Source organism: Panthera uncia, chromosome E1 (genome assembly GCF_023721935.1).
Source record: "Panthera uncia isolate 11264 chromosome E1, Puncia_PCG_1.0, whole genome shotgun sequence".
Taxonomy (NCBI): Eukaryota; Metazoa; Chordata; class Mammalia; order Carnivora; family Felidae; genus Panthera; species Panthera uncia.
In genome coordinates, this window is record NC_064814.1 from 48,137,766 (window position 1) to 48,190,148 (window position 52,383).

General features: G+C 53.4%; 1 protein-coding gene across 1 annotated transcript; it reads right to left on the reverse strand.

Annotated features, from left to right (window-relative positions):
• Nucleotides 1-5,112: 5,112 nt before the first annotated feature.
• On the reverse strand, nt 5,113-32,034 carry GRAP (GRB2 related adaptor protein). Its single transcript, XM_049636887.1, has 6 exons — nt 31,760-32,034; nt 22,477-22,574; nt 18,327-18,449; nt 8,879-9,047; nt 6,879-7,052; nt 5,113-6,180 (listed from the first exon to the last, which is right to left on the reverse strand). The coding sequence occupies exons 1-6, from the start codon at nt 31,835-31,837 to the stop codon at nt 6,097-6,099; spliced, it is 726 nt and encodes a 241-aa protein (XP_049492844.1). The 5' UTR covers nt 31,838-32,034; the 3' UTR covers nt 5,113-6,096.
• Between the last annotated feature and the right edge of the window lie 20,349 nt (nt 32,035-52,383).

Below are 52,383 nucleotides of genomic sequence, written 5' to 3' on the forward strand. Positions count from 1 at the left end.
TGTTTGGGTCTCTGTCCCCGGAAACCTCCAGCCTCCCTCCCCCTGGGGCTCTGCTCTCGAGGACTTGTGCATGGCCGATGCTGACCAGGGGGGCCTCAGCCAGTAGGACACGGGCAGGAGGGGCTCCCAAGCAGAGTCACAGAGGCCCTGTCTTCCCGACCCCCAGGTCTGAGGGGGCTGATGATTGCAGTGATGATGGCCGCACTTATGTCGTCGCTGACTTCCATCTTCAACAGCAGCAGCACACTTGTCACCATGGACATCTGGAGGCGGCTGAGGCCCCTCGCCGGCGAGCGGGAGCTGCTGCTCATTGGCCGGTACGGTTGGGGGTGGGCACTGGGAGGGGTCGTGCCAGGCACCGGGGACAGGCTGGGACCCAGGCTTCCCCAGCCACACGACGGCCCGTGGGGCCCCACCAACGGGGGGCTTTGAGGGGTGAGTAGGAGTTTGCCAGTTGCAGAGGAACTTCCCAGGAAGGAGAGGATACAAGGAGCCAGAGTGTCCTGTCCATCCCACATCCCACATCGCTCTGGCCACCCGTTCATGGTCACGGCCCTCATCTTAGATGTATCTTGGACTCTGAGCTGAATCTCTGAGGGCATTTCTGCTGGGTAGTGTCCCCCTTCCCCAGTCACCCTGTGGATCTGTCTGTCTTCCTAAAATCTGAGCCCTTAGCCCTCCTGATGGTTTCCAGCTGCCCCACAGAGGGCCCAGAGCCAGTTCTCAGGATGGCCACACTCAGGCCACAGCTGTCCCTGGCCCCACTGAGTTTCTTCCCGTTTCCTCCTAGCCCTGCTTGTCTCCTCCTTATCGCCTTGAAGAGCCTCCCTGATCTTTCTAGACTTTGCCCAAGTGCCCCCCCTCCTCCACGCAGCCCTCCCTGATAGGCCTGACTGAGGAGTGAGCCCCTCTCCCCTCTAAGCCTCCCACAGGGACCATGGTCCGATTCCTCCCGCAGGACATGTGGCCCCTATAGGTCCACCTGTCTCCCTGATGCCCCCCACCCCCCCAAAGACAGGCAGGGGCCATGTCTGGCCCAGCCCTCCATCCCTGTACTCGGCGGAGAGTCCTTTGGGGTGAACTCAGCAACGGGTAATGAGAGGTTGGTGCCTAGTGTGTGAACGTGCCCGCCCGCTTGGGCCCTCTCCCAGCTCCCACCCTCCCGTGCCCCTCCGAGGCTTGCTCCCCCAACTCCGCCCGTCCGGTCGAGGGGCCCAGCCTCTGGTGCGTGTCTGACCGACAGCGCACCCTGCGGCCCCCTGCCCTTGGCTCTCATCCTCAGGGCGGGGTCTCTGCTGCAACTCCAGGCAGGTGGCCCAGTGACGTAAGTCAGCCACACTGCTGTCAGAAGGGCTCTGTCGGGACACGCCATTCAGCAGGCGAGTGTGAGCTCATCTGTAGGCTCACAGCCTCCTCCAAAACAAGGAGCCTCTCCCTCCGGCCTTGCACGAAGCTTCTGTGTCAGCAGGTCCTGGCCCCTTGACCTCCTCTCCCCCCCTGCATTGTTCCCCCGCCCCTCCTCAGTGGCCCCGAAAACCTGCCCCTATCTGGCAGACTCCTCCAAAGCCCTTCCAGGCTCGGCATCCCGGGACCAAGTGCCCTCCAGCTGCCCAGAGTGTGACCGGGTCCCCGGGTCTGGGACACGGGTAGCCTCAGTGCCCGCTCAGTGGCCCCCATGTCTCGTGCCCCCGACTTCCTGGCCTCCTCAGAAGCAGGCTTCTCTCCTCTTCCCACCTGAAGCCAAAGTCCTAACTGCCCCCCCATTCCAACTCACCCCCCCGCCATGGTGCCCTTGACCCTCCTTCCCACCTCTTCTACCATGTCAAGCCCCAGCCAATCCAGACTCCACCAACCTGCCTGTGGGCATAAGGCTGTGTGATACAGGGCAGGTTGCTCACCCTCTCTGGGTCCCAGTTCCCTCAGCTGCCAGTTTGGTGCAGTGGAAAGGATCTCATGCTAGGTGTTGGGCCAGGGTTCAGCTCGAAAAGGCCTCCCTCGTGCAGCACGGGGACACCCCCCAACACCTCCAGCCTCTTCCTGCTTAAAACAACACCGTTTAAGCTGCGTTTCCTAGATGGTGTGGGGTCCTGGGTCTCTGGAGCCTCAATCCAAGGAGGTGTGGGACTCACAGAGAGGGGTAACAGAGCATGTCCAGAAGCCTGGGGAGGAGGCCATCGTGGGGCAGGGACAGGCAGGGGCATGCCAGTGACCCTGACAGTCTCATCAGGTTGGGGTGGCACCAGAGGAGCCATCACAGGCCTGGGGCAAGTGACAGTCCCACATCTGGGGCCCTGATCTTTGCCAGGGCCTTTTGCTCCTGCTCCCCCCTTCTGTCTGCCATTCTCTGTTATCCAGTCCACAAGGAGTGCCCGACGCCTCCCTATTATCCTGCATCAAGCTCAACAATATGGGGGAGCCAGAGAGATCTCAAAGCCCTTGAGGGCCACCCCCCCACCACCGCAGCTGTAGCCCAGGAATGATGGAGAGGGTCAGTCATCCCGACAGCAGTGTGTGTGCAGGAAGGGGTGGGGTTGGAAGGCTTCCTGGAGGAGGAAGGCCTTGAGCTGAGCCTTGGAGGGTGAGGAGGTCAGCCAGGGGAGGAATTGGAGAAGGACATTCCAGGCAGAAGGAACAGCCTCTGGGCCTGGGGTCTCTCTGGCAGCCTGATGGTGACTGAGTTGGAAGGGGAAGCCCTGGAGAGCAGGGGGAAGGCCAGGGCCGCAGTCCAGGCCGGCCCGGAGAGGCCAGGCCCCGCGCACAGACGCTGAGCCCGGTGTGGGCTGCAGAAGACTGTGTGGGGAGGGCGGGGTGGGCTGGGTGTCCGTGGAGCCCGCCTATGCCTTTGAAGAGGGCAGCGCCCGCCTGCCTGCCAGGCTAAGGGTTAATTAGCCTTAATCAAGGTGGTACCTCCTTCCTCCACCCTCTCCCTCAGGCCTGGAAGGGAAGAAAGAGAGGCAGGCGGACAGGCACACAGGAAGGACCCGCCCCAGCTGCAGACATGGCCTCTCTCGCCCTCTCTGTCCCGTCTAGGGTTCCAGGGGGGTCTCACCCACCACCCTCCTTGGGGGTGAGGTGTGCCCAAGTGACCCAAGACACAGGGGCAAGGGGCACTCAGCCAAGGAGGAGAAGATGGGACACCTGACCCCAGCTCTGCCTCCTTAGCTGGGCCCCACACCTCTTCGAGGCTGGAGGGCGGCCCTCCTCTGCCTAGAAGCCCTCTGGGATCGATACTTCCTCTGGGCTCCCTGAGCCCAGCCCTTAGGACAGAGTAACAGACTCATCTACTTCCTTTGCCCTGCTGTCCGTGCTGGGGAGGGACAGGGCCCACTCGTCACCCAGTCTGGGCTTCTCGCACGGTGCCCTGCACTCCGGTGGGCTTCTGAACGGGCGACTGCTGAATGAGTGAGCGAAGCACGTCCCCGCGGCGGAGGCCTTGCACCGAGAGGGGAGGCAGGCAGGGGCCGGAAGGAGGGGTCCACACAGGGGAGGGAGGCAGAGGGGCTCATTCGGGCCAGAGGTCTCAGGCTTCAGAGCTGAGGAGTCCGGGCCCCGACCCAAGCCTTGCACTCTTAGGACAGAGGTCACCCTGTGATGGGTGGTCTGCAGCCTCAGGCTCTAGTGGCGAGGAGGGTTTCAGCCAGAGGCCACCAGCACTAGAGAAGCTGGGGGTGGGGTGGGGGGGTCAGCCTGGCTGGAATGTGAGGGCCGCAGGCCTCTCAGGAAGCTGGCAAGTGTTTATTGAGCACCTATTGTATGCCAGGGGATGCAGCAGTGGGCTCCATGGATGAGGCTCCCACCTCCCCTGGTGCTTCCAGCCGGGCCGGGGAGACGGACAGGGAGCATGTAAACCCCCCCCCCCCCAACATACCTCTGTATGTCCACTGGGATGACTGCCTTGAAGACAAAGAGGAGAGCCTGGGGGGCCATGGCCGGGGGCTCCCTGAGGGCTGACGCAGTGGAGACCCCAGGGACAGGTGGAGTCGGGGCGGACCTGCAGGCAGCAGGAAGCCGTGGAAGGGTGGGGGCAGGGCAGGGCCGGCCACATCCCTAGAGGAGCGGACCAGAGGCCAGGGAGGAGGCTGGGGTGGCAGGGGACGGCTGGAGAGCGCATCTTAGTGGCTGCGGGAGATGCGGGAGAACTGAGGGAGGGTCTTCCGGGACGAGCACGCCCACTGCCTGCCCACAGGCTGGTCATCGTGGTGCTCGTCGGCGTCAGCGTGGCCTGGATCCCCATCCTGCAGGACTCCAACAGTGGGCAGCTCTTTATCTACATGCAGTCGGTGACCAGCTCCCTGGCCCCCCCAGTGACCGCAGTCTTTGTTCTGGGCATCTTCTGGCGGCGTGCCAATGAGCAGGTGGGTGGGGGATGGGCAGCACCGGGGCAGACAGGACCGGGGGGGTCGGGGCTCGGTCCCCTCCCCGCGGACGGGCCGCGTCTGGCTCACATCTTCCCCTGCCGCCCGTGTGCGTGCTGGGGGAACCTGGGCCCTCACCGTCCACCTGCCCTGCCTCCCCTTCCCCAGGGGGCCTTCTGGGGCCTGATGGTGGGGCTGGCCCTGGGTGCCACTCGGCTGGTCCTGGAATTCCTGCACCCCGCCCCCCGCTGCGGTGACCCGGACACGCGGCCTGCCATCCTCAGGAGCATTCACTACTTGCATTTTGCCGTCGCCCTCTTTGTGCTCAGCGGGGTCGTTGTGGTGGCTGGGAGCCTGCTGACGTCACCCCCCCAGGGAATCCAGGTGAGCCTGCCCCAGCCCCTGACTCTGACCCCTGACCCTCTGCGACTCGAGAATTTTCCAGCTCTTGGGGCGCCTGGGTGGTGCAGTCGGTTAAGCATCCGACTGTTGACTTCAGCTCAGGGCGTGATCTCATGGGTTATGAGTTCAAGCCCCACGTCGGGCTGACAGCGCTTGGGATTCTCCCTCTCCCTCTCTCTCTGCCCCGCCCCTGCTCTCTCTCTCAAAATAAATAATCAACTTTAAAAAAATAAACAGAATTTCCTAGCTCTTGACCCCCCCGTCCCCTTTTGAACCCAGCTGCCCACTTTCCGTCACCGACCCCTGACCCTGTCTGGGCCCGCCCCTGTCCTGCCACACCCCCATGTCCCGATCGTTCTCCGCAGATTGAGAACCTTACCTGGTGGACCTTGGCTCAGGATGTGCTCGTGGGAGCCAAAGCAGGTACGTATGTGAGCCTAGGCTCTGAGTCTCTCTCCCACCCCAAGGCACCCTGGACGTAGGAGTACGAAGTGTGGCCCTGTGGGCCTCATCTGTCTCCCACTCCTCCTACCTCCTCCAGGCGATGGCCGGACACTCCAGAAACACGCTTTCTGGGCCCGTGTGTGTGGCTTCAACGCCATTCTGCTCATGTGTGTCAACATTTTCTTCTACGCCTACTTCGCCTGACGCTGGCCCCGTGTCCAGGAAGGCCGGAGCCCTCGGAATCCTCAGGCCTACCTCGCTTTCACTGAGGACACCGAGGCCCAGAGACCCAGGGACTCCCCTCGCGACTGCGTAGCCGGTCCGGTGCCCACACACCAGTTGAGCCGGCAAAGGAGGAGTCCTAAAAAGGTCGGGGGGCGACGGACAGAAAGAAGGCGGTATTTCAAAACCAGCACAAAGCAAAGAAAATGAGGTTTCCGATCGACATCCTTATACTCATTTTCCTGTTTTTATTTTGAATACACGGGCCCAGGTCAGGAGCAGCTCGGGGCTTGAAGGGTCTCCAGACGGCCCTGGGCAGAGGGGAGTCCCCCTCCCTGGACTCCTGCCTCCCATCCCAGCTGCTCCTGGCTGCCACGAGGCCGTCCCCTCCCTCCCTCCCCGCTCCCTGCCCCTTCCACCATCAGCCTGGCATTCGAAGCACTTTCGGAGCCCCGTTTCATGCTTCCTGCCCCCCAAAGTGCCCAGGCCCTGGGCAGGGGCTAGTCAGTACCGGCTGCTGGTGGCACATTCCATGCGGACGCCCCGCCGGTGCTCAGGCCAGTGTCCCATCCCAGATGCTGTTAGACCTCAAAGTCCGGCGGTGGCCCTGGCCTCCCGCCTGGCCTGTAGCTTCCCTGAGCTCCGGGAACCCCAGTCCGGGCAGAAGTTGGGCCTAAACAGAGAAGGCCAGAGCAGCCAGGTCCCCCAAGTGGCTGTGCCCGGGGCCTGCCCTCGGAGCTTGTCCATCGTGTCGGGCCTATGGGAGAGGGACAGCTGCCTGTTTCTTTCATCCCTGCACTCCCCTCCCGCAGGCCCTCCCCAAAGTGTCTGTGGTGGGGTGAGGGTGTTGGACACCCAAGTGGGGCCCGAAGTCATCAGGGGGCTGCTGAGAAGTCAGTCTCCACCTGGAGTCTGTCCATTGGTCCAGGTCAATGTGCGTGCAGTCCCCTTGCCTGTCCCTCACCTCTAAGCCACTTTCCCGGTAGCCAGAACACCTCAAGGGGCCATCTGAGGGTGGGCAGGGAGGCCCAGAAGATGGTCAGCCCCAGGTGAACCCGTCCCCCATGCTTCCTCGGGTAGAGCCCCCAAATACAAGAGCCCCGAGACCGCGGCCATTGATGGTTGGAGTGAGTGGGGCTCCTGTCCCCCTGCCCCGTGACACCATGCAGCTGGCAGCCAACAGGAAGAGGCCAGCAGGAAGCTCTGGGAGCTCCCCCTGCCTGGTGGGCACTGAACATCGCAGCGGTTCTTGGGCACCGAGGCCCCGTCTCCGTTTGTATGAAGCAGCGGGAGCCCGGGCCTGGCAGTGAGGAGGTCCACGTTCCAGTGAGGCTGAGCCCCGTGGGACCCCGGGACGGGGCGTCCGCGTCCTCTCTGGGGACCTCAGTGTCTGGTGGGCGGATGGCCTGCTGGCTCTGCCCCCGCCCCGGGCCCCCACCCCGGTCACAGTTGTACCGGCTGGACGTAGCTCCGTGGGAAGAAGCCCACGCGTCCGCAGAACCGGCCCCGCCACCAGTGGGGGTCCAGGCGCTCCAGGACCTCGATGATGTCACCGCGGTGGAAGCTGAGCTGTGAGGGGTCCTGGGCCGAGAAGTCAAACTGGGCCTGGGCAAAGCAGGCCCGGGGGCCCTGCGAGGGGAGGAGGTGGTTAGTGGGGGTTTTCAGGAGGCCCCAACAAGAGAAGTGATTTGCTGTGGGTGGCAGGGCAGAATTGAGCTTGGACTCTGTTCTCACTCCAAGTCTACGCCACCCTCTCCACAGACCAACACCACTGTCCTGGCCACAGGAACAGGCCTTGTAAGGTGTAAAGTGGTGCATAGCTAAGAACAGAGTTTACCGCTGTGCCCTTGACCCAGCTTCGAGGGAGAGGATATCACTCAGGGCCGCTCCCAGCTCTCAGGCCTGGGTTCCTGTCCTATCTATACCCCGAGGTGACCTCGGGTAAGTCCCCACCCTCGTGGGACTTAGTCCCCCCCCCCCCCCCCCCGCAAATGGCGGGCGGACAAGAGCTCTCTGCAGGCACGTCAGCCTGTCGCCGTGACGATTATACCCGGTGTCCTGGCCCTACCGGTCCCACCAGCATCTCTGTTCTGAGCCTGCGGAATCTTATCCAGGATGGGTGATAGGATCAGTGGACAGGCTGTAATTAGCGGCTCTCTGCCCAGGAAGTAGGAGGCGGCATGGGTCCTAGGGGACTGAGCCAGCTCTGGAGTTCTCCCACAGGGTGGGTGCCCCCAGGGCCCAGGCCAGAGCGAGGCAGTGGTGGGGGGGGGGGGCGGTGTGGGGAGCCCTCAGCCAGCTCCACACTGGCTCCCTCACATTCTCCAAGGGCAGACCTGGCCCACGGCGGTGAAGGGGAGAGGTTGCAGGAGGTCTGGGACAGAGGCCTGGCGGGGGGAGGGGGAGGGGGAGGGAAGGTGGCTCAGACAGAGAGCTCGCCACCGACCCAGCCCCAGGATCAGACTGAGGAGGCCCGGCAGCTTCCTGGCGGCCCAGAGTGCACGAATGGGGGTCTCCCGAGGCACCGTCTGACCGTCCTGGCACATGAGAGGGGAAACCGAGGCCCAGTTGAGGAACGGACGAAGGTCACGCGTGGTGGGGGTCTAGGGACAGGCAGGACTGGAGCTTCTCTGTAGCAGTCCGTCAGCCTCCCCTCTCCCCCGCCCCAGGCTATGCTCCCTGGTTCCCCTGCAGAGCCCAGGCTCAACTGGGCCGTCCCAGGGTCCTGACCTCTAGCCCCAGGCCTTGCTGAACCCCCCCTCCCAGAGGAAACAGCACACCGGGGCTAATAACCCTGTTGGCTGCTATCATCATTCTGATGAGAGCGAGGGCTGGTCCTAGGGGCCCCTTGATGAAAGGGCTGGCTAGCAAATTGCTGTTCTTGCGAGGACCAGTGGCGGCTGGGTACCCACCCCCCGCTACACACACACACACACACACACACACCCTGAGCCCAGCCAGGCCCTCACCCACGAGCGCTCACACTGCCTCCACCCCACCCAACACCAGCTCCTCGGGGCCAGAACCCCGGACTGAGTCTACCCAGTGGGTGGTCTTGGGTGCGCCTCAGTTTCCTCACCTGGGCAATGGCCAGATGAGGACCCCAGCATACTAAGCCCAGCTCAGCGCGCACGGCACCCGGTAGGCTCGGCAGGTGTCTGTACCTTCATTCACGCAAATTCACACCGAGTGCCTACTGTGACCCACGCACTGCGCCAGGAGCTGAGAACAAGCCAGACACTGGTGGCCCCGCGTCACATCCATTCTCTTCCTTCCTTTCCTTTCCCTCTCCGTCCCCACCCTTGCGTGTCTCACCGCAGTGCCACCAGAGTCGGACTCTAGAGCCTGGGCTGGATGCGGGGCTGCCGGTGGGGGTGGGGGGTGGCCAGACCCAGCAGGTGTCCCGGCCCCCCGCGGAGGCTCACGTGGGGGGGGGGGGCAGGGGGGGATCCTACCTTGAGCAGGGGCTCCTCATCCCGCAGGAAAACCTGCCGCTGCTTGGCGATGGTGGTGGTGCGGTAGAAGTCGACCAGCTCATTCAGGGAGTTGAACTTCTCTTCCCACAGGTAGTACTTGCCCGAGGCCTCACGCAGCACCTTGAAGTGCTGTACCTGGTCGCCGTAGCTAGCGGAGAGGGGCAGCCTCAGCAGGGCCCGGGGGCCCCCCTTCTGCCTCCCCCTGGAAGCTCGCCCCTCTCAGCCCTGGTTGAGACCCACAGTCGGGGGAGAAGGTGCAGGGCGGGAGGGCAGGTCGACGTGAGACCTTAGGCAGGTCATTGAACTTCTCTAAACCTCAGCTTCTGGATAATGGTAGCACCTTCCTTCTGGAAAAGGGTTCAGAAAATGCTGCCTGTGGCTAATTGGCAGCATTGAACGGGTTCCTCTCGGAGGAGGGGGTTGCCTGGGTGGCTCAGTCGGTTGAGCGTCCGACTCTTGATTTCGGCTCAGATCGTGGGCTCATGGTCCGTGGGTTCAAGCCCCAACTCGTGCTCTGTGCTGACAGTGCAGAGCCTGCTTGGGATTCTCTGCCCTTCTTCCCCACTCATTCTCTCTCTCTCTCTCTCTCTCTCTCTCAAAATAAATAAACTTTAAAAATAAATAAATCAATAAACAGCCTTCTCTTCTCACACCTCTTCAATATGCCCCTCAGACGTGACAATCTCCCCTAGCCCCCTCCCGGTCCCACGAAGAGTGAGTCCTCAGACCATGCTGACTCAGACCAAAGCCTGCAGGTGGGAGAGGAGCTCAGGTGTGTCGGATGCTTCATGTCTCTATCTGCCCCCTACCTCAAGAACCTTCTATGGCTCCCCATTGCCCTCGGGAGAAAATCTTAACACCTCGGACTCGAGATCTGGCTCTGATTACCTGCCCAGCCTCACCTCCTTCATACGCTTCATATACTCTCTTCCCGCACACAGCATGTCACATAGGCCAGGACAGGCCATGATGGACTGGGACCACAGGTGGGGCCAGCGTTAGGACAATGGGCAGCACAAACCACTGCGGTTCCCCTCCCTTCTGCAAGGGTGGCCGGCCCCACCACGTGGTCCAGGAGGTGCAAACCGAGCCCTTTGTACGGTGGGGGAAACTGAGGCCCCGAGTGCAAACCGTGACCCCCCCCCCCAGGGTCACACGCGGCAACAGAAACCGGAGCTGGGGCCACATCCAAGCTCCCACGTGTGAAGCGTCATTCTAGCATGCTCCCCTGCTGGTTCTCGTCGTACGACAATAGCAATAATCATAATTCTAATTGTGATACGGGGAACATCGCAGACCTTGTCAGCCCCAGTCCAGGACTGCTACTGCACCACGTTGTTCCCTGGGCTGTGATCCCCAGAAGGCCTTCCCTCTCATCCTCTGGGCCTGGCCAAAAGACCACGGCCACCCTTCCTTGCTCCGGTCAGCTCACCTGGGCCTCTGGGCCTCGGCCTCCTCACCTGCCCAACGGGGGGCGCTGATGCACTCCCCGGAGGGGGGTTGCAGGAGGCGGGGACTCTGCTGGTGACTTCGGGGAGAACACAGCAGAAGCCCGGCTCCCCAGCAGAAAGAAGCCAGCTTAGGAACCTGCCCGTGGAAGGGCTTCCTGCCCAGGTGGCTGGTGGAGCTGAGAGCCCAGAAGGCCTGGGACCCGTGGTTCCTCCAGCGTCAGTCCTGGGGCAGGTGTGCTGCTCGGTTGAAGGTTTAAGATTAAAGACTGAAGATAATTGTTTAAGGTGAATCTGTTCTGTTCGTGTGTTGGGAGTGGGGGATGGGGGTGGGCAAAGTGGGATGCCTCCCACCCTGCCCATGTTAAGGGGTCCAAACCACACAGAATCTCTCTCTCCACTCCAACATACCTCCCCTCCAAGCCTTTGCATACACAGTTTTCTCCAAATTCTTCTCGAGTCAAGCTCCTACTCATGCCTCAAAGCCCAGGTAAAATGGCCCAAGCTCAGTCAGAGTCAGAGGTCTCCCTGGGTTCCTCAGCCCCTTGTACGGCCTTCTTCTGACCCACTGCACAGAATGGCTTGCATACTACACACCGAAAAGGCAGGGAGGCCGGAGTGGGCCCTGAGGGCTAGCCCAGCTGGGAGAGGCTAGACCCAGGGACTAGAGCGTCAAGGCCCAAGGCTTAAATGCTCATCAGGTGCTTTGTTCTTGAAACCCTCTCCTGTCCGGTCTGCTCTGAGCTGTGATTCCAGCCCTCCAGGTGTCCTGACCCTGAAATAGACCCGACACCCTCTCTAAGACACATCCAGATCTCAGGGCAGCTTAGCTCCAAGGCGAGCCAGTTCTGGGACCGGGTGGAGCAGTGATCCCCAGACCCGAGACAAAGGCGCTCATCGGCAAGCATTGTTCCCAGGTGACTAAGCCGCTCATGCTGTCGGCCGGCCGACATGCATGCCCGTGTTCCTGGGATGGAACTAGGGCGGGCAGGCGGACGGTGCCTCCTGCCCTGTCTGGTCTGCCACAGCCTCCCAGAGGCCACACGCTCCCCTTGAGGCAGCCTCTAAGCCCTATGACTCCCTAGTGTCCGGTCCCTGCGAGATCAGGTTTTCCCCGGGTCCCTAGACTTTGGCAGGGGTGTTCGGGGAGGAGTGTCTCTCCCAGCAGCGGAGTGAGGCAACCCGAAGCCGGGCAAGTGAGAAACCAGGAAACGGACCCCAAGGACTCCATGTCATATCTGGGCCACCTGGTGCAGAGGCAGGAGGAGGAACCTGGGGTAAGGACGGCCCCTCCCCTTTGGGTAAGGGGACAGATAAGGGGGTAGTAGCTGTGAAAATGATCTCCAGGGGGCGCCCAGGTGGCTCAGTCAGTGAAGCGTCCAACTTTCGGACTTCAGCTCAGGTCCTGATCTCACGGTTCATGGGTTCGAGCCCCACGTCGCGCTCTGTGCTGCAGAGCCTGGAGCCTGCTTCAGATTCTATGTCTCCCTCTCTCTCTGCCCCTTCCCCGCTTGTGATCCGTCTCTCTCCCTCTCTCTCTAAAATTAAAATAAACATTAAACATTAGAAAAAGAAAGAAAGAAAGAAAGAAAGAAAAAAAGAAAGAAAGAAAGAAAGAAAAAGAAAATGACCTCGACCCCAACGGACCACAACTTTGAACTTTTTGGTGCTTGGAGGTTACCTTCAGTTACCAGGAAAGTTATCAGGAACAAAGCATTCCCTGATCACACAGGACGATCGGCGAGCAGAGAAGAGGAGATGAGACAGGAAAGGGACAAGGGACCCAGGAATTCTAGAACCTTCCAATCTGAGAATTGGGAGAATTCTCAAATCTGGGATGCTTGCGTGTTCCAGCCCCTCACCTGTGTGTGGTGCATAGTAGGTCCTCAGTAAATGACGGGCCTTGTCCCTTCTCCCACCTGGTCCAACCTTCCTGTTCTGTAGTGAGGAGAGCAGGACCCAGAAAGGAGAGAGGCCTGCCCACAGCCAGGGGCGGCCATGTAAGCCAGGCGTGGCCCCTCCTGATCAGTGATCACGCTTGTCTGAGGCTGAGCAGGGCCACTTCCATCAGGTGGCCCCAAGGACTCAGCATCTGGGGCAGTCTCCCTCTCTCTAGCCAGCTTATCTTCCAGCCTCGTGGGGCCCTTGCTAGTGATCTCCCCAGGAACACCTTCTCTTTCCTCTGTGGTCTTGGCCTTAGCCATCCTTCAAGGCCCGGGTGGAGCCTTGAGGTGTTTGAGAACCCTTTAGACCGTCTGTGGACTCTCCCTCCCTCCCCCCGGCCCAGGGGAGCTGCAGGGCACATAGGGGGATCCATGTCTGACTCCAGATGACCCCCGAACTGGGCAGGGGGGATGGCTTGAGTGCAGACAGCCGTGCCCTGTGAGCCCTGCTGAGCTGGAGGCGGGAAGGGCGGCCAGGAAGGGGTCTCGACCTGGGCGAGGCCAGAGGAGGGGCATGTGGAGCTGGTCCACAACAGTGGGCAGTGCCCACGGTGTTTGTGTGAGTGTCCTGGCCTGCGTGTGCCTGGTGTCCGTGTCTCTCGTGTCTAGGGGTGTGGGGGGGAGGGGGAGGTCTCTTTCTCTCTCTGCTCCGTGAGTGCGACTGTATGACTGTATGTGTGAGTCCTTTTCTTTGCAGCCGTGGGTGTGTTTGTCTCTGTGTGTGACCCCCACACCTGCCCACTGTGGGCGGGGTGGGGGGAACGAGGGGCAGGGCCTGGCCTCTGGGCTGTAACAAAAGCCTCAAGGACCAACTGAGTCCTGATGCTCGCAACAGCCTGTCCTGCCCGGCTGGTTTTTCTGGCCTGGTGGCAGCAGCAAAGGGACAGTGGCAGCAGCAAAGGGACAGGATAAACAAGGCTGGGGTAAGGTCAGGAGCCCCAGGACTGCCCCGGCTGGGGCCTGTGGGCCCTCCGGGGCAGAGGTCTGGGTGCTCACCCCCACCGGGTGATCTCCATTAGGCATGGCCCTTCTCTAGCCTCAGAAAAGGGCTGGGGCGGAATACACGTGCCGCAGCAGACATGAAATCGAACCAAAGGGACCTTGGCAGGGACCCCTGGGTCTTTGGGACTCAGGAAAGGTGGGTCTGTCAGGGCGCAGAGGGTCAATGGGCACTCGCTCTGCTCTTCCTTGCTGTGTGACCTTGGGTAAGTTACTGCACTTCTCTGGGCCCCCGTTTCCTGCCAGTGGGGTTTCTGGGGATCACTTCTTCTCTGTCTTTGCCTGCAAAGTATTGCACCCTCCACCTTCTGCTACCATTTCTTTCCTGCTTCACTTCCCCAAGAGCCTTTATCATCTTCCAAGATTTTATATAATTTGTATAACTGTTTCCTGTCTGTCACCCCAGTAGAAATGGGTGCCCGAAGGACAGGGAGCTTTGTCCTATTTTGTTCATGGCCGAATCCCAAGCACCTGGGACAAGGCCTGGCACACAGTAGGTACTCGGTGACCAGAGCAAACATACGTGCATTGACTCCAGGGCGCTTCCGGCCTGAACGGAAGCAAAATGCCTCGCTTGGGAGCAACCTGCCGTTTAAGGCGGAGAAGTCCACCGCAGGCTGGCTGGGAGTGTGGGACAAAAGCGACACAGCCCAGGCACTGCGCCCCAGCCTTGGTCCCTGGCTTGCTGCCTGCCAGCTCAGACATGCCCCTGGAAGTGGTGGCGGACAGCCCTTTGTAAATTCACAAAGGGCAGTCAGCCGTGGCCGCTCTCGCTCCGAGAGGCAGCCCAGGCCCATAAACCCCACCTCTGACAGCTTTATGGGGCTTGGCGTGAGCATGCGGGAGATGCCACGTGGAATGGGGTCAGAGTCCCCGAGAGCCAAGCCGATGCAGGCGGAAATGCTCTCACACGTGAACCTGCACAGCTGTCACTTTGCTGGATGGCCATCGAGTCACTGGACTTCACAACCTGGGGGTTGCTGTCTCTATGATGTAGATGAGGCCGTTACAGCCAAGAGAAAGCCAGGACCTGCCCGGGGGCACGGGGTGGGGTGGGGGGGACGGGAAGCGAAGTCAGGACGAAAACTGGGTTCCCTGCCACTCTGTCACTGCCCCTTCTCTAGTAGCCCTGGGTTCGTGGGACAGGGGGCTGGGAAGCAGTGTGGCCCTTAGAAGGTAATATAATAACTAGTATAACTTGCATTTTTGGAGCACTTACTAACTGAGGCTCAGAGGGTAATTTGCCCAGGGTTATACAGCTAGTATCAGAGCTGAGATTCTGGCTCAAAAGCCCACACTCCCAGCCATATACGCCCTCTGAGTCTCAGTTTCCAACTCTAATCCCTGCCCTGTGATCCTCCAAGGGCCACTGAAAGGCCCCCGGGAGAGACAATGGACCAGGAATGGGAGGAGGACCTGGGAGGCGTGGCTCAGCTGGGATGAAACTGGGGGGTGGAGGACGCCACCTGGTGACTCTGTGCACAAACCACAGCTAGCTGAGCCCTGGAAGCTCCTTCTGGTTCTGACCTGGGGGGGGGGGGGGGGGGGGGGGGGGGGGGGCTCGGCCAGGATGCCCTGGGGGACGTGCGGAAGGGCATGTGCTAGGATTTCTCCGAAAGATGCTCCCAGGCCTTTTCCCAGGACGTGGGTGCTGGCTCCCCTGCTCAACAACTACTTCCTAGTACTGCCTGTCTCCCCTCCTGGTCGGACTTGTTGCTATCCAAACCCACCCCTGCCCCACCCCAACTCCGGGTCCAACAGGCTAGTCCCTGTGCCTGACATGCCTCTCCTCTCTTTGTACACCAAACTCCTACTCGGGCTTCAGGGCCCAGCTCAGATATCACCTCCTTCACCCTGTGGAAAGTGTCCCCTGTCTCTGAATTGCTGGTTTTATTCATTCATCGTGGAGACGCCTGGGCCAGGCTGTGTCTACATTCCCACCACACTCCTTGGTTTGACTCCTCTCTCTGTCCCACTCTGTGGTTCTCTCTCTCTCTCTCTCTCCCCCCCTCCCTCTCTCTTCTCTTTTCTCTCTCTCTCTCTCTTACTTACACACACACACACACACACACACACACACAGAGCAGCGTCTGAACGTGCACCAGCCGGGCTGCACTTACAAAGAATCGCCAGAAGAGGGCAGTGCATGGAGGTGTGATTTGATCACAGAGGAGGGAGAGGCAGGGTGGGGGTTGGCAGGGCCACCACCTCCCCTCAGCTCCAGCTGCAGAAGCTGTCCGGCTGAGTCCCCTGTGCCCCTGCTTTGCTGGGTGATCTTGGGCTTTTGAACTGATTCCAGGAGCCCCTCGAAGCTGGACCAGCCCACCTGGTGGCGCCATTCCCAGCTGACCAGGCCCTTGGCCAGCCAGCACACGGAAAATTTCCATTTCCTGCTTTTGCACGGATCCTGGGGAGTGGAGGCTGAGCTGTGGAAGTGGGAAGTGACCCAGGGGGCACTCCAGATGCCCACGACCGTCCTGGGGCGGGGGGCGGGGTGGTGGATCAGAGCTAAGAACTCACAGCATCCCCCCCACCCCCATACACATGCACACTGACAGTGCTCCCATTAAAAAAAACTTTTTTAAAGACTTATTTGTTTGGGGGAGACAGATAGATGGCGTGCAAGCAGGAGAGGGGCAGAGAGAGAGAGAGATACAGAATTTGAAGCAGGCTCCAGGCTCTGAACTGTCAGCACGGAGCCCGATGTGGGGCTCGAACCCACAGACCGGGAGATCATGACCTGAGCTGAAGTCGGACGCCCAACCGACTGAGCCACCCAGGCGCCTCAACAGTGCTCCCATTTTTAAGATGGGGAAATAGAGGCTCAAAGAGGGCCAGAGCCATTCCCATCCCCTGGGATAACCGGTCTGTTCCCTGGAGGTCAAGGACGGAAGGGAAGTAAAAGGAACTGGCCGGCTGCTTGCATAGCTTGGAGGGGATCAGGTAAGTGCCGAGAACTCTCGTGATGTTGGGTCATTTTTACACACATGCCCCAGCAGCCTCCCTGTCCGTGTCTTTCTTTCTCTGCTTCTTTGGGATTCCCCGGACCCCAGCGCCCTGTCACACTCCCCCCCCAGCCCCCACATTAACCAACAAAGTGGCCCCGTGTTCATTTATCCTTTGGACAATCAAGCCATTGGCCGTGAACCAACCCAGTCCCGGGAGAACGGCCTCCTAGGGGCCACACTGCCAAGCTCCAGGGTCCGCTGCTTGTTCCCTCCCTCCCGCTGGCAACCTTGCCACCCCAATACCGCGGTCAGTGACAGGAAAAGCTGGCACCGTGGGCGCCTCCCGCGGAGACCCTGACAGTCGGCATCTTGCTGGGGGCCCTGACTTCGCAGATCCACACCACTCCCCTCCCCGGTCGCTTTTCATGTCCTCAGCCCCCTCCAGAGTCCCAGATACCGCCACCTCCGGCCTGGCTCCTCACTGGCCTCCAAGTGCTCTGCTTACTCCCAACCATCCCTCCTCCTCATAGCAGCCGGAGGGATCTGCCAAAAAATGGAAGCCAATCACATCCCCCCCCTGCTCAAGACCCTCCATGGCTCCCTACTGCTCCCAGAGAAAACTCCTGGTCAGGACCTGTCAGCTCCATCTCTTTGACCACATCCCTCATCCTCTCCCCCTTTGCTTCTCTGCTCTTATCACACCACCTCCTGTGGACTCCAACACGGCCCAGGTGCATTCCTACCCCAGGGCCTTTGCATTTGCTGTTCCCTCTGCGTAGAAGTCTCTCCTCCCAGGTCCTCATTCCTGGAGACCTGGGCAGCCTCCACTTCCAAGTTCAGATCTTTGTTCAAATGTTACCTTTGGGGCGCCTGGGTGGCTCTGACGGTTAAGCGTCCGACTTCGGCTCAGGTCACGATCTCACGGTTCGTGAGTTCGAGCCCCGCGTCGGGCTCTGTGCTGACAGCTCAGAGCTTGGAGCCTGCTTTGGATTCTGTGCATCTCCCTCCCTCTCTCTCCCCAACTCATGCTCTGTCTCTGCCTCTCTCTCAAAAATAAACATTTAAAAACATACTACCTCTTCAGAGAGGCCATCTCTGACCACCTTGGCTCCTGCTCTATTCCTTTGCTTCCTTGTATGCTGTCTGTCTCTCCCACCAGGACATAAACCCATCAGGGCAGCAACTTTGGGTTTTTTTTACCGTCATTTCCCCAGCTTCTAGAATAGCCTGGCACAGGACATGTAGCTCAACAAAATATTCCTTGAATTTATGCATCTATGTCCTACTGTCCCAGGTCCTGAGAATAGGAAACACAGAGACCAGACCCCTTCGCCCCCGATGCCCGTTCCTGTTTCTACCTTCCAGCCTGGATTCCTCCATGGCCCCAGTTGTGGCCTTTGGGATTGGGTTCTGCGCTCCCCAGAGACTGCCGCATCATGCCCGAGGAGCTGCTGGTCACAAAGCCAGACCCTCCCATCACGGCGACCCTGCTTCAATGTCAGGCAGTATTCCAATCGCTCTGAATATATTGACTCAAAATATATATATATATATTGACTCATATATTCCTTGCAATTACTCAATTCACATCAGAGGAAGCAGGCACAGAGAAGTTAAGTGACTTGCCCAAGGTCACACAGCCAGGAAAGGGCAGAACTAGAACCTGAACCCAAGCAGCCTGGCCCCACAGTCCCTCATCTCAATCACAGCACCATATGGTGGCACCCTGCCCACACCACATCCTGGACATCTGCCCTGGGTGTCTCGATGCTTCTCCCGCCCCGAGTGGCTTCCATTACATCAAACCCTGGCATCCTTCTTCCTCCGCTCATGATGAGTCTATGATGGCTCCCTACTGCCCAGAGAATAATGTCCACAGACCCTTTGCGCCGGGACTTGAGGCCTTGCAGGCAGCCCCGACCCCCTTTCCAAGCATATTCCCACCACTCTGGACCACACGCCGGGGTGCGTGTCATTCCCCCCCCCCGCCCCCCACCAGACAGTGACCTGCTTCCAGGTTCTGGCTGTTCCTCCCTCAGGGAGACCTCTCTCCACCCTTCTCCGCGCTCCCCCATGGGTCAGAACTCACTTCACGGAGACAGAGAACTCCCCTGGGGAGCTCTCACTCTCCCGGATCAGGAAGGCTCCCAGGTGGTTCCGCTTCATCAGAATCTCTTCGGCCAGTTGCCGGGAAATCCTGCCCGAGTACCACCTGCAGAGAGAGGGGACAAGTGAGGGCAGTGGGGAGGCCAGGCTACCCCTTCCCCGTGTGCCGGGCCTCCAACATCGCGGATCCTCACGGCGGTCCCGAGACACAGGAGGTGTGATTGCACCCATTTCACAGATGAGGAGCCCGAGGCTCAGAATCGCACAGCAACGAACCCAAGGGTACACGCCATGGCAGGCAGGAGTGGGGACCCGATCCCGGCGTTCTGGCTCCTGAGCCCAAGCCAGGCAAACATATTATGAAATGAGAAATTATGAAAGGAGAAAAATCAAAATTTAGGGCACCTCGACCTGGCCAACCCCAGCTGAGCTCTTCTGTTTTAGATGAGAGATTCTGAAAAGTGGAAAAAAAAAAAAAAAAAAAAAAAAGAAGAAGAGAAAACGGAGGGCAAAAGCACTAAGAGTTTCCCTGCACCCATTTCACAGATGCACGGACTGAGGCCACCTGGACTTTTGCTCACAGGTCCAAGTCCCTTTTCTAGCTGACCAAATAGAACTGGGTAATGCAGAAGTGGTTGGTAGATGCTTAGAGTCCTGCAAGACCCCCACTGCCCCTCTGCCCCCAGTACCTGGAGACAAAAGGCTGGGGCTCAGCTTCTCTGCCAGGCCTGCCCATCTCGCCGTGTGGCCCACGCAGCCCCGGCCTCTTTGGGCCTTGCCCACCCTTGTAGCATCCAGGTGGTTTCTGGCTGGGCCCTTTCTTGTTCAGCTGGGGAAACTGAGGCCCAGAGCAGCCAGAGTCTCATGGTGGCACCACGGCCAACCCCGGGTGGGGTCCAGAGACTCCGTCCCTTGTCAAGCTTCCCTTCCCTCTTTCAGCAAATGTTTCCTGAGTCTGAGTTTGGCACCGGGGGCGGATGTGAGGTGGGACTTTTCCTGTTGTGTCAGGATGTTGACGAGCCCTCGAAGCCCAGAGCCAGGGCGATAGGTGGAGCGGCAGCTGCCGGTGGTGTCCCACCGCATCCCCACCGTCCCCGCCGTCCCCGCACGGGGCTGGGCCAAATGCGAACACCAGGGTTCGGCCCCGGGGCTTTTTTTTCTGGCGACTAACACAGGCCTGTGTGCAGGGTAGACCGAGCCCCCGGAACATTCTCTGAGACGAGCAGGTGGACACTCACCTCCCTGCCCCGATGGAACACTCTGGGGTGCCTGTGTCGCGTCCTCTCCCTCCGGTGCCCCTCCTGTCTGTTGCCGCCGTCCGCGGCCGTGTGGACGGCACAGCCCTATTTACCCTGCCCGCCTCCCGCTCCAAAAGAAAGTTCTCGTCCTCCCACTGCGGCTCAGGTGCTGCTTCTGAGGAAACCACACCCAGAAGCGAGGCTTAGCCTACTGCTGTCCCCAGACTGGTGGGGACCCCGAGCCCATCTCACGGTGGATTTCCTGGGAGGGGAGGCAGTGAAGACGGCTGCTGAGTGTGGGGGCTCAAGGCCACCATCTGGAAAGCTCGGCCCGGGTCCCCGGAGTTCGGGAGGCTGAGCTGGGAGGCTGCGGCCCCCAGCAGGACACAGGTGCAGGCACCGTTCAGGAGCAGGGGCCCAGTGGGGCCCTGAGTGGGCGTTTCCTGAGGGCTCGGGTGTCTCCAAAGAACCCACAAAACCCCATAGGAGGCGTCAGTGTGTGGGCGGCCGTCACCCTCAAAGGCTTCGGCAACCACACCCTCTGAGGAGGCCAGCCCTGCCCCCCGTCAGGAGAAGGCAGGGCTGGTCCTCAGGTGGCTTGAAGGACGGGGTGCGGGACAAGCACTTCCCGAAGCCCCCAGAATCCAGCTGTCTCCACTGTCTGCCCTGGAGAGATTGCAGGCGCCTCGGCTGCTGTGAAATGGCTCACGCCCCTCCCCGCACAGCACTCGCTTAGGCCTGTCTGCTGCCCTCCCTGGCAAACTTCTACTGTAACTTCCAGGCCCAGCGGACCATGCCCTTCCTCTGGGAAGCCCTCCCTGACGGCCGCCGCGGGCACATGGCCGGGTGGGTGCCTCTGGGGCCCCCGGTCGGTATCACGGTTCCCCCAGGGGCTCCCCGGGCAGGCAGGGGAGACAGTGGGGGTGCTCAGGGAAGGAGTGGGGCTGGTGTAGGATGAGGCCTTCTGGGACCCCAGCCTACCCCAGCCCTCCCCAGCCCTCCCCAGCCCTCCCCCTCCCCTTCCCCCCACACCCGGGGGCCCGACGGGCTGAGTCAGATGCCGAGTTTCCCCACCGCTATTTTGGGGCCAGGGAGGGTGCTGAGGTTAGCCAAGAACACATCTGGGCATGACCTGGTGGGTGGGTTGGGGGCCTCACCCCTGTCCCTGCTCTGTCCCAGATGTAGGTGGTTAGAACTGACCCCCGGGACCCCAAGGGCCTCAGACACGGGGACCCTCCATGGCTTCCAACAGGTGTGGTCTTGTCTCAGCCACCAGCGTCGCCCAGATAGGCCTGGCCCTGCACCGAAATCTTGGGTCAGCAAATGCGAGCTTCTCTTCAGGGCTCCTCAGCAGCTTTGTGCCTTCCGGGCTTCCGGCCCTCACCAGGCCATTTCCTCCCCCTGGCGGCCTCTCTCTGACCCACCGGCCCACGGTGGTCACTCCTGCCTGTGTCCTCCATTGGCTTATGGATTCCCCGGGACACCTGGCATTTCTCTCTCTCTCTCCCCTCGTGCTCTCCCTTTATTGACCGAAAGACTATAAGGCCAGAGGGACAGATACCTGCCCACAGGGCCACCGCAGGGCCTAGATGTCATAGCTGCAGCCCAGGATGTCGGCTAGAGGCAGCGGCCTCTGCGTGGGGAGGCTGGGGATGCCTGGAACCCAGGCAGGGTAGCTGGGGATGTGGGTGGGACGGGGCCTTGCCCGCACAGGAAGCCGGAGGTGGTAGCAGCTTGGAAATAACTCGAAGGCAGATAAAGAGGAAATACCCTCCAGTTCCCACCCTGACCCTGCACTGCCCTCCCCTGCTAACTCACCGTCACACACACCTCATGGCTTCCAGTCTGTCCCCTCCAGCCTGCACGGCCCTGTCACACGCCTCCACCTGTGACAGGGTCCCTCCCCTGCTCAGCCATCGCCACGCTCCCCACCACCGTGAGCCTGGCATCTGAGGCCCTCCTGCCACGGGCTCTTCCTCATTGTCCTGTCTGTCCCCTCTTCCAGGAATGCCTCCCTCTTCTGCTGCTTAGCTAACTCCTACACACCCTTCAAAACCCCATTCATTGTCACCTCTTCTGAGGAGCCTTCCCCAGTTACCTCAATGCTGACGGCCTTCCCATCTCGTGCTTTCTTTATGACCTGTCGCTCCCACAGGATGGGGCTGCTCCAACCCCAGCGTCTCATCATGTGTCTCTGGCATCACCCAGCCAGGCCCCCTGGGGCTGCGGCTAGTGTTTGACGAGTGACTGAGTGAGGGGCCTACCTCCACCATCATCTCAGGCATATCCAGTCGGTTTTTCATAGGTTCTCGGCCACTTGGGCCTGTTCTGGGGCCGGGGTCGGCCCCGGCCCTTCTCAGGGCAGCAGCTTGGGAGGCCACCTGCTGAGGGCATGCTGGGAGCTTCCCTGGGCCAGCAGGTCCCAGGTCCCAGGATGCCTGGCCCCACACATGACACCCACTCTTAAAGAGAGCTCTAGAATCCTCTGCAGATTGAAGCCTCGGCCCTTCTTGTATTACAGGTAAGGAAACTGAGGCATAGAGACAGCAGGACCTGCCAGAGACCCCACCGCAGCCAGTGGCCCAGCTGGCTGAGAGCCCGGGGCCCTGTCCCCTTCAGCACTCTCCTGGGCGTTCTCTGGTATTCCAGGCCCTCAGGGGCGTGGCCTGGGCTGGCCCTGACCCTGCCACCACTTTGGTCCTCGAATCTCTGTCCTCTGCCCCTGCTAAGCATAGACACTGATGACTAGAAGCCAGGGGCGTGCTTAAGGGGTGCCCTTCGGGCAGCTCGGCTCGGCCTGGGCCAGGCCAGGTGAGGACACTTGACTGCAGGGTCTGGGGCCGCCTTGAGGGTAGGGCCGGGGCAGGGGGCGGGGGGGGGGGGGGGGCCACTCACGGGTGGGGCTTGACGCGGATGTAGTTCTTGGGAATAAAGCCCTCAGCACCTCGCAGCTCAGCCTTGTACCAGTTCTGATCATCTTCCATGTTCAGGATCTGCGGGCGGGAGGGACAACGGTCACTTGCTTACCGAAGAGGCACGGCTGCCACCAGCTGAGGTCTCACCGCTCAAGGACCCCAGGTGGGCATCACCCATGCCAGCCCAGGACCCACTTCACAGGGGAGGGTTGGGGACCTGCCCCAGTTCACGAGGGCCGTGTCTGATTTCAGGGCCCGGGACAGCCTGTCCCCAAGAGGGTCACAGACTCCCCAGGTTGGACAGCTGGGGACCCAGTGAGGTTTTGGTGCGTTGAACTTTAGGGGGGCCGGAGCTGGACTCCCAGGCAGATCTGGGGGGGCAGATCTGGGGTGCCTCAGTTCCTGAGCTGTGCCCCTGAACATGGGGTTTCTGTAGCATTTGCATGCCGTGTACCGAGCCATGGGGTGAAGGTCGGAGGGACCCTGGAAGGTCGGGGAGCCCCAGCCTGAGCTCAGCGCCTACCGGTGGTCACCTGGGGTCACTTACACTTAAACAACCCTTATAATCTGAGTTCAGGGGTGACAATGCAGGGTGGTGGGGATTCAGGCACCAGAGAGCAAAATAAAGGAGGTCTTTGGGCTGAGACGTGGCCGAGGCCTGGCCTGCCCAGGTCACATGGGCTCCTCGTCCATGGCGTGAGATCTCTGCAGCCCCACAGGTGGGTCGAGAGGAACTGAAACAGCCCGAGTCGGGCTGGTAGTTACAGTGGATGAGCAACCAAGCGGCCGCAGGGAGGAACAGTATGTACAGAATGAATCTTGGGGCCCCTTCCTCCTTTCCCCGGGGCAAGCCTTCCGTGGGACAGCTCATCACCAAAGGCTATTTCACAGATGCGGACACCGAGGCCCAGAGGTGGGGGGCGAGCAAGGCCACCCAGCAGCGGGGAGGCAGAGCCCATACAGCAAGCCAGGACTCTGGGGCCTGGGGTTCCTGGCTCAGCTGGTCTGGGGGGACCCTGGCCCACTGGTTTTTACCTCCACTCTATCTCCCATTTGTGTCTGGACCCAAGGCCAAGGGGGCATCGCTCCTGTCAGTCCTGGAGCAGATGCGCACATCGGCTCAATCCTAGTGGGTATTTGTTGAGAGAAAAAAAAACATCAGATATAGAAGAGTATGCTACCATGGGGGCATTGCAGGTGCAAAGGGCCGGGGGGCAGGCAGACGCAAGGGCATCAACTTAGTTCCATTTTGCCAGGAAGAGCTGGGATTTGCTGCCTTGGGCCCAGGCCGTGCAGGCAGGCACCCCCTTGTCTGTCTGCCAGGCTCCGTTGACTCCTTCCTTCCTGAGTCTGTAGCCTGGGCAAGGTCAGCAGCCCCGGGGACAGACGGAAGCAGGTGGCTGACTCAGGAAAACTTTTGCTGAAAACAAAACAAAAATAATTCCCCAACTTAATGGGAGAATTAAAGCCTGTGGGCTGTCTTCCATGGCCACAGATTCAAGGAAGATGCCCTGGAGCCTGGGGCTGGGCTACTCCGTCTGCTTCCGACTCTCTCTCTAGTCTTGGCATCAGTTTTCTCATCTGTGATGTTCTCATTAGCTACATTAGCTGAATTCTTTTTTTTTTTTTTTAGTTAATTTATTTATTTTGAGAGAGAGAGAGTGCGTGCGAGGGAGGGGCAGAGAGAGAGAGAGGGAGAGAGAGAATCCCAAGCCAGGGACAGCACAGAGCCTGATGCGGGGCTCAGACTCACGAACCACGGGATCATGACCCGAGCCGAAATCCAGAATTGGACCCTTAAGCGACCGAGCCACCCAGGTGCCCCAGATTGGCTGAATTCTTGCCGTTAAAATTGTCCAAAAGCTACAGACCCTCTGGGCCATGAAAACTGACACCAAGGAGACAGATCAGCTCCTCCCTGGTGAAATTCACACCTTGGCTTGCCCCCGGCTTTTACCCCCATGGGTGCCCTCCACCCAGGACACTGTCCTACCCCAAGGTCCCCAGCCAGGGAATTCACTCATCAGTTATTTCCTGAGCACCTGCTGTGTGCCAGATACCATGCAAAGTCCTAGAGAGACAGCAGGGAACAAGCTTACATTGTGGGCAGAGGCGGACAATAAAGAAGGAAGGAAACAACTGAACAGGTACCTTAAATTAGTGGCAAGTGCTCTGAAATAGATCGAGGATGTCTGGTTGAGGGCAGGCAGATTGTCAACAGGGGACAGATGGGGGTGGTCCAGAAAACCCTCCCTGAAGAGGTGATATGCGAACGGAGACCCCGGTTACAGGAAGGAACCGGATGTGAGAAAATGCGGGGAACGGTGTCCAAGTCAGAGGGAACAGCCAGTGCAGGGGGCCCTGAGGTGGTAGCAAGCCCTGCTCTCGGAACCGAGAGGAGTCCAGAGGGTCTGGAGTTGACTCAGGAGGGCAGAACTGTGAGGAGAAGTGGGGAAGGCCAGCCAGGCAAGAGCACGTAGGGCTTGTATGCCACGGGAAGCTGTTCAGATTTTCCTTTAAAAGCCAAGAGAAGGGGCGCCCAGGTGGCTCAGTCCATTAAGCATCCAGCTCTTGATTTCGGCTCAGGTCATGACCTCACCGTCTGTGGGATCGAGCCCCACGTCGGGCTCTGTGCTGACAGTGCGGAGCCTGCTTGGGATTATCTCTCTCTCTCTCTCTCTCTCTGCCCCTCTCCTGCTCGTGCTCTCACTCTTTCTCTCAAAATAAATAAATTTAAACTTAAAAAAAAAAAAGTAAAAGCCAAGAGAAGCCAGGGAGGGGCAGCAGGGGAGGCTCAGGCTCTGAGTTATGGCCACCGTGTGGAGACTGGGGAGGCTAGGAGCAGAGGCAGGTGGGGCAGTGAGGAGCTTGTGCACCTGCCCGGGGTCCGGGGAGGCCTGGAGGAGGAGGGCAGTCGGGGAGGGGGTGTGGAGAGGCGGTCAGGTTCCGGATAGGTTTCGGCAGAGTCGCTGACAGGACTCAACGACCGGCCGACCGGCCGGGTACGAGACAGTTGGGGAGCAGCCAGGACAACTCGAGGGGGTTGGGCCGAGTGCTGGCAGGCTGCCACGGGAATGGCTGTCGGGGAGCAGGTTAGAGGGCTCAGGGTTGTCGGCATTGGGTCCGAGGTGCCATCGACGTTGTCTCTGGAGATGCCGAGGAGGCTGTGGGCTCCCCGAGTCTGGGTCTTGGGGGCCGGGTCATCCGTGGAGAGATGGGGGCGAAGCCACCACCCGGCCCCCCTCCTTCAGCTGGGAACAGTGGGGTCCTGTGCACCCGGACGTGCCCAGCCAACCGGGGAGGATGCTTTGTTCCAGGAAGTGATGTCTGGGTGTGTCCAGTGTGGGTCTATGTGCCACCCAGGTCTCTTCCAAGACCAGAGCTCAGATGTTCTCATCTTGGGCTCCCAGAGGCTGGGATCTGCCTGTGGGCACTTCTGGGACAGGGCCTGGCCCTCAGGGGCGCTCAGGAAGCACCGGTTGGAAGGATCAACGGGATGGCTGCAGGAGCTGCGCCCCGGGAGAAGGGGGCACACAGGGTGACATCATGCTCACGATTTTACAGTTGCACAGAGGAAGGGCTCCGCAAGGGTGAGGGGGGTGAGGCACCTCGGGAGCAAAACTTAAGGGGGCCCCAAGAAACTCGGGAATCGGGGTAAAGAATGTTTTAAGACAGTATGTTAAAAAAATAAAAGCCAGGCAGAAACTGAGTATGTTCGTTAGTTAATAACGTAGCCACATCAGCCCATTAAGGTAAAAATTGCATGGTGGTTGTAGGTTTCTGCAGCTTCAAGATTTGTTGTCCCAGAGCCTCACGGGGGGGCTTGAACTCCTGAACTGTGAGAGCATGACCTGAGCCCAAACCGAGAGTCAGACGCTTAACTGACGGAGCCACTCAGGCACCTAAGGTCAATGGGGCTGCCAGAGCATTTCCTCCTTTCCCAGAAGTGCCCTCTGTGTCATACCCCGTGGGCTGCCCTTTATCACCATCCGTGGGCTTTGGGCCACCCCCACCTTCTCCACCCTGGTGGCCTCTGGGACCTCACCCTCCACCTCCACCATCTGGAAAGAAGATCTGAGCACCTATGCAAGTCAGAAGCAACCTCCATCCACCTCCAGCCTTTATGAGACCCAGGACGTGACGCAGCTCCCGTGGGGACATCAGTTGTGTCTCTGCCAGGGATGCAGAGAAAGACAAGGTAGACACATGAATGCAGCCACACAATTAAGTGCTCATCCAAGGCCACAGATACATTGTAGAAGACAAACTGCATAGAGGAGAACAGACGATCCCATTGCAATAACTCAAAATCACTTGGACACAGAGGACAGTCAGTCTGAAATTTGAAATGGACAGCGAACCATTACAAACCAGCTGTGGTTATTATATATTTAGAGACGGTGTCTAATCTGCCCCCTGCCCACCCTGTCCCCTCCACTTTGTCCTCTCTGGTGTCCCCTGATACACTTTGTCACAGTCGTGGGGGAAAAAATGGCATGGGGTTAATAATGTAAGATGTTACGGATAGGGAGAGATGGGTCCAGATGCCACTGTACTGTCTCCTCGATTTTCGTGTGAATCTGAAGCTGTTCTGGGGGGTCCTGGGTGGCTCAGCCGGTTAAGCACCAACTTCAGCTCAGGTCATGATCTCCCGGTTCGTGAGTTCGAGCCCCGCATCCGGTTCTGTGCTGTCAGCGCAAAGCCGGCTTCAGATCCTCTCTCTGCGCCTCCCGGCCCCCGCCTCTCTCTCTCAAAAATAAATAAACATTAAAAAAAAAAAAAAAGAAAAGAAAAGAAAAGAAAACTTCTAAGGAGCGCCTGGGTGGCTCCGTCGGTTAAGCGTCCGACTTTGGCTCAAGTCATGATCTCACAGTTTGTGAGTTCGAGTGCTGTGTGGGGCTCTGTGCTGACAGCTCAGAGCCTGGAGCCTGTTTCACATTCTGTGTCTCCCTCTCTCTCTGCTCCCTCACCGGCTCTGTCTCTGGCTCCCTCTGTCTCTCAAAAATGAATAAATGTTAAGAAATTTCTTTAAAAAGAAAAAATTTCTGGGGGTGCCTGGGTGGCTCAGTCGGTTAGGAGTCTGACTGTTGGTTTCAGCTCAGGTCACGATCTCACGGTTTGTGGGTTCGAGCCCCGCACTGGGCTCCGTGCGAATGGTGTGGAGCCTGGAGCCTGCTTCAGGTTCCATGTCTCCCTCTCTCTCTGCCCTTCCCCGGCTAGCGCTCTGTGTCTCAAAAATAAATTAACGTTAAAAAGTAAAAAAAAAAAAAAAAAACTTCTGAGAAATAAAGTCTGTTTAAAAGCTAACACAAAAATAGGGGCGCCTGGGTGGCGCAGTCGGTTGAGCGTCCGACTTCAGCCAGGTCACGATCTCGCGGCCCATGAGTTCGAGCCCCGCGTCGGGCTCTGTGCTGACAGCTCAGAGCCTGGAGCCTGTTTCCGATTCTGTGTCTCCCTCTCTCTCTGCCCCTCCCCCGTTCATGCTCTGTCTCTCTCTGTCCCAAAAATAAATAAAAAACGTTGAAAAAAAAATTTAAAAAAAAAATAAATAAATAAAAGCTAACACAAAAATAAATAAAAAACCAACAAAATAAAGCTAATACAAAAAAAAAAAAAAATCCATCCAAATCCGAAATAAATAAATGTGACCTTGCACCTGCACAACCGTGAACGTGCTATCCCACCGCCTCAGCTGGCCCTCGAAGGAATGCTTGCTCGTTGCAGAACATGTGAGATGTGCAGAAAAAGCATGAAACACCCTCCCCAAAGAGCATTTTCAGGACTGCGTAATATTTGGCACTAAGCCGGTAACGCAGGTTAATTTCACACTGCAGACGCTTTTGCCAACGTGCCCCACCTCTCACCTGCTCTATTTTTCCCTATACACCTTCCCCATCTGACAAACTCTGTGTTTTCCTTCTTTATCTGGTTTGTGGCCCACGTCTGCCACCAGAATACCAGCTGCGTGAGCAGCGACTGTGCCCGTTTTCTCCTTGCTGAGTCTCCAGGGCGGAGAATGGGACCAGGGACACACTGAGTGCTCCCTGAGTCCTTAATGAGAGAACACACATACATCTCTGATTACATCTCGGGTTCCCAGAGGCAGAATTTCTGGCTCACACACATGGATATTTTTACGGCTTTTTATATGTTTCCCAAGTTCCCATCAAAATGATCGTCACTTTACCCTGTCCACCTCCCACATGTAAAAGTGCATGTTTTCTCACATCCTCAACAAACTTGGAGATTCTTTTTAAAATAAAAGTTCACTGGTCTGGCAAATGGGGAACGATTACTTGGTTTAAGGCGCACGTCTTTTGTTATTGGTGAAATTGGGCACTTACTTGCTTACGTTGCTTCTTCGGCAATTTTCCCATTCATATCCTTTGCCCATTTTTCTATTATGCTGTTTGTGATTTTCTTGTTGATTTATAAGAGCTCTTTACATATTAAGGACATTAATATCTTGTCTTTTTTTTTTTAAGGTTAAGCCACCTTCATTTCTTACTTAGTGGACTGCAAGAGCCCCTTTCTGCTTCCATTCCTGTCCCCTCTGTTATCTTTTCAAAACGTAAACTCGATCCAGTCTTTGTCCCTACTGAAAACTCTTCCGTGAGTATGCCTCAAATTTGGAATGAAATACAAATCCTTCACAGGTCCTAATTCCTGCTTACCTCCCAACATCACCCTTACCCTGTGATTCTCTTCCCTCATTGCACTTCAGCCACAGACCTTTCTTTCAACTCTTCAAACACACTGACACGGTCCTGCCTCAGGGCCTTTGCACCAGCTGTTCCCTCCCACCTGCTGCTCTCTTCCCCCGGCTCTTTGCCTGGCTGGTTCCAACTCATCCTTCAGGTCTCAGCTAAGGTGTTACCTCTTTTTTTTTTTTTTTTTTTTTTGTAAGTTCTATGCCCAATGTGGGGCTCCAACTCATGACCTGAGATCAAGAATCTCATGTTCTGTTGACTGAGCCAGCCAGGCACCACTAGATGTTACCTCTTTTGAGGGACCATCCTGACGATCCCACCTAAAGCTGTCCCATTGTCCCCTCCCACCCACTGGCCCTCTGCATTTCATCTCCCTGGGTTGATTTCGTCAATCCATTTATCACCTCCTGGTGTCACTCACTCTCTGGAATGTCAGCTCCAGGAGGGCAGGGACTTTGCCTTGTTCCTTTGCTACACCCTCAGCACTTAGGACAATGCCTAAGTATGTGCTCCATAGCTTGACAAGTGTTTGTGGAAAGAAGGAAGGAAGGAAAGGGAGAAAAGGCCACTCTTCCCATTGCCTGGCATTCCTCCATTGTTCTTTGAGCTTGAAAGCTCCCCTCGTCAGTCTCTGTGGACATAAGGGATGCCCAAGTTTCAGCTAACGCTTTAATCCTTCCTTCCTTCTTCCCTGCAACATTCCCCATGTCTTACTAAGAGGCTACTGCATGCCAGGCACCGTTTCACATCCTGGTGCCCTGGTGTGGTCCCTGTCCTCATGAGCTCACTCGCTCCTGCCTTAGCCAGCACTTCTGGTAAAAGAAACACACCAGGAGTCGGCTGACGCTTTAGCAGAAGTTAGTGGGGAAACTTGACTGACATGGGGGTGGGGGTCGCGGGCACAGGAATCTGGGAGGAAAGTGGAGATTTCACAGCCTTCGCTGTGGTCGCTTGGGGGACGCCCACTGATCCCCATCCACCGCTGGCTGGTCACTCTGAGCCTCAGCTGGAGCCCAGCACCCACCTCATTCCTATTTCCTCCCTGTCCTGCTCCCCTCCAAGCCCTACATCTGGGTCTACAGACCCCAAACTGCTCTCAGATTAGTAAGATCTCTCAACTAGACATGATTCTCACCAAAGGTCTCATACCCTGGCTATAGGTGGTGCTGGTGCTAAGCCTGCCCCCGTCCCCACATGGCCACGTGTCCCCGGGGCCCCCAGCCGGCACCTCAGGTGGACCTGAGGGCAGGCATCCCAGCATAGAGAGGAAGGGAGCCCCCTAAGGGGACACTGTTCCTCTTGGGGAGCGTCATGAGCTCCCCAAACCCCAGCCCAGACCCACGGGGACAGAATGAAGGTTCCAGAGGCAAAGGACGTAGGTGCACCCCACATTTGGCCCCATGCCGAGCAAGTCGTGTCACCTCCCTGTGCCTCAGTTTAGTCACCTGTGAAAGGGGGCACTGATTCTCCCCACCTCGGCAGCTTAACTGGGACGTTAGTGTGCGTTGCTGAGCTCGGGACCTGGCTCTGGTGGGGTGTCAGCAAATGGGCATTCCTGTCCCCTCCTCTTGTGCTTGAAGCTTGGGGCCAAGAGCGGGGCCCAGCAGGGGGGAGAGACAGCCCGTCTAATGGCCGCTGCTCCAGTGTGGAGACTGAGGCCCAGGGAGGGGGCAGTGACTTCCTTAACATACGTCAGCGGGACTCCAGTGCCTAAATCTTGGCATGGCCGCTTCTGAATCTGGCCCCTGACCTCTGCTTGCATATGCAGACTTATAAGCAGGGACGTTGCCAGAGACAGCGCCCACAAACCCGTCGGCCCGGACCACCTTAGAGGGCTGCGATGTGCATCAAAAGGGGAACCTGGGTTGGCTCAGTCGGTTGTCTGTCTGCCTCCTGATTTTGGCTCAAGTCATGATCCCAGGGTTGTGGAATGGAGCCTGCTTAAGATTCTCTCTCTCTCTCTCTCTCTCCCTCTGCCCCTCTCCCCTGCTCGCACACGTGCTCTCTCGCTCTCTCTCTAAAATCAAAGATAAACAATAAAAACTAAAAAAGGAAAAGGGGGGGCAGACAAGGAGACACAAGCTGTGGTAGGACTCTCCTTTCCCTTTTCTCCACACTGCTGGGAAGCTCATTCTTACACTTCGGGCACATTTCTTTCAGCCCCAGGAGGTTAGTGTGCCCACGCGATTCTTTCCTAAGAGCTTTTCTGTCCTTCCCTCCCTCCCTCCCTCCTTTCAGCTGTCTTTTCAAATTCTTCGCCCGGAAAACTGGGTGTTGAACCAACCCCTGCCAGGCACTATGGTAACGTCTCCTTGAACTCTCACAACAGCCCCCAAAGGACGGGTCCTAATTAATTATCCCCCCATTTCCTAGATGAGGAAACTGAGGCTCAGAGGAAGCAAGTGGCTTGTCCAGAATCACAATAACTGGGGAAGCTGGGCCCGTCCTCTTGTAGAAGCTGGACTCTGTTTGGGGGGCTGTCCCGGGCCCTCATTCTTAACCACCCCCCCCCATTCCATGTGTGACCAACTCGGCACATCCCGGCCACCCTACCTTGAGCGTGTCCCCCTTGTTGAAGGCCAGCTCATCACTCTCCGTGGCCTGGAAGCTGTACAGGGCCACGGACTCCATCCCGCTGTCCCCAGGCCCCGGCAGCTGGGCTCAGAGCAGGGTCAGAGCTTCCTGCTTCCTCTGCAGTCGAGGACCCGTCTTCCTTTGTTTTGAGAGCGCGTTTTTCTTTTGAGGCTTCCCCTGAGGGAGGAGAAACAGGAAGCAGACATGTCACAGAACACAGAGAGCCTCTGCCTCAGACCCCAAAGGCCAGGTAGGGCTCTTGGGGAGTCCCCGGGGAGCCCCGGGAGTGGATCCTCTCTTTGGCCCAAGTCACAGACGAGATACAGAGGTTTCCAGAGAAGTGACCCCAAAGCCGCCCTGGCAGCTCGGGCATCGCATCTCAAGGTCCCAATCACCCCCACCAACTTGCCGATCTGCCCTGCACATTATGTAAAGCCCAGTGCCCCTCAGGACTCCCCAGTGCCTGCTACGTCAACCCCAAGCTCCTTGCCTGACATTCAAGGCCCTTCCAAGCCACGACCCCCATCCCCCACCACACTCCTCTCCAGACCCACCCTTTGTTATCTCCTTTCCCTGTAAACAAACACTGGGCCCCTGCCCTAGTAGGGGGGTACACACCCCTCTTCCATTCCCCAGGCCTTTTGCACATGCATGTCCCTTTGCAGGGTCCTCTCTTCTACTTTGTCTCCCCGGGAGACTCCTACCCGTACGTCAAAGCCCAATCCGGAAGGTGCCCCTTCCGGTTCAAATGCCGGGCTGTGCGATTGAGATCCTAAGGTCAAAGAGAACGGCAAATAAGTCTTGACCTTCCCTTAGTAGGTGTGTTACGGGCTGTGGCACCAGTGCAGCAATTCTGGAACAAGTGAGTGAGTATTGTGGGAAGGAGCATAAATGGATAAATACAATGGTATTGTTTAGTACCCAGGTTCTCTCCAGGAAAGGCAAGAGACACAAACCCAGAAGAGGACAGTGAGGAAGGGCCCTGGGGTGCGGGATGGGACACGCTTAGGTGTTTCCGTCAATGGATGACAATCCGTTACTACAACGAATTATTTGGAATGCTCAGAGTATCCCAGATTTGACCAGTGGGACCCCTTTCCAGCTGCCTCCTTGTCCTCTTGCCTCGCAGGACTCCCCAGAATGATGACAAGTCCCCATCATTCTCTGAGCACTTCCTTTCTACCAGTATGTTTCAGGCTCGTCTAAGACTTCTCCTGCCCCAGCCCTGGAATCAGCTGCCTCGGGAGGCAGAGGGTGGTGTTTAACCAGGATTGAGCTGGTGTTCGTTATGCTTACTATTCTGGAGTTGTTATTGCTTCTAAAACTACTATACAGGCAGAGCTAGGGGGGGAAATGCGTATAACCACACACACACTCATTCAATGTAAATATATTCATCTATGAACATATATATATGTACATATATGTATATACACACACATATATACACGTGTATATATACATATATATATATATATATATATATATAAACATATATATATATAGAGAGAGAAAGAAGTTCATTATATATGAGTCTTTAGAAGTATAATTCCTAGGGGCACCTGGGTGGCTCAGTGAGTTGAGCGTCTGCCTCTTGATTTTGGCTTGGGTCATGGTCATGAGGTTTGTGAGTTTGAGCCCCGTGTCAGGCTCCCTGCAGACAGCGCAGAGAGATTCTCTCTCTCTCTCTCTTCTCTGCCCCTTCCCCCTCCCCTCTCAAAATGAATAAAACATAAAAATTAAAAAAAAAAAAAGAAATATAATGCCTAGTGGACCGAGCATGTCCATATTTCTACATTTCTATGAGTGTCTATAGAGTTGCAGATAATAGATTAAAAACCATGAACTCAACCAGATATGAATTGGTGAACGCAGGTGAGGGGTATATGGGTGTCATTATGCCCTTCTTACGGCTTTCCGGAAGGTTTGAAATTTTACTATGTAGAAAGTTGATAGGATATATGTGAATCTACAGTCATCTCAAAATAAAAGGTTTCGTTTAAAAAAAAAAAAAAAAAAGAAAGTTGTGGATCCAGAAGAGGAACGTGGCAGAAGCCGTTGCCTACCCCGGAGCCCTAGCTGGCCAGGCCTTGGCTAGCGCCCCACGGCCCCTCCCTGTCCTCCGCCTGCCCCAGACCCTGGTGTGACAGGATGTCATAAGGTTCCTCTTTCCGGCTCAGTTTCAGCTGAGGCTTCAAAGCTTCAGAATGGTGCAGTCACGGGGTTGGGATCCACCCCCACCCCAAATCTGAGGTGCCTAGAGGCAGAGGTGGGAGGGGACTCCTTATGAAGCAGACTATGTGTCCCCTGGGGCTCGGGGGGCCAGGTGGCTGGTTTAGTTTATGCTTTTCAAAGGGCTTATTCTGTGCCAGGTCACGCACAAAAAAGGCTAGTAGCTCTCCTAAGGGCCTATGGCTAGCAAGTGGCAGGACTGGGGTTCAAGCCCAGGCAAACCTGAACCAGGCCCGTGCCATAACCCCTGTGCCACGTGACCTCAGCCTGGAGCCTGGGCCACATACACGGCGAGTCAAGGGAGTCGTGCGGGGGGTGGGCGGCAAATCTTAGCAGCATAAATGCACCAAATTCCCAGAGACCAAACAGGACCCCCCGAAAGGGACTTGACTGAGACGGCCCTTGGGGGCTTTGGGCACCCCAGCTGAGGGTGGATGGCAGGGCCTGGGAGGAAGGGACATCAGATCTGCAGGTTGGGACGAGCATCAAGCATACCAGGGGGACTGCAGCTGGGGTTCCCACGGAGGTCCCTCAAAAGCTGCCCACAGGAGGCAAAAGTCAGTCAGCATTGGTCACTAACAGGCCACAGCAGAACCAGCCACGAAAGACTCTCAGTCCTTAGACCCTGATCCCATGTGGCAGACTGATTAATGGCCCGAAGACATCCAGGTCCTAATCCCAGGACCCTGCGAATGAATGTTCCCTCATCTGACAAAGGGACTTCACAGATGTGACTAAGGATCTTGAGCTGGGGAGAGGATCCTGGATGATCGGGGCATGGGGGGTGGGGGGAACCCTCAGGGTAACCTCAAGAGTCCTATGAGAGGGAGGCGGAGGGAGGGCTGATGGAGAAGAAGCAGGAATGTGACCAAAGTCTGATGCTACCGAGGCTCCTGGCTTTGGAGATGGAGGGAGGGGCCATTAGCCAAGGGACGCTGGGACCACAGCTCTGGAAGCTGAGAGCGGCCATGTGTGGATTCTCCCCTGGAGGCTCCAGAAGGAGCCAGCCTACCCCTGCCTTGACGTTAGCCCAGCGAGACTGGTTTTGGACTTCTGGCCTCCAAAACTATACAGAATAACTGTGTGTCGTTAAAGCCACTAGAGCTTGTGGTAACTTGGTACAGAAGCCGTAGGAGACAAATACACCCGTCACCCTCGGGGCTGATCCAGCAGGGACGAGAGACAGAAATGGCAGCTTGAGGGGCACCTGGGTGGTTCAGTCAATTAAGCGTCCGACTTCGGCTCAGGTCATGGGCTCAGGTCATGATCTCATGGTTCACGAGTTCGAGCCCCACGTCGGGCTCTGTGCTGACAGCTGGAGCCTGGAGCCTGCTTCCGATTCTGTGCCTCCCTCTCTCTCGGCCCCTCCCTGCTTATGCTCTCTCTCTCTTTCAAAAAGAAATAAAAAAATTTTAAATAATTAAAAAAAAAGAGAAAGAAATGGCAGCTTGCGACCTAGAGAGGAAGACAGAGAAATTGATCACGACCCGCCCCCCCCCCCCACCCGACCCCGTTCCCGGTCTGGATCTGGGGCAGGGGGTCGGGGAAGTGCAGTTTCAGTGAAAGTCAGAGTCCTGTAATTATAGACTGGACTATAGCATTAACACCCCAAGGAGGGAGGATGGGGACCTTCTTATTTTCAGATACTGACTGAGACATCTGAAGGGTCTCCCTGAGTTTTCATCCTGGGCAGGGAGGGTAAGCACTTGTCAGGGAAAGTCCAACAAGACCGTGGAGAGAAAGGATCACGTTGTTCTCTGGGGCTCGTTCGCTTAAGAACTGTTTCTTGAGCCTCTACTCTGTGCCGAGCTCCACGTAAGGTTTTGTGCATTTTCTCCCATGAGGTGGAGAACAAAAGTCAAAACAAAACAGATCTCTGCCTTCAGACATAGACATCGGCAGAACCAGCACAAGGGGGTGCCACAGATCCTGCCTTCCCATAAAGCCGGTGAAAACCAGTAAACAGAACCGAAACAATACTGAACGCTTCTGGAGATGGTCCAAAGGGTGAGCAGAAAATGAAAAGCCGTGCAAGGACATTTAGGAAGATTTGGTAAGATAGGTGAGGGTCTGTGGTATTGGAACCAAGAACACTCCCTCCCTCCACCCTCCTTCCGGTTCAGTGAGGTGCAGACTCGACTCTGGACCACTTCAGCCAACAGCACAGGCTCCCCCTCCCCCGGACCAAGAGAACCGGGACCCCCTTCCCCCACCAACAACACAGGGACCCTCTCTCCCCAGACCAACAACACAGGGGTCTCCTTCCCCCAGACCAACAACACAAGACCCCTCCTTGTGGTGACAAGCTGACGGAAGCCGGCTGCAAGGGTGGTGAAAGAATTCACCCAAGGTAGAGGTGCCTGGGTGGCTCAGTAGGTTAAGCGTCCTGCTTCGGCTTACGTCACAATCTCCCGGTGCATGAGTTCGAGCCCCGTGTCGGGCTCTGTGCTGACAGCTCGGAGCCTGGAGCCTGCTTCAGGTTCTGTGTCTCTTCTTTCTCTGCCCCTTCTCTGCTCATGCTCTGTCTCTGTCGCTCAATAATAAATAGACAGTAAAATATATATATAAAAAAACAAAAAGAATTCACCTAAGGTAGAACAAAGGAAATGGCGGTTTATTGAATACACCGCAAGAGAGCAGCGGGCAGGACAGTGAAGGACTGGATATGCACCAAAAGGTGACGATGACAAAGAAAAGGGGTGATGATTATACTGTGAGAGCAGGACGTCAAGGGGGGGAACAGCTCCAGGAAAGTTATGATGTCTGACCAAGTAAATTCGGAGGGGTCACCCTGAAGGAAAAGGTCGAGAATGAAGTCTTGCAATAGGGAAGGAGAGATCCTGAGCGTTTGGGGAGGAAAGTAGGGAGTTTTTCTAAGATAATATAATCCAATGCTTGCATGGGAGAGAATGGGGACCGGGTATGGGCCAGATTCATGGGTCTCTAGGCCTCAGGGTGTGTACCCCCTGAGTCTCATTGGAACAGTGCTTAGATCTCCAATGGCTCACAGCTGGACTTGGCGGGAGGTCTCCTCATGTGGGGCAGGAAGAGTCTTGATTCTGGAAAGATGGCTTCTGGGGAAGCCGTGAAGGGTTACCACTGTTGGAGTGGTGGGGAGAACTTGATAGGACCCAGTTCAGACAGGTTCACATGGCTTTTTGTTCTGCGAAAGAGTCTTGAGGTACGCCCAATCCCCGGATGTAAGTTTTGGATGTCGTTTCCTGAGAAAGAGGGGCCAGGTTTTGGACTGTACTGGTTTGGGTGGTCATTAATGGTGGAGACAGTTTGCCCTCAGGGTTAATATAATGTGTGAGACAGTGGCTTTCAGGGCCTAATATAAGATTTGTCTGGAGGAAAGATCTCCCATAAAGAACCTCGAAGGTACTGAGATGGGTTGTGGGATTTGGGGGTGATACATGACCTTAATCTTGGCTAAAAAAACAAACAAACCAATTTTGTTTCTATCTGAGACAAATCAGACATTGGAAAGGAAATGTGGACCCTAATGGTCCCTGCACCCCTGTTCACTCCCTCACTGATGGGCATTTTGTGGAGAAACAAAAGTCAGGTCCTTAGGCTCATAATTAGTGCCAGACGGGTTTGGGATGTAAGAGAGGGGGCCTTGGTAGGGTGGTGGCAGGGTAGTGGCAATGGCAGGGGCCCCTAGGGCACTAATAGGATCCAGGGGAGCCTCTGGACCTTCAGGGGGAGGGGAAAAATGACCAGGTGGAATAAAAGAGGGGTAATCTAGAATGTCCACGGGGTTAGATGGGCCATGAAACCCAGAAAGGCAACTTCTACAGTTTTTCTGGGGGCCGGGATTTGGGGACAAGGCCATGAAGGTTTGCACATGTGAGACTTCTGACCATTTGGAGGAATTCTGGCAAAAGAGGTCAAGCGGGAAAACAGTATTCTAAGAAAGAGCTCTGTGAGGGGCCTTACCTCTTGATCTGGGCCAGTTTTTCCCGAGGCCAGGAAACATTACATAAAGAGAGGAGACATTTTCTCCTCAGGCCTTGAGGTCAAATTCCTTCCAGTTTTTAAGAACACAGCCCAAGGGGGAGTCCGAAGGAATAGAAAGGGTTTGTCCCATAGTGGAAAAGGCCAGTCACCAATTCCCAAAGGGGCCTCCCACCTAGGAGAGGGTCACGGCAAACAGCAATAGTAATCCCTACTGGGTCACTGTGGGTGCCAGCTTTCCATTGCGCCCAAGCCTGTTGCCTAAAAGTGTCCCCTACACCCTTCCCACTCAAACCAACAACACACCGCCCCTCTTCCCCCAGACCAGTAACACAGGGCCCCTCTCGCCCTAGCTCCTACTAAGAGGGCCTTCTTCCTGGGAGGCGCAGGACGTCGGCATTTCTCGACTTGTTCCAGCCACCTAAGTGCATGACCACAGTTGAGAGGTGGCCGCCCCTTTCTGCCCAGCCTCCGTGCCTGGAACAGAGCCAGTGCTTTGAGCACAGTGTACTGGGAACCCCGGGGCCCTCTTACTCTGGCCTGGGCTCACGAGGTGGTGATGGCACACCAGGAGGGGCAAGCGGAAAGGACCTCGGGCTGATCCCTCCCTAGCTCCTCACCAGGGCTCAGCTCCTAAAGCAGGAGTGTTATTCAGAGAGAAGCTTGCCTGGTCCCCACCCGCCACCTCCAGAACCCTGGCTCAGAGGTTTGCCTGGGGCTAGAAACTGGCCATAAAACAGCTCCTACTCTCTTCCCGCAGGAGCTGACCTCATTTATAGCAGAGAGCGAAGAAGTTCAGACCTAAAGGTGTTCTCAAGGATAGTGGAGGTTCTGGGGCGCCCGGGTGGCTCAGTCAGTTAAGCGTCCGCGACTTCGGCTTAGGTCACGATCTCACAGTGTGTGGGTTTGAGCCCCGCATTGGGGCAGCTCAGAGCCTGGAGCCTGTTTTGGATTCTGTCTCCTCTCTCTCTCTCTGCCCTCCCTCCCTTGCTCACACGTTCTCTCTCTCTCTCTCAAAAATAAATATTAAAACAAAAATTTAATTATGAACTATACAGTATTCCTTCAAAGGAGACAGTTGATGGGATTCTTACCGTTCTACGATTCTTTCCTAGAACAATGTATGCCCCAGGGTATTGTTGAAAACAATAGAAAAATCAGTTGGAAATTAGGGCAGCTTAACAGCTGGGTGGGGTCAGGAGACCTGCCCAAACCTCTGTCATTCTAGGGTGGCTAGGAGCATTCCCTGAATTCCCTGTGCCTCCCTGAAAAGACTATCAGAGCCTTAACCCTGTGAGGAGGAAAGAGACTTCACCAAAATTATACGGTTGTCACTGAGCAAATAAGAAAATAACAACAATAATGAAACAAAACAAAAAACCAAGAAAGCATGACCATACACAGGAAAAAAAACAAAAAAACAAAAAAACAAACAGGCAACACAAACTGCCTGTGAGAGAGACCAGATGTTAGCTTGACCAGAAAAAGACTTTAAAGTAGTCCTTTTAAACATGTTTACGGAACTAAAGGAAACCATGATCAAGGAAGTAAAAGGAAGGCATGATGTCACGTCTCATCAAATAGAATAATTCTAAAGAGACTGAAATTGTGAAAGGAACCAAAGGGAAGTTACAGAGGTGGAAAGTACAATAACAAAAATGAAAAATTCACTAGAAGGTCCTTTTTTTTTTCTTCTCAAATTTTTATTTAAATTCTAGTTAAACATACAGTGTGATACGGCTTTCAGGAGTAGAATGCAGTGATTCATCACTTAGCACAACACCCAGTGCTCATCCCAACAAGTGCCTCCCTTAGGACCCACCCCCATCGAGCCCCTTCCCCCACCCACCTCCCTCCATCAACCCTCAGTTTGTTCTCTATTGTTAAGAGTCTCTTATGGTTTATTTTCCTCTCTTTTTCCTCCCTCCCCTATGTTCATCTGCTTTGTTTCTTAAGTTCCACACATGAGTGAAATCATATGATGTTTGTCTTTCTCTGACTTATTTCACTTAGCATAATACATTCTAGTTCCATCCACAACGTTGCAAATGGCAACATTTCATTCTTTTTTTTTATTTTTATTTTTTTTTAAATTTTTTTTAAGTTTATTTATTTTTGAGACAGAGAGAGACAGAGCAGGAACGGGGGAGGGTTAGAGAGAGAGGGAGACACAGAATCGGAAGCAGGCTCCAGGCTCTGAGACATCAGCCCAGAGCCCGATGCGGGGCTCGAACTCACGGACCGCGAGATCGTGACCTGAGCCGAAGTCGGACGCTCAACCGACTGAGCCACCCAGGCGCCCCAGGATTTCATTCTTTTTGATGGCTGGGTAACATTCCAGTGCGTGTGCGTGTGTGTGTGTGTGTGTGCGTGTGTGTGTGTTATATACACACACATAACATCTTCTTTATCCATTTATCACTCGATGGACATTTGGGCTCTTTCCATACTTTGGCTATTGTTGATAGGCTGCCATAAACATTGGGGGTACATGTACTCCTTAGAATTTGTATTTTTGTATCCTTTGGGTAAATACCTAGTAGTGCAATTGCTGGATTTTAGGGTACTCCTCTTTTTAACTTTTTGAAGAACCTCCATAATGTTTTTTTTTTCCAAAGTGACTGCAGGAGTTTGCATTCCCACCAACAGTTCAAGAGGGTTCTCCTTTCTCTGCACCCTTGCCAAAAAAATTCGCATTCAAAGAAACAATGGCAGAAATCTTCCCAAATATATTGAAAAACAGTAACCTATACATCCAGGAAGCTCAACAAACTCCAAGCAAAATACATACAAATAAAACCACAAATAGACATTATATGGCACAAATGCTAAAAGTCAAAGGCCAGGGAGAAAATCTTGAAAGCAACAAGAAAAATCCAAGTTCTTACAAGAGAACCTAACAGATAGGAGCACCTAACTTCTCTGCAAAAACCAGAGTACAAAAGGCAGTGAGATAACATCCTCGAAGCAGGCAAAGAAACAGCTGTCGACCAAGAATCCTGTCTCTAGCAAAGCTATCTTTTCAAAAATGAGGGTGAAATAAAGATCTTCCCAGGAAACAGAGGTGAGAGAACGTGTTGTTGGCAGACCCACCCTATAAGAAATACTAAAGGAAGAGAGGTCAATGTGGCGGAGAAGTAGGGGGGCCCAAAGTTCCCTCATCTCTCAAACACAGCAGTATTGAGGCCAGAAGATTTGGAATTCCAGGAATCCAGGCTACAGAGTGACAGAGGCATCTCCAGGGGCCCCCCGGGGACAGCTTGGCAGGCCATAGGTGCGTGATTGCAAATTGGGAGAGATAAAATGGGGGGCATAGGGAGGGAGGGGAGGGATCCCCTTCTGTGGAGAGACAAAAGGAAGAGAAAGAGAGGTTGTGGAATTGTGGGATTGTATTTGGCCAGGAGAAAAACCTCTGTGGACCCCAGACAGGGAAATGGAAAAAACGGAAAGAGAGCCCGTTTCTAACTTGCAAACAGCCTTGGGAGTGACGATCCAGGATTGCAGGACTTCCTCCGGACGGGGGCCTGCCACCCTGCCTGCCACCCTGTGCACGCTCCTGGTGGGGAAGGGAGCCAGCCCCAGGCTCAGTAGGGAGCTCAGAGGTGCAGGCGGAGAGAGTAGTCCCCTCCCTTGAGTGCTGTGGGACAAAAGACCCCGCAGGCACCTGCCAGCCAGAGGCCCTTTGTCAGCTGGGCACAGTGGCACTACTCGGGAACTGGGGCACAGAGCTGGATCCTTTAAGACATCAGAGGTCAACGTGGCGGAGAGCGAGCGCCCGGGGGCTCAGGAGACTGTGGAGCAAGACAAACGGCCTGAGCAGAGTGGTCTGGGACACCAGCTTGGGGGGAGGAGAAACTGGGGTGTCACCATTTTTCTTTTCATCCCCAACATGGTGGGGCTCCAAGGAACTGGACGGTGGGCTCACGGTAGAGGCGGGACCCACTTACACCAAACCCCGCCCCTCCGTGCCCGGTAACTTCCTATCTATCGGAGTGAAATTGACACTGACCAGACCAGACGGCCCCTCCACCAGCTTCCAGACCAGCACAGCCACCTGTTGCAAGGCACCATCAGATATTGTCCAGCAGCTTTGCATTTCTTGATTTGATTCTTGGTCAATTCTTTTTTTTTTTTTTTAATTTTTTAATGTTTATTTATTTTTGAGACAGAGAGAGACAGAGCATGAACAGGGGAGGGGAGAGAGAGAAGGAGACACAGAATCTGAAACAGGCTCCAGGCTCTGAGCGGTCAGCACAGAGCCCGATGCGGGGCTCGAACTCAGGGACCGTGAGATCGTGACCTGAGCTGAAGTCGGACGCTTAACCGACTGAGCCACCCAGGCGCCCCTATACCAGACATTTAAAGCAGAGTTAATGCCTATTCTTCTCAACCTGTTCCAAAAAGTAGAAATGGAAGGAAAGCTTCCAGACTCAATCTATGAAACCAGCATTACCTTGATTCCCAAATCAGACAGAGACCCCACTAAGAAGGAGACTTACAGGCCAATATCCCTGATGAACACGTATGCAAAAATTCTCAGCAAGATACTAGCAAATCGAACTTAACAGTATATTAAAAGAATTATTCACCATGATCAAGTGGGATTCACTCCCGGGCTGCAGGGCTGGTTCAATATTCACAAATCAATCAGTGTGATACATCACTTAATAGAAAAAAGGGTAAGAACCATATGATCCTGTCAATGGATGCAGAAAAAGCATTTGACAAAATACAGCATCATTTCTTAACAAAAACCCTTAAGAAAGTCAGGATAGAAGAAACATAACTTAGCATCATAAAGGCCATGTATGAGAGGCCCACAGCTAACATCATCCTCAATGTGGAAGAAACTGAGAGCTGCCCCCTGAGATCAGGAACACGAGAGGGATGTCCACTCTCACCACTGTTGTTTAACATAGTGTCAGAAGTCCTAGCTTCAGCAAGAAGACAAGAAAATGACATAGAAGGCATCTAAATTGGCAAAGAAGTAGTCAAACTTTCACTTTTGCACAAGACATGATGCTCTACATGGAAAACCTGAAAGACTCCACCAAGAAGCCACTAGAGCTGACACATGAATTCAGCAAAGTCGCAGGGAATAAAATCAATGTGCAGAAATCGGTTGCATTTCTATACAGCAATAATGAAACAACAGAAAGAGAAATCCAGAAATTGACCCCAAGTACAAATGCACCAAGAATCATAAACTACCTATGAGTAAACCTAACCAAAGATGTAAAAGATTTGTAGGCTGAAAACTATAGAAAACTTACCAAAAAAATGGAATAAGACACAAAGAAATGGAAAGACGTTCCATGCTCATGGACTGGAAGAACAAATATTGGTAAAATGTTGGTGCTACCCAAAGCCATATACCCATTCGATGCAATCCCAATCAAAATTGCACCAGCATTCTTCTCAGAGCTAGAACAAACAATCCAAAAATTTGTGTGGAACCACGAAAGACCCCAAATAGCCAAAGTAATGTTGAAAAAAAAAACCAAAAAACTAAAGTGATAGACCTCACAATCCTGGACTTTAGCCGGTACTACAAAGCTGTAATCATCAAGACAGTACGGTATTGGCTCAAAAACAGACACATAGGCCAATGATATAGAATAGATAACCCAGAACTGGACCCACAAATGTATGGCGAAAGCAGGAAAGAGTATCCAATGGAAAAAAGACAGTGTCTTTAACAAATGGCGCTGGGAGAACTGGACAGCAACAAGCCGAAGAGTAAAACCGGACCACTTTCTTACAGCATACACAAAAATAAACTCAAAATGGATGAGAGACCTAAATGTGAGCCATCAAAACCCTAGAGGAGAAAACAGGCAACAACCTCTTTGACCCTGGCCACAGCAACTTCTTACTTGACACGTCTCTGAAGGCAAGGGAGATAAAAGCAAAAATGAACTATTGGGACCTCATCAAGATAAAAAGCTTCTGCACAGCAAAGGAAACAATCAACAAAACTAAAAGGCAACTGATGGAATGTGAGAAGATATTTGCCAATGACCTATCAGACAAAGGGTTAGTATCCAAAATCTATAAAGAACTTACCGAAATCAATACCCTAAAAACAAACAATCCAGTGAAACAAATGGACAGAAGACATGAAGAGACACTTTTCCAAAGAAGACATCCAAATGGCCAACAGACACATGAAAAGATGCTCAACACTGTTCATCATCAGGGAAATACAAATCAAAACCACAATGAGTGGCTGTCAGAGTGGCTAAAATCAACAACTCAGGAAGCAACAGATGTCGGCGAGGATGTGGAGGAACGGGAACCCTCTTGCACTGTTGGTGGGAATGCAAAATGGTACAGCCACTCTGGAAAACAGTGTGGAGGTTCCTGTTTCATAGGGACATGTGCTGATTCATAGGGGCACATATATACCCCAATGTTTATAGCAGCACTATCAACAATAGCCAATTATGGAAAGAGCCCAAATGTCCTCCAACTGACGAATGGGTATAGAAGATACGGTTTAGGGGCGCTTGGGTGGCTCAGTCGGTTAAGCGCCGACTTCGGCTCAAGTCATGATCTCGCGGTTCGTGAGTTAGAGCCCCATGTCGTTCTCTGTGCTGACAGCTTAGAGCCTGGAGCCTGCTTCAGATTCTGTATCTCCCTCTCTCTCTGCTCCTTCCCCACTCGTGCTCTGTCTCTGTCTCTCAAAAATGAATAAACATTAAAAAAAATTTTTTTTAAAGAAGATGTGGTTTGCATAGACAATGCAATACTAGTTGGCAGTGAGAAAGAATGAAATCCTGCCATTTGAAACAACATGGATGGAACTGAAGGCTATTTTGCTAAGTGAAGTAAGTCAGTCAAAGAAAGACAGATATCACATATTTTCACTCATAGTGGAATTTGAGAAAATTAACAGATGCCAATGGGGGAAGAGACGGGGGGTAAATTAGTTTCAAACAGTGAGGGAGGAAAACCATAAGAGACTCTTAAATACAGAGAACAAACTGAGGGTTGATAGGGGAATGGGGGGATGGGGAGTGGGGAAAATAGGTGATGGGCATTGAGGAGGGCACTTGTTGGAATGAGCACTGGGTGTTGTATGTAAGCGATGAGTCATGGGAATCTACTCCTGAAGCCAAGAGCATGCTGGGTACACTGTATGTTAGCTAACTTGACAATAAATTGTACTAAAAAAAAAGAAAGAAAGAAAAATATTAAAGGAAGCTCTTCAGGGGCGCCTGGGTGGCTTGGTCGGTTAAGCCTCTGACTTCGGCTCAGGTCATGATCTCGCAGTCCGTGAGTTCGAGCCCCGCATCGGGCTCTGTGCTGACAGCTCAGAGCCTGGAGCCTGTTTCAGATTCTGTGCCTCCCTCTCTCTGTGACCCTCCCCCGTTCATGCTCTGTCTCTCTCTGTCTCAAAAATAAATAAAAACGTTTTAAAAAAAAATTTTAAGGAAGCTCTTCAGGCTGAAAGCAAGTGACTCCAAATGATAATCTGAGTCCACCAAACAAACGAAAAGGCAACTATGTAATTATAAAAGAAAATGGAAGTGGATTTCTCCTACTTCTAACCGATTTATAAAGCAATTTTAAAAAGTAATGTGTATACAATGTATAGTTGGGGCTGTAACATGTAAAAATGTAATATGTGCAATATATTTGTCAATGACAGCACAAAGGAAGTTGGTAGGAGCAAAACTGTGTTGGGCTAAGGAAATAACTATAGATGGTAAGGTGATAATTATAACAATGTATTATTGGGTTTGTAACAGTAATGGATATAATATAACAACATACACAGTAACACCGCAAGAAGGGGGGAGAATAGAGCCATATAGGAGTATGATTTCTATATATATTACTGGAATTAAGCTAATATAAATCAGAAGCTTATTCAGATAAGTTAAGTTGTATGTGGTAAATCCTAGAGTAACTGCTAAAATGCTAAAAAAAAAAAAGGGGGGGGATAATTAAAGGAATTAAAATTCCACATTAGAAAATTTTTTCTTAAAGCAAAAAAAAAAAAAAAAAAAAAAAGCCATAAAGGAGGAATACAGGAAGAAAAAAGGCATGAAATATAGAAAACAACAAGTTCCATGGCAGACATAAGTCCAACTATGTCAGTAATAACATTAAATATAAATGGATTAAATAAGGAGGAGATTGTCATACGGGATTAAGAAACAAGATCAAACTGCATGCTGTCTATGGGGCGCCTGGGTGACTCAGTCGGTTGAGCGTCCGACTTCGGCTCAGGTCATGATCTCGCGGTTTGTGAGTTCGAGCTCTGAGCTGTCAGCACAGAGCCCGACGCGGGGCTCGAACTCACGGACCACGAGATCATGACCTGAGCCACAGTCGGCCGCTTAACCGACTGAGCCACCCAGGCACTCCAAGAGGGACATTTTTTAAAAAAAAAGAAGCTCTATGCCCAATGTGGGGCTTGAACTCATGACCCCAAGATCAAGACTCGCATACTCTACTGACTAAGCCAGCCAGGCTCTCCAAAGAAGGACATTTTCATAATGATAAAAGGATCCATCCATTAGGAATGTATAACAATTTGAAACAATAGTTACCAAGTAGCACATCACCAAAATACACGAAAGAAAACTGACCAAAATGAAGGGGAATATAGAAAATGAAAAAAATATTTGGAGACTTCAATAACTCATTTTCAAAAAGAATGAAACAATTAGACCACAAGTCAACTAAGAAATAGAAGACTTGAGTAAAACTATAAACTAACAAAATTTATTGTTTTTAAATTTTTTTTAAAACATTTATTTATTTTTGAGACAGGGAAAGACAGAGCATGAACAGGGGAGGGTCAGAGAGAGGGAGACACAGAATATGAAGCAGGCTCCAGGCTCTGAGCTGTCAGCACAGAGCCTGACACGGGGCTAGAACTCACGGACCGCAAGATCATGACCTGAGCCGAAGTCGGCCGCCCAACCGACTGAGCCACCCAGGCGCCCCTAAACTAACAAAATTTAACAGACATCTGTGGAACCCCCCACCAACGTCAGCAGAATACACATTCTACTTAAGTGCACATAGAAATTTCTCCAGGATAAACCACATGCTAGGCCATAAAATAAACCATAACAAGCTTAAAAGGATAAAAACAATATAAAGTGGAATTTTAGAAAATGTTTTTAGGGGTGCCTGGGTGGCTCAGTGGGTTGAGCGTCCGACTTCGGCTCAGGTCAATCATGACAGGACACAAACAGGACGAATCACAGTTCGTGGGTTCGAGCCCTGCATCGGGCTCTGTGCTGACAGCTCGGAACCTGGAGCCTGTTTCGGATTCTGTGTCTCCCTCTCTCTGACCCTCCCTCATTCATGCTCTGTCTCTCTCTGTTTCTCAAAAATAAATAAATGTAAATAAAAAAATTTTAAGAAAATGTTTTTAATGCTTATTTCTTTTTGAGAGAGAAAGAGACAGAGTGCAAGCAGGGGAGGGGCAGAGAGAGACACACAGAACCTGAAGTAGGCTCCAGGCTCTGAGCTGTCAGCACAGAACCCAACGTGGGAGTCGAACTCACGAACCGGGAGATCATGACCTGAGCCAGAGTCGGACGTTCAACTGACTGAGCCACCCAGGTGCCCCACAAAGTGGAATTAAATAAGAACTCAACAGCAGAAAATATTAGAAAACTCACAAATATGAGGAAAGTTAACAACACATCCTAAATAGTCAATGGATCATAGAAGAAGTCAAAAGAGAAATCATAAAATACTTTGAGGTGAATGAAATGAAGCAATGTGATACCAAAATTTACACTAAAAATAGTGCTTAAAGGAAAACTTAGAGCCACAAATGCTTATAGTAGGAAAGAAAGATATGGAACACCTGGGTGGCTCAGTTGGTTAGGCGACCAACTCTTAATTTCTGTTCAGGTCATGATCTCATGGTTCATGGGTTTGAGCCCTGCATTAGGTTCCGCACTGACAAGTGCTGAGCCGGCTTGGGATTCTCTCTCCCCCTCCCCCTCTCTCTGCCCGTCCTCTGCTTGCACTCTCTCTCTCAAAAATAAATGGGTGAACTTTAAAAAAAGAAACAGAAAGAGGGGCGCTTGGGTGGCTCAGTTGGTTTAGCATTCGACTTTGGCTCAGGTCATGATTGCAAGGTTCGTGGGTTTGAGTCCCACATCGGGCTCTGTGCTGACAGCTCGGAGCCTGGAGCCTGCTTTGGATTCTGTGTCTCCCTCTCTCTCTGCCCATCCCTCGCTGGCGCTCTGTCTCTCTCTCAAAAATAAATAAGCAAGTTTTTAAAAAACATTTAAAAATAACAAAAATTTTAAAAAAGAGAAAGAAAGCTCTCAAATCAATAACCTAGCCTTCCACCTAAGACACTGGAAAAAGAGGTCAGGGCACCTGGGTGCCTCATTTGGTTAAGCATCTGACTCTTAATTTTGGCTCAGGTCATGATCTCATGGTTCATAAGATCAAGCCTTTCTTTGGGCTCTGGGCTGACAGCATGGAGCCTGCTTGGGATTCTCTCTCCCTCTGTCTATGCCCCTCCCCCATTCACATGAGCACACTCTCTCAAAATAAATAAAATAAATAAAAAACAAAAAGACACTGGAGGGGTACCTGGGTGACTCAGTTTGTTGAGTGTCTGATTTTTGGCTCAGGTCATAACCTTGGGGTTTGTGGGTTCGAGTCCCATGTCAGGCTCTGTGCTGACAGCTCAGAGCCTGGAGCCTACTTCAAATTCTGTCCCTCTTTCTCTCTCTCTCTGCCCCTCCCCTGATTGCACTCTGTCTCTCACCCACACAAAAAATAAATGAATAAAAATAGAATAAAATAAATAATAAAAGACACTGGAAAAAGAAGAGCAAATGAAACTTAAAACATCAGTAGAAGCAAGCAAATAATAAAGATCAGAAAAGAAATTAAAGAAGTAGGGAACAGAAAAAATAAAGAACATAATTGAAACAAAAAGCTAGTTATTTAAAAATATCAACAAAATTGACAAACATTTAGCTAGGTCAAACCAAGAAAAGAAGAAAAGACTCAAATTACCAGAATCAGAAATAAAGGGTGGGGCGGGGGGGGGTGTGGGGGTTATTACTACTTACCGTACAGAAATAAAAAGGAATATGAAGGAATATATGAACAATTGTCCATCAACAAGTTAGATAACTTAGATGAAATGGAACAATTCCTGGAAAGGCATGAACTACCAAACTGAATCAATGGAAAATAGACAATCTGAGAGATCCATAATAAATGAAGTGTTTCGAGTAGTAGTAAGTAAAGAAAAAAACTATCCACAACGAAATGTCCAGGCTTAGATGGCTTCATCGCTGAACTCTACCAAATATTTAAGGAAGAATTAATACCGATTCTTCACAAACTCTTCCGAAAAATAGAAGAGGAAGCAACACAACACTCCTCTGAGGTCAGTATTAACCTGATACCAAAAACAAAGCCACCAAAGAAAACTACAGACCAATATCTCTTATGAATATGGATTCAAATCCTGAACAAAATACTAGCACACCAAATCCAAAAATACATACAAGAGTGATACGCCATGACCAAGTGGGATTTAGCACAGGAATGCAAGGCTGGCTCAACACCCAGAATCAATTAATGTAGTATACCATACAAATAGAACAAAAAACAAAATCACAGGTCATTTCAATAGACTCGGGAGAAAAAATTTGACAAAATCCAACACTCCTTTTGATAAGAACACTTAACAAACTAGGAATACAAGAGAATTTCCTCAACATGATAAAAGGTATCTATGAAAAACCCACAGCTAACATCGTATTTAATGGTGAAAGACTGCTTTCCCCCTAAATCAGTAACAAAAGTGTCCACACTCACTACTTCTGTTCAACATTGTACTGGAGGGACTAGCCATTGTAATTGAGTAAGAAAAAGAAGCTAGAAAAACAAGAATAAGCAAAACCCAAAACTAGTAGAAGGAAGGAAACAATAAAGATTAGAGCAGAAATAAACAAAATAGAAACTAAAAACAAAACAAACAACCAAAAAAAGCCAATAGTACAGATCAATGAGGGGCACCTGGGTGGCTGGTTGGTTAAGCGTCCAACTCTTGATTTCAGCTCAGGTCATGATCTCGCAGTTTGTGGGATTGAGCCCCACAGTTGGGCTCTGTGCTGATATCACTGAGCCTGCTTGGGACTCTCTCTCCCTCTCTCTCAGTCCCTCCCCAACTCACACACACACACTCTCTTTCTCTCTCTCTCTCTCTCAAAATAAATAAATTTTAAAAAAGAACAGATAAATGAAACTAGGTCTTTGAAAAGATCAACAAAGTTAACAAACATTTAGCCAGACTTATCAGAGAGAGAGAGAAAGAGAGAGAGAGAGGACTCAAATCAGAAATGAAAGAGGAGAAATGACAGCCAACACTACAGAAATATAAAGGATTGTAAGAGAATATTATGAAAAATAAACTGGACAACCTAGAAGAAATGGATAAATTTCTAGAAACATATAATCTCCCAGAACTGAATAAGGAAGAAATGGAAAATTTGAACAGATTGACTACCAGCAATGAAATTGGATCTGTAATCAAAAAAACTCCCAACAAACAGAAGTACAGGACCAGAGGGCTTCACAGGTGAATTCTACCAAACATTTAAAGAAAGGGGCACCTGGGTGGCTCAGTGGGTTAAGCGTCCAACTTCAGCTCAGGTCATGATCTCGCAGTTCGTGGGTTCGAGCCCCATGTGGGGCTCTGTGCTGACAGCTCAGAGCCTGAAGCCTGCTTTGGATTCTGTGTCTCCATCTCTCTCTGCCCCTTCCCCACTCATGCTCTCTCGCTCTCTCTCTCAAAAATACATAAACATTTAATAATAATAATAATAATAATAATAATACAATAAACATTAAACAATTTTTAAAAATAAAAATAAACATTAAAAAACAAAAAAACAGTGCAGTACTAAAATAGAACAAAGATCAATGGGACAGAGTAGAAAGCCCAGAAATAAACCCACAATTATGTGGTCAGTTAATCTTTAACAAAGGAGGCAAAAATATGCAATGGGAAAAAGTCTCTGCGATAATGGTGCTGGGAAAACTGGCCAGCGACATGCAAAACAATGAAACTGGGCCATGTTCTTACACCATACATAAAAAATAAACTCAAAATGGATTAAAGACCTGAATGTGAGACCTGAACCCATAAAAATCCTAGAAGAGAGCACAGCCAGTAATCTCTCTGTCATCAGCCATAGCAATGTTTTTCTAGTTATGTCTCCTGAGGGAAGGGGGAAAAAAGGAAACATGAACTACATCAAAATAAAAAAAAAAAAAAAACAAACTTCTGCACAACAAAGGAAATAATCAACAAAACTAAAAGGCAATCTACTGAATGGAAGAAGATATTTGCCAGTGACATATCTGATAAAGGATTAGTATCCCAAATACATAAAGAACTTATACAACTCAACACCAAAAACACAAATAATTCAATTAAAAACGGGCAGAAGACGTGAACAGACTATTTCTCCAAAGACACAGAAATGGCCAACCGACCCATGAAAATATGCTCAATATCACTCATCGTCAGGGAATTGCAATCGAAACCACAATAAGGTAACACTTCACACCTGTCCGAATGGCCAAAATCAAAAACACAAGAAACAACACATGTTGGTGAGGATGTGGAGACAATGGAACCCTCACGCACTGTTGGTGTGAATGCAAACAGGTGCAGCCACTTGGAAGACAGTCTGGAGGTTTCTCGAAAAATTAAGAACGGAGGGGCACCTGGGTGTGGCTCAGTTGGTTAAGTGTTCAACTCTTGATTTTGGCTCAGGTAATGAGATCTGAGATGTATGTTTGTGAGATTGAGTCCTGCCTGGGGCTCTGTGCTTACATCAGGAGTCTGCTTGGGATTCTCTCTCTCCCTCTCTCGCTCTGCCCCTCCCCTGCTTGTGCTCTCTATCTCAAAATAAATAAATAAACATTAAAAACAATAGAAAAATAGGGGTGTGCAGGTGTGTGTGTGAGGTGGTATATAAGAATTCTTTTGCTTTCTGCTCAATTTTCTTGTAAAACTGAAACTGCCCCTGCAACATGTACCAATTAATTTTAAGCACACACACACATACACACACACACACACACACACACACACACACACACAGGCAAGCCAGTCCCTGGCTGTCCACAGAAAAAAAATAGCATGGATTAGGATCTCATAATCATAGCTTTCCATCTATCCTATCATCCTGTAGAGACATGAGGAGGTGGTGTAGACAGAATTCTGAAATTATATTCATGAAAGAGAAAATCCCACTTATGATGAAGATTTATTGCCTATTTTCTTCATACTTTCAAAACTGCTTGGATTCGTTTCTGTTGAGCGTATATTTTATTTATTTATTTATTTATTTATTTGAGAGAGAGAGAGAATACGAGCAGGGGAGGGGCAG

Excerpts from the sequence above, each read along its gene's own strand:
- GRAP (XM_049636887.1), bottom strand. The coding sequence starts at position 31,837 with ATGGAGTCCGTGGCCCTGTACAGCTTCCAGGCCACGGAGAGTGATGAG. Across the intron at positions 18,450-22,476 it reads ATCCGCGTCAAGCCCCACCC|GTGGTACTCGGGCAGGATTT; the intron begins GTGAGTGGCCCC and ends CTCTCTCTGCAG. Across the intron at positions 7,053-8,878 it reads ATGAGGAGCCCCTGCTCAAG|GGCCCCCGGGCCTGCTTTGC; the intron begins GTAGGATCCCCC and ends CTCCCCTCGCAG.